This window comes from Pyrgilauda ruficollis, unplaced genomic scaffold, assembly GCF_017590135.1.
Source record: "Pyrgilauda ruficollis isolate IOZ18807 unplaced genomic scaffold, ASM1759013v1 scaffold43, whole genome shotgun sequence".
Classification (NCBI taxonomy): Eukaryota; Metazoa; Chordata; class Aves; order Passeriformes; family Passeridae; genus Pyrgilauda; species Pyrgilauda ruficollis.
This window is the reverse complement of record NW_024525823.1, coordinates 1,985,848-2,046,795: the sequence shown is the minus strand read 5'-3', so window position 1 is coordinate 2,046,795 and position 60,948 is coordinate 1,985,848. Positions and strand designations below refer to the sequence as shown.

Genomic DNA, 60,948 nt, shown 5'->3' with positions numbered 1-60,948 from the left:
CAGCAGCTGGAATGAACGAGTCATTAATCTCTGTTGGTAAGACACCTTATCAGTCGTGGCTGAATAAAGTAGTCAACCATCAGGCTTTATTGCTTTTTGCATCAGGCCAGTAGCTCTTAGTCTTGCTGTTTATGCCTTCCTTTCTCCGAGGATTCTGTATCTTTTCTCACTTCTTGAATCTATGAACTGCTGATTCTATCTCAACAATTTTGATTCTGTCGACAAATTTACCTTTCTTATCATGCACGGCTTAAGGCCTTCTCAACATTTTCTTACAAGTAGTTTTCGCAATTTTTGCGAAGTCAAAAGGAAGGTTATTTGGTTGAGCTGAAAAAAGAGGCTCTGCGCTCTGAAAGCATTGTGCAGCCTACGAATTCTCAGCAGTACTGGGGAATTATCCCTCGCTGCAGCTTCTTCCCCGCCGATAAATAAGCAGCCACAGTCACGACATGACGTGTCCGGGGGCTCAGCCGCCAGTCGCCTCGGCTGGGAAGGAAACTCCGGGGCAGCGGACGGCTTTGCGAGCATTCCCGGCGGGACCCGCCCGGCCCGGCCCGGCCCGGCCCGGGGGCTCCGCTCACGCACGCCTTTAGGAAACCAGCGGCACAACCACCGCCAGCGCCGGCCGGCGACCGAGGCAGCGCCCAGGGCAAGGAGGAAGCGCCGCCTGGGCGCCGTGAAGTGCAAAGCGAACCGCCTTGTCTGTATTCTCGTTCGCTTGTTTGTTTGTTTGCCCGCGGTACTCGGTTTATTTTCTTCCGGTGCACTCGCCGGCGCCGCACACCGCCCCTGCCCGGCGTGCCCCGTGCGCAGGCGCGGCTGGCGGCGGCGATGGGCGGGCGGGTGACCCGCGTGTTCCGGAATTTCAACGTGGAGAACCGGGCCCGCCGCGAGATCAGCAAGGAGAAGCCGACGCCCGCGCCGCGGCACCGCACCGCCCGGCTGGACGCCATGGCCGGTGAGTGCCAGCCTGGCCCGCCCGCCGGCTCCCGCTGCGGGGCCGGTGACATTGAGAGCGGCGCGGGGCGCGCGGGGCATGCCGGGAGCCGCGGCGGTTACAGCGGGCAGCAGCGTGAGGGGGCTGATGGAGGTGGGCTGGGTGGTGGCGCGGTTGCTGTGACGGCTGCGAGGGGCGGTCGGTGGAGGTGGTTGATGGGGTCAGGACCTGGGGACAGTCGATGGCGCGGCTGGTTCCGGGGACAGCTGGTGGAGGCGGTGGGATCGGTGGTGGCAGCGGTGTGGCACGGAGCGTTTGCTGAGGCAGCGCTGCAGAGCAGCACCGAGCGTGGGCGTGCTGTGTCCCCCTGTGCTGTGACAGGTGACCGGCCCTGCCCCACCCTGTGAAGCCGTGTCGCTGAGGTCAGGGCCGTGGGAGCAATGACACCTTCTCAAGAAGATACGTGCATTTGCGGGAGCCATGCCGTGCCGCTGGGGAAGGACTACCAAAGAGGAAACGATTTGACTCAGATCAATCTTTTCTTTTTCTTCCCTTCTTCTTCTCACTGCCTTTAGATAGCCCAGAGATAAAAGAAGAAGTTCTCAGAAAGGACGATAGGTTCCTCACCTTGCTCAAAGATGTTTATGTTGAGTCCAGAGATCCACCGGTGCGGGTGAGTGCATCTCTGTACGAGCCATACAAACATCAGCTTTGTGGTCTTCAAACTCAGCACAAAGGCTGTGTCAAGAAAAATGCTCTTTGTGCATAAAAGCTACCTTTCTTCAGTAGATAAAAGTGGTGGTTTTATTACTCTTCTATACCTCAATAACACTGACTGTGTCTGACCCCAGGTTTTGAATTGTAATTCAAAAAAACTCAATTGTAATTCAAACCCCAGATTGTAATTATACAAGCTTGTAAATGCTGACACAGTCTTCCTTTTTAACATTGTGTTGCTCTTATATTGTTTTCACCTAAATTCCTGTTTCTGCTTCTATGAGGCAGGGTACTTCTCAAGCCTTTTGCAAACATAAAGTAGTTTGCCAGAGATAATTTGTGGAGTTGTTAGAAAAGACTGGGACTGCTGGGGGAGCAGGGATGTGGTAGAGGACAAAGATGTTTAGTCTTTAATGGAGTCTTTAACTCCATTAAATGTTATACAGTGCAGAGACTTTTTTTATCCAGCTCATGAGGTGCCTTAGGTTTTTTTTCTACATAATCTTGTGGGTTGTGTGGTCATAATTTCCTTATTGCCACTGGCTGCAATCTTTAACTTGAAAGGCAAAGCATGCTCCTTTGTAAAATGCAAACTGGGGTTCAGTGTCCTCTTTTCCATCATACTGTGCTATGGCTTGTGAGTTTTACCTGTTTCATTATCACACACTTTATTCCAGCTGCTTTATTCAGTAACAAAATTTTTATAGTCATTTAGCAAAATCCCTAAGTCTCTCTAATTTGCTACTTACATGGTATTCAAGTCTAAAAATATTTAAAATGCAAATAGATTTCTTCAGTCTCTACCTGAAATTTCCAAGAAATTTCTATCTTTAATTTCCATCACAGAGGTTAGCACTCTAATCTTGAAGTGCTGAAGTCTTATTTCATTATCTTTCAATATTCGTGTATAAACCTGTCAAGAGAGATTGAGGAAAAAGCCCAAAGTGGAACAAATCTTTGTTTGATTCCATGCCTACTCTGAGTGTGCTGCCACAGACTTGCCCTTGTGCTGTGTCTGCTTGCAGTTGTTAGAGCACAACTGAAGTGCTCAACAGAGACTTGTGGGCAAAGCAGTACAAAAGCTTTCTCCCATTCCTGATGTTATCCTGATGACTTTGTGCATTGTGTGTACACACCTCTGTGTATGTCTGTGGTAAGTGGAAAAGCACCAGCTTGGGAGCCCTGAAGTGGCAGACTCCCAGAGACAGATGATCTAATTAAGAGCTGAAAAATCATTCATTATCCAAGCACAGTTTTAGCAAAAAGTAAAGATGTGCAGTACAGGCCAGACATTCCTTGTAGCTCAGAAACAGACACACAGGTGCTGTGGTATCCGTTTTCTCAGCATCTGAGTTAATACAGAGTGTCTGTGTAATAATCAGTGGTTCTGGGCTCTGATTACTGTATAAATACTTCTAAATTGAAGAAAGGTTTAATTGTGCCTTTTTTTTTTTTTCAGTGTGATTCACTGATTAAATGTTAATAGAAGGAAATATGAGGAAGTGAAAGCTGTTTTGGGGATTATTTGGAAATATGAAGGGACCTTATAGAAGAGACTTTGTGTGTCTACATGTTGCAGTAGTCATGGCAATTAAACTCCATATGATGCTGCAAAATAGCAGGAAAGCTTGTTCTCTAGACAGAGCAAAAGAAGGAATTTCTTTTATTAGGAAAACTAAAATTTGAAAACAAAAGGAAGAGGAGAGAGACTACATGAAAAAGTTTTCCAGTAGTATCAGAAGGATACCGATTTTTTTGTATAATTTTTCTGTTCTTTCCAATGAATCAGTACTGAATATTAGGTTATCTGGATTTACATTTGCCTACCAGAATCTGTAGTTTGCCCTGTATGAAGGGCTGCCAAGCCAATACAACACTTAGAGTGCAGTGAATAGGAGCTTTTCAGCATTTGCTGGGGAGTTGATGCTCTCTGAAAAACGGCTATGGAAGAAGCTAGGCTGGCTAAGCTTTTTTTTTAAAAACTGGGGAAAGCTAACGGGAAAAGCTAAACAGAAGAAGTATTTAGGAAAGCAGCTTAGCTGTTACAGTATGCATAGTAAACAGAACTGCTGTTGAGCTCTTTTTGTTTTCCTTCCTTCAATTAGGTAAAAGATGGAGGTGGTGAACATCTTCCAAGTAAACAAGAGGAAAAGAGACTTACAAAATTAGGCCACTTGGAAGGTCTAGATGTTAAGAAAGTTCCCAAAGGTAAAATTTCCCTTGTGGAGGCTCTGACACTTCTTAATAATCATAAACTTCAACCTCACATATGGACTGCAGAGAAAATAGCAGCAGAATACAGTCTGGAACTGAAGGAGGTCAACTCTCTTCTGGAATTCTTCATTCCTTTTGCTGTGCAGGAATTTCCTAAAGAAACCAAAAAAGCCATAACAAGCCATAAACAAAAAAAGTTAACATAAAAATACTTGCCAAAACCTTATGTGATCTCACTTGTGTCTTCATTTCACTCTCAAGTATATTCCACATCTGAAAATTCAGTTGATAAGGTGTCATCCAGCAAGGCTACTTCCTTATGCCAGTGAGATGTATTTAAGCAATTCCATTCTGCATTGGATGGCTTCAGTGAAATGCAGCAACTACAGTTTGTAAACCAGAGTATGACTAATTTGTGATATGACAGCATGTTACACAGTTCTGATTTTCCCATTCAAATGTTATGAACTCAGTTGAAGCATTTTACCTTAAAAGATTGCCTTTCTCAGCAGAGACTTCCTGGCCTGCCTAAAGAGGTGCTCCGTGGGCGTTGGCTCTGTAATTTCATGTTGCACTGCTCTTTCAAGGAATTGCTGTCAATCTGTGTTTGTATAACAAACAGCTGTATTTCTTTTGTATAAGAATGGAGTGGTATTTATACTTTGTAAAGAAGGTTAACCACAAGGGCATTTGGAAAATTCAGCTGTGACAAACGTAAAATAAAAAGAAGGTGAACAGCAAGAAGGCCTCTTTCTGGTGCTGGAACAGTAATGGCTCATATATAACTCCTTTTCTACTCTATTCTGATTTAGCTTAAATATCTTCACCTCTCCAGGTGCTGGTAGTCAGGGAATTTGTAGAGTGATGATCTTCTGGCATAAGTCTCTTGCAGCAGCCCATGGCATCTGCTGTATGAGGAACAATGCTTCATAGTAATAGGTAGCAAGGACATGCAACTGGATGTACTAATTGGACCCACTAGGAGGACTTAGTGAATGTTTGCCCATCCTGTTAGAACAATCCTTTTTCCCCTGTGGAAGCCTTGCCTGGTCCAAGTGTGGGCTAGATCAGGTCATGTTTACTTACAGCATACATCCAGACAGATGACATGAGGGTGATACAAACTGTGAGGTAGTGGTGGATTTTAACCCTGATACTGTGACTATTCACGTCTGTAGGTAAGAAATTTTGCACTGATGATTAATCCTGTAGTGAAACATGGTCAGATAAGCTAGGGGGATGGAGCAGCAGATAATCAGAATTGATATTTAAAAATCCATTATGATTGCCTTCCTTTAAAAAACAAACCCAGAATTTTAAGTTTTATGCCTGTCACCAAAGAAGATGAATTTAAAGGGTATAAGTCTGTGCCAGGCTTACAACGTAACTTTCTTTTCAAGAACCTTTCTGCCAAGTCTTTGATTTGGAGTCTGGGAAATGTCTTACCAAGAAGATGATCAGATTTGTTATTTCACAGCAAGATTCCTTCACCTTCTTTGAGTTGGAACACAGTATCTCCAGTACAGTTTGCCACAGTGCATTTGAAGGTTATGTTTGGTTCATTTCTGAAGTACATAACACCGTATGATAGTGGAAGATGACACTGTGCATTGTATAAAAATTCAAAATTGTTAGTCTTTGGATGTGTGGCTTGTCATTTGTCCTCTAATACAATGGGGTACAGAGCTGCACTCTGAAACTAATGCACCTGAGTTATGTACCAATTTAAGACTGCTTTGCACAAAATACACTTTTATAAAATGTTATAATAGAAATACTTAATTGTTTGAGTACTGTTCATCCTAATGTAATATTTAAGGTAACATTCAGAAAACGGCTGTGGAATGCATTTGGTACAGATTCTGTTGATATTGAAGATGCTGCAATTTCCTGTAAAATGAATTTTATTATGGATTGAAGTATTGATTAAAAAGACACTACAACCAGGACCAGACAACAGTTTAACCATGCCCTTGATATGTATTTTGGCCTCTTTTGTCTGCCTTCATGAAAAGTCTTGTGATGTAGCTGCACCATGACAGTGCTCTGTTTCACTTCATGGTACACTGCCGTGTTGCTTACACCCTCCAGGAGCAGGCTTGTACTTTGGGATGTTTGGTGTCATCACATTCCATGCCCCAGCCACACCTTCAGGACAAAATCCTGTCCACAACTGTGATGATTGCAAAGCTGTTCCCTGTTTCTGTGGAGCCAGGCTCTCTTCCTCTGAATATATTATCCACAGTGGGAAAGCAGATGTCCCACAGCAGAGCTGGTGTAGGGATCCCATCTCCCTGCAAGCAGGTGAACTTTTGGCCCAGAAGGCTTCTCTGGAGCAGGGTAGTTCTCTGGCAAAGTGTTCACCCCAGGAGAATTAGATGCAATGCAGTTTGTCAGCACAGATTCTTCTGCTGGTCACCTGCCCCACCTGCTTGGCAGCGTCAAACCAGTATTACAAAGGTATTGCCAATGTTACAGGATCATGTAAAAATTTGTACCATTATCTATCCAAATGATCTGAGGTCTGAATGTTTAGCTTTCACTGCGTCTTCTGACATGGAGCATGTTCCCCAAAGCTCACAAGAGCCAGGAGCATGGATCTTTCCTCTACTCTGTTGGGAAAGCCTGTCTGCAATGCTACTATCTTGTCCACAAGATAAGATCACAGCATGTGTGTGTGCCTACAGTGTCCTGGTATGTGTTTGACGGTAATGCTGTCTTCAGGGTTGATGTATGGAACAAGACTATTCTCACTGCTGCATCTTTTCTACAACTACTTATATCCTTTCTTCCAGTTTCAAGGGACATTTTACTCATCAGTCATCTTGCCTGGTTACTAGTTTCTAACTGGAAGAATAATGGTATTTTCTTTACACTTGAAACGTGGTTTGTCTGTGTCCCTTTATGTCTATATCCCTTTCTTGTTTGGCTGTCACCTTAAGAAAGAGGTATTCTTCAAGCAACTGTTTTGAGGAGGCAATTATGGGGAATTTGTGGGAACCTGCAGTTCAGTTTTCAGGTACTTCTATGTGAAGAATTTTTCATGTCTCATTGCTATGCATACGGTGAAACAAATTTAGCTCAGGTGGTTTTGGCTACCATGTAGAAACATTACATTTGGTAGGGAACAACCTGTCTCACTCAGACTGACTTGTTATTATGGAATTAATGTACAATGTGTTGCAAGTACTTTGTGAGCCTGCAAGGGATTAGTTTCATTTCTAGTGTGGCACACGGTTGACAAACTTCCTATACATGACATTATTCTACCAGTCCTTCACATGTCACTGAATAAACCCCAGACCACTCTGAGCACCAATACAGAGTGAATACCCAGGAGCAGGCTGAGCCTCATTTGATAATGAGGGTTACATTCCTGGTGAGTCATAAAATTTAATTTCTTCCAGGGAGTTCCAGCAGGTATACTGGAATTCCTGGCTTGAATTTTTTTAAAGAAAATTTCTTGAGGGGGAGTCAAGTACCTAACTTACTCAGGTTTTCTTGGACATACTCCTCTTTCTCTCTCTTGTTCAATCATTAAATCTATTCCCAGCCTTCTGCAGCCAGGCTTTGCTGCTATGAAAACTTCATGCAGTTGCATTCTTTCTCTGTTCTAGATCACGTGCAAATGTTGGTTGTATTCTGCCCTTTCGGTAACAACTATTTTATTTTTCAAGAGCTCTCTTGCCTTCCAAGACGAGCACATCTGCTGAAGTAAAGATAAGAAAACTGAGCAGATTTGGTGCTGCAGAACTTACTTATGAATAGGACAGGTTTTCAAAAGGAATTTAGCTTTCACATCTTCAAAAGCTACTCTTTAAGGATGTGAACCCAAGTAATCTGTCTCACCACATATGTATTGTAGCTTGGTTCCTGCAGACTGATGGCAAGATAGCAAGATTGGAGCTGAGAGTTTGAACTCTGCTCTCTATGCAGTTTAGTAAGAGGGACCTTCAGTACAAAGTGTGAGTTTTCTGTAGCCTCCCATCACAGGGAACTTGTCTTTTAAGCTGACTTTTTTTGCTCAAGGAGAAAAGTATATGTGCGACGTGTGTATTAAACTTACAAAGGAGAATGTCTTATTTCTGTATTGGAAAATCAAATCAAAGTTCAAGTAGTCATACAACAGGATCAAAATGCAAAAGTTTAAAAAGGGTGGCTGTCTCACTTGGTTACATGTGAGCATCATGCTTGCATGTTTGAGATGATGCATGAATTGCATGGATTGCATGAAGCTTCACATTTCACAGCTCCTTCTGAAACCCCTTTATACAGGAGTTTCCTGGCTCTTCATCAGATGGTGCCACTGTTGAACTGACAGGGCAGGCATGACCAGAGCAGGGGAGCTTCAGGTGCAAACAGATTTTGGTACTTGAGACTGCAGCAAGTTGTACACCAACTGATGTGGTATTTGCAATCAAAACACCCTGTTGGTGCCTGTTATTAAATCTGTTTCCAACAATCTTCAAGTCTAATGAATTCTGTCATTCACAGAATATAATTGTGAATTATAAATTCACAGTTTTGCTGCTGCTGTGTTAATACCAGAGCTAAGTATTTTCTCCTTAAAAAAGCCACAAATCCCATGGATTAAATTCTCTTAGAAACTTAACATTAGTTTTCTTGGTCTGAAACAGAGACTTAGATGTACACAGCAGCAGTGGCAAGTAACAGCAGCACATCTGTATCATGCTGGAGGGAGAGCACTATGGTGCTCTTGTGCCTTTGCAGGGTGGAGTGGGGTTTGATGTGTCTGCCAGCAGGAAAGAATTTTAAAAAATAAGTCTGCCAAGGTGGTTCTTTTGTGACTGTTGTGCAAAGTCTCCTTTCAGTGTGGGTTACTTCAACTGCAGAAGCTGTTTTTAGGTGAGACGTTTTGGCCTCCTGAGAGGAGTAGTGCTGCGTTGCCCTGGAGGGAAGCAACTGGGGCCAGACAGACACCACAGTTATCTGCTATAAGGATTCCTCAAACGGGAATAGAAACTGCATGAGTGGCATGAGGCCACTGTTTTTAGTAAGCTGAAGGAAATGATGGTGTGGTTGCATGAATCTACTTTTTCATAAGTTGTTCAGTGGCACCCACACCTGGAAGCTGGGATCACACAGGGACTGAGGAATCCCACTGCTGAGTGGGATGAGCTGCATGTGGTGCTGGTGAAAGCTACAGTCCTGCCAGGGCTGCTGGAACTGGAAGCCTGAGTGTAAAGTCACAGCTGGAAGCTCTACTTACACAGAGCTTGGGGTCTGGAGAAAGGACAACAGACAGCACTGGTAACCTGCACTGGGAGTGCAGAGCTGGTTATAATTGTGTGTTGGCAGAGTGAAAAGAGATAAAAGTGGAGTCTTTGAGACATTTTCTCTGACCTCAAGTATGCCCTTTTGTTAACTGCACAGGGCTTTGTTCCAAAAAAAATCAACACATTTCGTGACTGGTCAGCAACGTGTGGAGTGTGAAGTAGAGGCAGAGCAATGAAGTAGGGACAGAGCACAGTAAGCCTGGACAGTCAGATCCATGTTCAGCTGCCATATGTACAGGAGTTGTGCATTGCACGTCACCCTTCATTGCCCTCTGTCCCAGCACAACACTGTGGCCTAAAGGATGCCACAGGCTTGATGGTTAGGTGTCCCCTTGTAAAGTGGGGTTGTGGATTTGCATCCCTCTTAAGGTCAAGCAGAAACTGAATGTTAGGTAGAGCCTACCTTAGCAGTCCCCATGCCCCCTAAAAGCTGGAACCTATGTATCTCAGTTGCATAATTCCTCCACGCCATGAATTTTCTTCATGGGAACCAAGCATAGCAGGGCTCAAGTCCCTCTTGGTCGGGCTCAGGTGGGGCAGTGGTAAGGGTTACAGCCTGGTGGGCAGGGGAAGGGGCTCACTGCTGCTCAGGGAGGGAAGCCTTCTTTGTTCCTTACCACCCCTCCCCTTTCCCACTGCTACAGCCCACCTCTCTTTTTTGCTAGCTCAGGCAATTGTCAGACCACTTGATGAACCACTTTAATTCACTAACATGGCAGAAAACAAAGCAAAAGAGATATTTTTATAACTGAGAAGAAGGAAGTCTTTACTATTCTCATCATCAGTGGCTATCCTTTGGCTGGAGCCACCATATATTCAGCTTACTTGTATTATTGGACATATCTACAGGGAGAAACAAGTTATTAAAATTGGGTCTGTTTTTCTTGCACAAAATTTAGGGGCAAAAAGCTGAACATGCAGATGAACCAAAATGCTGCTATGAATTTTTTTGCAATGCATTATCCCTAGGTTATTTATTTGAAAAGCATACTGTTGAAACCTTTTTTTATTTTTAAATTTTAAATGCATATTTAAGTGTGGTGGTATAAGATGACATTTATTTCTAAGAACAATTCAAACTGAAGACAAAATATTTTTTTTCAGACACCTAGGGTTTCTTTACAAGATAATGAAGCTCTTATTTTTCCTTTGGTCAATCTCCAAAATAAATGCTAAGACTTGTGTTAAACAAAGTTTCTCACATTCTAGTTACTACCATTCCTACCCTTACCTAAATCCAGTTCTCCTCATACCCCTCTACTTTGCTGACAAGCAACATCTGTGGGTTTCTAGTCCTGTTTCATAGATAGGCAATTAATTGTGTACACTGAGTGAGGCTGATTTACTGTCTAACTATAGCTATAGTGAATCTGGAGTAAATAGAAAGCATGTGCATTGAATAGCAATGAATCAATGTAAAACAGGCCACTGAAGATGTCTTCAGGAAGAAATAATGCCAGACTCTTGGCTTTGCTTCTCTGCAGAGGAGGAAAGTGGAAATAAATTTCATACTGTGTTCTGCCTTTCTCAATTAGCTGTCACCAGTTAAAGATTTCCTTTGTGGGAACAAATTCACAGCTGTCATCACTTAACAAAGATAAATTCTATCAGCTCACTTCGGCACACGCAATTCTTCAATATTAAACCCTTTTTATATTGCAAAGTTTTCATTAATGTAGCAATTTGAGAAATGGAGCCATTTTTCTTGTGACTCAATAGGTTGACATTTAATCATGGCTTCTTAACCCTTTGAAATAAATGTACTGCTGAGTACATTTTGAATAAAATTTTTTGAATTTTACCATGGACACATAGCTACGATTAAAAGCTGAGAAGATGCTACTAAAAGCAAGTCTGTTCTTTCAACAGATAGCACAAATACCTGCTTGTGATGCATACGGTCTATGACCCTGTACATACATAATTCTCTAGCCTTCAGAAAGCAATGAAACTGCAATGTTTGGGAGATAGGCTAAGGAAATATGCAGTTTTACTGACAGAGCAGTATGAGAAACCCTTGTTAGACTTCTAGGCTCAAAAATTTGTGCTATCATTCTGCTGCTGTGGAACTTGTTACAGAATTCAGCCCTTGCTACAACATTGCACTCTAGCATAACATGTTTAATGTTGCAAAAAAAGTGTAGTTAGTTCTCAATCAAGAACAAAAGCTGAACTGAGTGTAAACCAAGCTTACTCAAATCCTCTTGAGATTGCTGCAACTTAAAACACACTGTGAAAAATGAACTGCTTCTTCTGTCTTAGCTGCTCAATACTTCTGAAAATGAAAGATGAAAACCTAAATGTAGTTAAAGTCAAAATGCAGGACATACTGATATAAATTACATAGGGCTCTTGATGTGCTACTACTCCTTTCTGTCTTGAATTTAACACAGGCTCTGTGACAATTTCCCGTGTTTTTAGTTTTTGACAACATGAAATGCCTTTTCTAAAATAATCTTTTGTCTTTGGTGAAATGATAGCATCTCCTTCACCTTCTCCTGCACAGATTATCTTGGGTTCCTCAAGAGAAGAGAAAGGGAAATGCTAGATAAATATTCAAATGTCAGGTTGAAGAATGTGTCAAGAAGGATTTTCAAATGTTATGTCATTTCTACACCTGGTGCTAGACATGGATACGCTGCATTTTTCCAGTCTTCATCAAAGGTTTGTTTCAAATGGAAGACAACTTGAATCTGAACTAACTTCACAGTCTATTGATTTTCAAGCTATTTTCAAGATAAGAAAAAAATGGTTACTTAAGAGATAAAAATCCAGTGTACATTCCAATTGGTCAAACTGTCTCTGGAGTTGCAGAGTGGTTATCTAAAGATGCAGCTGAAAAAATGTGGCTTAAAGATGAGAAAACAACTTATCTGTTGTGTCCCTTCACTAGATACATTAGACAAAAATAGACTTTCAGGCTGTGGAGGAGATGCAGACAGATGGTTTTGTTGCTGAATCCTTGCAAATAACCCCTGTCTGCAAATCAAACTTTTCCCCAAAGCCCTGGCAAATCTATGTATGCTGCAGGTGGCCAGAGATTTTTATAAGAACATCATTAAATTTATGCAGGGACATCTCAATGGACCTATTTGCATCATTTGGGAAGGTGACTTACCAGGATCAAACACTAAATGTGAACTATGATAACAAGAATAATATTTGTTTTCTCTGTGTTCTGCAAGGATGTTTCACTCCATAGCTCTTGGATAAGTCCTTACACAAAACATTATTTGATTTACTGCTATGTTTTTCTCTGTTTTGCCATTAGGAATAATATTACCTATTTTTTTCTGAGGTCTGCTAGAAGCAGAGTAGGAATAAAAAAGTATAGGTATGAGAAATAAATATAGACTTTTCTTAAGCATGTTTTTTTTACATATGCATCTCTTGCCATGCTACCAAAATATTTATATTTCACTTTTTAATTTTGCTCATAAAGTTGCAAATCATTAACAGCTTCTATAAGGTCTGTAATACTTTCAAAGCTTGTCCTTGTTCCATCAAGGTTATAAAAGGCAACAGGAATAAGGAGCACTGGTGTCTTACTGACCTGCAGGACCTAGGTGACAGTTTTAACCATGGCTGGCAGCATCCAAGTCAACTGCAGGATGCCATCTAGAGATGTGGGATCTAATGGCAGGAGGAATGATCTTGGAAGAAGACCTGAGCATCTGGGGATGAGGCAGACCACTTGCTACCTCAAAACACTGTGCACTGGGCAAAATGTTGTAAACATTTTTGAATTCACAGAATCATAGAATAATTTAGATTGGAATAATTGGAATAATTTATCTTGTGCAATCAAGCTTTGAATATTTCTAAACCTGTAGATTCTACAACACGGGCAACCCATTCCAGTGCTTAACTGTCTTTGTGGGAAAAGTAATTTCTTTACAGCTGGGCAAAATTTCCTGTTGCAACTTGTGACTGTTGCCCATTGTTGTTCTGCTGGAAGACTGGAAGATGGAAGAGTTTCTCCGTATTGCTTATGCCTGGCCAAATATCTTTCAGCATCACCAGAGTATTAAAAATTATCAGAAAGAAACTTGGTTCCATCCATCTGTGCTTTACTCCTTTGCTGGGAATGTCATCTTTCCAATTCCTGTTTCTGCTGGCAGCTAACTCTACCACCTCATCTATAAAACATGAATAGATGTAAAAAGCACTATAATGTAGCTTAAAAGACAAAGAAATCATTCAACAGAATATAAACATACAATTTAAGGATTCTTCCTGCAATAGTAACACCATCACTCTTCCTGTCAGCTTGCATGTTTTGTCTACATATACTTAGTACCAGGCAATGCATTTGTCTCTGGAAAGCAGCAGCTGGGGCTGTGGGTGGGTGAACAAGGAAACGAGCAAAAATCCAGGCAAAACTTATCCCTGTTTTTTCTCTGTGGTTTACCAATGGAAATAATATTGCCTTATTTTATTTAATGAACAGTAATGTAGAAAAATTATACATAAGCTCACAACTGCTCCTCTTCTCTTAGCAACTCCTCTGTAGTAACATTTTCTGGTAATAAGGTTACAAGATCCACATTACAGTCTGAACACTTTCTGAAAATTGTTTCCATTTATTACATGCTTAAAATATCCATAGTTGTTATTCATTTTCTAAAGCATCAAACTTAATGAAATATGTGGAAACAAATCTGGTACAGACTGTTAACATGCCTTGATTCTGTGTTTTAATGGTACTGAAAGGCAAAAGTGAAGTGACATTTTACTTTGAAGTTCTCCCACATTTTCTTAATGACACAACACAAAAAAATCCACAATTTCTCAGTGCCTCAGGTCTACATCAGACACATGAAGAAATGTGGTTGCTATTTTTTTGATCATTGCCTTAGGAGCATACACTAAATTGTTGTCCTGTCACTTAAATCACTCCAGGAAGACTCTCTGATAGTCCTGTGATGTATGCACATTTGTCTTTCTGGCAGATGTTTAAGTGCAAATTAAAGGTAAAAGAAAGCCAAAAAATTCTGAGCTGCCACAAAAGGACTGTGGGAGAAGAGGTGAAGTCCAGCCTGTGTCTGTGCAGGGGTGCACCATTATCATCATTAAGTGAATGGAATGACCTAGACTCTCAAGTCCTGATCGTGCAGCTTAGATGAGTCTTTATTTACATAAATGGTCAGGTTTCCACCAAAAGAAATTACGCATATGATCACAAGTATGTACAATTAGGTCTTCAGATTAACACTAAGGTGTCTATAAATTTCTCAGAGATAAGACTAGCTCAGATTCTGTTGTTCAGGGATTTTTCTGGCTGACAGATAAAAACATTGAAATATACTCTTCTGTGAAAGTGTGAAGTGGTACCGTGTGAAGGTTTCTGAGCAGTAAAAGGCAAAATAATGTTTAAATCATGTGCTATTGATCTGACCATGTGAAAACACTCTTAAAGTACAGATGATGTTAATAAAGTCAGTCTAATACCCTAGAGCCTTCCTTTTAACACATGGTGATATAGCATTATGGTTATGAAATACTGCACATCCTGAGTCAGTAAATGTCAGTGAACTTTAAAAAGAGAAAAAAAAATATGTTGCTTACAGACAAATATGATTCATTTCTGCACAACAGAGAAAGACATACACAAAAAACCACATGGTATTATCATTCTCGTACTAGATTTTGAGAGCAGTCAAGCTTACTCAAGTATGCCAAGTCACACTTGGAGAGACAATAACATTCCTGTTCTTTTTTACAATCTCCCAAGAGAGAAATTGCAAAATTTCTGGATCATCAATTTGTGCTGTGTCATATGCTGGCACTGGTGTGTGGGTTGCTTAGATCCCAGCTAAGTATAAAGACATTTCACCTGCCTGTACTGAGGAAAATATGTGTATGTGAAATGAAAAAGAAGTGAGGGCAGCAAGTCAAGGGAGAACTCATCTACTCCAACTGAGTGAGACCCCACATGGCATACTGCATCCAGCCTGGGGTCCTCAGCAGAGGAAGAACGTGGACCTGTTAGAATGGGTCCAGAGAAGGACCATGAAGATGATCAGAGGGCTGGAGCACCTCTCCTAATGAGTAAATGCTGAGGGAGTTGGGGCTGGAGAGGCCTCGAGAGGGCTCTGAGCAAACCTTATAGGTGCCTTTTGGCACTTAAGGAGGGCCTGTAAGAAAGAAAAGGACAGACTTTTTACACAGGCAGACAGTGATAAAACAAGAGGGGATGGCTTTAAATTAAAAGAGGGTCAATGTAGACTGGACATAAGGAATATTTTCTTTTTATGACACGAGTTGTGAAACCCTAGAACTAGTTACTCAGAGAGGTGGTGGCTGCCACACCCCTGGAAACACTGAAGGTCAGGCTGGACGGGGCTCTGAGCAACCAGATCTAGTTGAAGATGTCCCTGCTCATTGCAGAGGGGTTGGACTAAATGACCTTTAAAGGTCCCTTCCAAACCAAACTATTCTGTGATTCTATAAAGGTTAGCCTATTTCACATGCACCATCACCAACAAGAAAGCAGCAATAACATGCACCATCACCAACAAGAAAGTAGCAATACTTTATCTCTTTTCACTCATTATTACAAATAAACTGGATCTCCATCCAGATTTACCACATAGGTAGATATCAAAGATTTGTGTAACAATATTTAGTGTTTATAAAATATTTAAGCATTATTGTAGAGAAAAATTTGCATTACTGCAATTTTTCATGCCAACGTGATTTGTAAAGCAGCCAACATATGTTAATTAGAGAATTTTCCTAATTACTTTCTGTCAGTGTGCTGCCCTAACATGACTTAAAATGTACAGCTTAATGTATTAAATGTATTAGGATTGCTTATACTTCCCATTGTAAAACAGGGAGTAATATGCTAATAACAGCAAATGTTTACAACGATCTTTAGATGCACATATCTAATTAAAGTGAACATCCAACATGTTGGGCAAGGATGAGTCATACTTCACAACAGCTCTACAGGGAAGAGATCTGAGTTTTGTATTCTTCTAAAGCAATACCCAAAAAAATTAAATTACTTTCTTTTGTGTGAAATGTATTTTCTGCTGCTTACTGAATGCCTAAAGGATTAATGAACATGAGAGTATGAAGCCTGGGATACATACTGCATAGGACAAGGGTGGCAGCTGTAATGGAGGGCTAGAGGGAGCTATTTGAAAACCCAACCTTTTTGTTGCTAAGCACAAAACCTACTCTATGTGCATTTTTATCACTCAGGAGCAAGGTACCAGCATTATGCCACCCTAGTTACCATGGTTTCCATTCAGCCATAGCGCCCTCTTGGAAAAGAAACAACTTTAGTTTTATATTCATTACATATCATTTTAATTGTAATTTTAGTTGTAATTTTAAAAGCAAAATTACAACTCAAATGATCTTAAAACCAGAATTACAATTTGACCTATCTATGGACAGATCAACATGATTTTGTGTTTGAACCCAATACATACTTTCCCAGACCCAAAGCATCTCCTCTCACTACAGCAAGGCTTGAAAATAACCACACTCACAGAGATGCCTTTTTTCAAAGAGTGCCCAACCTTCTGGACATCACAGGTTTTGATGAACCCTGATAGCGAATGTGTTTCCCAGCCATCTGGCACTACCAACACCATGGTACCATCGTGTCACTAGTGGGCAGTGATGGACCTAAGAGCTGGAGGAGGCTGCTGGGAACCTCTGGCAGCACCAGTGCTGCTGCTGCTCCTGCCCCCCTGCCAGGAGGGAATGCTCTGCTGCTCTGATGGTTGTGGTGAAGGAAACAAATCTGCAGTGTGAGAGCAGAGCCCTCTCAAAGGGAGTAGCTGCTTGCTGTCTCATGAAAGAGTGAAGGTGTTTTGAACACAGTACAATTTACATTTGTTGTAAAGGTGTCGGGCTAGATCAACAGCTTCTGATCTCTGCACTTTTCAACAGCTCCAGAAAGTGCAATGTGCACTGACCTGCTCTCTAGCAACGTGCCTTGCTGTCTCTGGGTATATTTAAGTCACACAATTTTAATTGAGCTACTTCCCTAGGAGGATCTACAGTAATTTAGTTTGGGTGATACAGCATACATGCAAAAAGCAAATTATGAAAGGGATTAATGCTATCAGAACAATAGCTTATGTTCTAATTTTGTTCTGTTTTCACCTTTTCTATGCAGCTGTGGTATTCTGAGATATGATGAACAGATAGCAGAAGCTGGTCTTTAAGTAGCAAACTGCATACCAATGACATCTGAAGTATGCTAAGACAGATGGGATAATCTCATTTTTAAATGTGGCTGTAGAAATAACCAAGAATGAAATAATTATTCATACAAAAACTAATTTCAGTAGGCTTCAGAGTCAGATCACAATCACTGAAGAAACCTCTTTGTGATTTTCTGACCCATCATCATTTTGACTCCTACAGACCCTAAATACTTGCATCATGAGGATCCACTTGTTACTAGAAAACTGCAAGGAAAGACACTCCCTTACCCCAACTGTCCTTCATTCTCCTGCCTCTGTAGCTGATTAGAGCTGTGGTAAATCTGTAGTAAATAACCACTGGAAAATGTTGACAAGTTAATTGGGCTCATAACTGCGAAGGCAATGAGACATTTCTGCAACTGTTTAGATCAGCTTTGTCAGATGTAAGTCAGTTACAAAGGCGACACATTTAATTGTAAAAAGAACACATGGAGAATAAATCAACTTTCAGGCTTGAATTACAGTGCAGGAGGGATAATTACCAGAGCAGAACATGTACTTAAAAACAAAAATCTTTTGTAGAACACAAACACCTGGAAGAGAATTACACCGAAAATTAATGTTGAGTATAAAAAAAAATTAAAAAAAAATAAATAGCAATATTGAATAAAACCATTTTACTATTTTTAACTATGTGACTTCTCAGTGGGGGTGGAGAAGGGCAGCTTTGACCAGACTTCCAAAACTTATTGTGGTGGTGCTAATGGTTCACTAGGCATCCATTTTTTCCTCAAAGTCAATGCACAATTATGGAGCTGCTTGTATCTTATTTGCTTCACAGTCCCCATATGCCTGGTAGGTGGATTTCATGCATGTGCAGTCTGGAAGGCTTGCTTCAGATATAAATCAGAGCCACTTATAATGGTTAAAAGTATATAAAAAGGCTATGATGAGCTTTGAGATCTGGGTCAACAGAATTGAGTTCTTTTAAGTAACTGCCCTGTACCAAATTTTGCCAATTTTGTGTTCAGCTAACTACAAACTGGCAATTTATTCTTCTTGCTACGTATATTATCAGATATTAAAATCCTGAACCTCGTTTAAAATTTAGCAATAGTATATACTGTGTAATTAAAATGTGCATGACATTTCTATCTAGGTAAAATAAAGTCAGGCAGGTGATGTTATGAATTACTGAGTTTTTCACAATTTTGTCACTTACAAAAGCTTCTTGTCTTTGTTCAGCATACCACTGAATGTTCCCATTAATTGAGGGTACTTTGGAACACAGGATATACATTTGAAAACAAGTAACATCTTCACTTTGGAGTCACTTAATCTGTATGAGTTTGCTGAAATGCAAAGTAGGCTATAAAACCATCTAAGTAATTTCTCATTACAACAAATGGCTACAAAGAGGTAGGAATTACAATATTGTTCAGTTCCAACCATGGTAAAGTCTTTTGTCCCAGTTGTCAAGAATTGTATTACTGCCTTCAAGCATTAAAGAATTTTAAAATAAGTATGGGGATCCTAGGGTTTACAATTACTGAACCTTTGTGCTACAGGTTTATAATATTTTCTCTACAATCATAAGGCTTAAAAACTTCCATTTAAAAAAGTATGGAAATAAAACTTTTCATCCAATAACAGGACTGAAGGATTTAAAACTTCCTGAGTAAAAGACCCCATAATATAGTTTCCTCTTTGAGAAATAATATGTGTGTTATTGTAAAATCTATTTATATCAAATATCTTAATCAAATATTGAGGATTGGAGGAATATTTTTAGCACGTAGTTAGGCATTTTCTTCAACATTTGTTTCCTATTATCTTCAGAGAAGAGGAAAATGGACAACAGCTCATATATTTTGCCAACAGATAGAATTATCCAGATACCCAGAAATCACACTGCTGATCCAGAATACAGTGTATTATTGTTGATAATTACAGTTTTTCTACTCAAGAAGAGATTGTTTTTAGAGATGTAGGAAACAGTCCCATAAATCATCTGTATACCACTTTGGACTGCAACTAAATTAATGTATTATATAAATCTGCAGTGCTAATGTTGTTTGTTAGGAAAAGCTTTCAGTGGGTTACTGAAGGAGTTTTTGTTTAAACTAACTGATCTTTATTTATTCTGAATTATTCCAGAGGAAATTGTGTTTTTCAATCATCCATGGTTATTCCGAGTTCTTCTTTTGTTTTTATTTCATAATCTTAGACATGACCACTGTGATACTCTAATATGATCTAAAATAAAGTGATGTAATGCTTTCTTAATTTCCCATTTCTTTTGAAATACAGAAGAAGCTTAGGGGAAAAATAAGAAACCCACTATTGATCAAGTAATTTCTAGTGAGAAACAATCCTGCATAATCCTTAGAAAATTGCCACAGTGAGTTACTTCCTTCATTGTTTCACGACTGAGCTCTATTTCTAGACTGACTATTTGTGGTAAACTGTCACCAATTTGTTGCCTCTTCTTTAACCAATGTTTATGGTATGGAAAACCAACCGTATTCCCCATGAAGTTCCTTACAATCTGTGGTTCATTAATACAATAATGTAATCTCTGTACTACCTATACAAGGAAATGCACACAGTGTTAGTCTAGCAACTGCTGAAGAAGGACAGGAAATAGGAAAATGACAAAATATCAATTATTCCAATAGAGATGTTCACAGCAGCTCTAGCCTGAATCCTGCCCTGTTCATTCTGTTGAGGAAAAACACCCTGGGGGCTGTGGAAGTCTTTGTTTTCACACCCTGCAGACTGTTCTGAGACCTGCTGTATCTTTTAAGTACATTGATGTTATCATGTCAAGCTGTGACTGAAACATTTTCTATTAAAGCTGGAGCTAACACTGTGATACAACAGATCTTTTCCATTTCTAGTTTCTCTGTGTGTCCCTGTAGGCTGGAACTTTGCAACAAGGGCACTAAAATGGCAAACAGGCTTTGAGGAATGTGTAGCTACAGTGCATTGTGAGTCCTGCAAACCAGTCCTTCTTTTAACATAAAATTAAATTGTGGAACTCATTGCCATGAGATGTTACGGAGGTCAAAAGCTTAAGCAGATTTAAAACAAAGTAGAAAAACATCCCCAAAAATCAACACTGAAGTAGAAGTTCATGTGTGGTTAACAAATACAGCAGTAGGGATGTAGCTCCTAGGAAGAACAAGTGGTTTAGGAAGTTCATAAATCACTCACTGCTGGAAAGCAGATGTTATCATTTGGTACATGTTTCTTACTTCTTGCTCCTGTAAAGATCTACTGCCATTCATTGGTCAAGGTGTCAAGCACCCATTCAGCAGCGTTTCAGCACTTGCAAGGAACAGCAGTATGGTACAGATCCATCCAAACAGGCCAGGAAGAAAATGGCATCGGGGCAGCATGGAAGCAAGCACAAGTCTGTATCGCCCATTCATTTTTCCTTCCATCTATCAGGCATTTCTCAGGAAAGCATCTCAGAATGCATATATCTGGAAGCAAAGCATTTTCAACCTGTCCAGAAATGTTACAAGCCTAATATTTCAATGGTCCTCTCTGCAAGGAGACTGTAATTCAGATTGAAGCAGAAATAACTGGTTGCATGGATACAGCTACTGAGCTGTGTCAGTCACCACAGAAATGCCAGAAGCTGTCCTTTCCTTCTGAGTTCGCTTGCCTCTGGAGCTCAGTTGTGGAATGGCCTTTGTGGGCACTCCTAATCTACTTCTGCACAAAGTCAGCTGGCATAGTTTAACCTACCGTTTAATGTATTTTGAGCTAATCTTGGCTGACCTTTTGCTGAAGAAAATAAGAAACTCTTGTATAAGTCTTTCTGCCAGCTCTACTCTGATGGCAGTGCCCTCCAGCAGAAAAACAATCTTGTCTAAAACTTCCACCAATGCTTTCACAAAAGTTACATTAAATAATCCACAGCTCAGTAAGAGCTCACAGGCAAGGTGCAGTGGAGAAGAATGTCCATTTTCTTCCTTTCAATCCCTAAATTAGAAATGCAGCTATGTCCCACACAGACAGTAGCAAGCTTAGACTGTGGAATTCAGGATTGGGGTTTTTATTTTTTGGTTCTGAGCAAGAAATAAAGACTGCAGGCTGTGTTGCAGTCTTGTGATTAAGTTGGCAGAGCTAGAAATCACATATGTCATCTCTGTACTGGAAGATCATCCCACCAAGACTTCTGCTGAAAAACTATTCCAGAACCTGAATCTTCTGATTATTAGAAATGTTCTAAATTTCAATCCTAAATTTATTCATAGCTCTTCTCCCTCTTTGGTGATTGCCATCTCACTGCCTGCGTACTTACAGGCATCAATCATAATACTACAAAGGACTTTATGTAGAGCAATCCAAAGAAATATGCTTCAGTAGACATGATCTGAAATCGAAAAAACGGTGGCTTTATCAAGTTTTTTAGTAAAAACACAACTTTACTGTAATCATCGCCTCCCTGCATTAAAAAAAAAAAAAAAAAAATTAAGATCTGGTGTCAGCTGGCCTATTTGAAGACAAAAATGGAGAGGGTATGCTGATCATTAGTAAAAGGTTCATTCTTCAAACTTGTTTACTTTTAATAACACAGAATTGCTTTAAAAGGACATAGGGCTTTCACATTACCAATCCTTTCCTCTCCAGTAATCAGCATTCATAAGAATAGAACAGTGTGAAAATATTAATTTTTAAATAGGTATTTTATGTATTCTTTGGATATTTTACAACATGCCCTAAAAAACCCCAAAAGACAGCACCTTCTTTTATTTGTTATAAAATGGGATTTTAAATGTCTGGATTTTTAAAATAAAAAACTACAACAGCAAAGAACCTTATAAAAGAATAGTTTGCTGTCTCTGCAATTGCCTTTACAAGTGTCCTACATTGTTATTTTATATGAATAGTGAATTGACAAGAGCTAATGTGCCCAGAAAAATGTAATATGCAAAATGTTTCTAGAAAGCAATTACTTCTTTAAGGAAAATAGATTTTTAAAAAATTTTCTTTCCTCAGCTTTTTTCTTTGTTTGAGCTCTACTGCAAGGCCTTAAGTCAAAGAGTGCATGATATGAGGGATATCTCCATACATACAAACACAAACAGCTCAATATCATAAAGTCTCCAACAAAAACCTCTCCTAGTTGTTCATTTTTGGCACTTCTGCATGTAAAAACTGGAAATGAAATTAAGAAAAAAACGCAGAATCTATGAAGACTTCAATGATGCTTAAGGAACACCCCTTCCTCTCCTCTCTCCATAGTCAGCATGGAGATCACCAGTCCCAAAATAAGCAGCTGGCTTTTCAATCTTAGGTCTCAGGTTCTGATCCAAAGGCAACTCTAATTTGCTCTCTCTACTGTCTTCCTAGTTAGGACCTACTGTTCTTTCACCTCATAACAAAATATGTTTGAGCTTATTTAAATAAGAATTCCACTTCACTCCAGGTAAAGCTGTTCCTTTGGAAGACTTATAGCACTTGGATCAATAGACATCTTCATGCATTATACAAAAGATGGTAAAACTTCACAGGACCTAAAAATAAACTGGTCTTAATATCTGGAATAGGATATGAAAAAGGTAGGGAAGATACGTAGAATACAACTGAAATTATTAAAGGGATTAAAGGGAGAGGCTGCCTTAGGAGATCAGACTCAAAAATTTTCAGCTGGGGGAAGGCAGTGGTGAAACTTGTTCAAGCTTTATGAAATCGTGAAGGTGGCTATAAGGATGAATATTTTTCATCAAATTTCAGAGTTAGGCTCCAGTGGAATTAAATTAAAACAGCTAAAAAGAACATATTACTTTACAGTGGCTAGTGTATTTCTGGACTTGCTGCCAAAAGATGTTGTGGAAGCAGACCCCAGCAATAAGTGCAGACAGGAATTGGATAAGTTCATGTACAACTTACCAAGTCCAAAAAAAGGACAGTGAAAGGACTAGGCCAGGATTTACCTTTGTAAGAGCCACAGAAGCTAGGGGAGTACAAAGAAAAGAGTCTGAAGATGGTGGCCAAACTTGTGTGCACTCTGTAAGTAGTTTCTCCTACTGCTGCTGTTTCTATTTACTTTCCTGTTTAGAAAAACGGAATTTTGTATAAGCAAAATCTTGAAGACCCCCAAGGGAGGGAGAGGGCTATAGGTAATGAAAACAAGGATAAAAAATAAACAACAAACAACAAATGATAGAAAGGGAAGAGTTACAGCACTGAAAATACAAAGCTAGGGAACTGGAGGAGGGCATGAAACAGAGAAACATCACTCATCACTTTTGAAGGTTAACCAAGGAGCAGGTGGATGCTGCCCAGTGATGCCCTGCCTGGAGATGTGGGAGAATGATGACATAAATATACACAGGTTCCACTGTCACCAGGATCCCTCCACCCAGCTTCCTTCTTCTGGTGACATGAACAACCAACAGGACCTGGAAACAGGACCTGGATGCTGTTGATGAGGAGATCCTGGAACTTGAAAGGGTCTTGGTTAGGGAGTATATAAATAAAAAGTGCAGAGGAAAAGCACAGCAGGAACTTCAATGAGCCTCTCTGGAGGAGAGATGGCATTTGATATACACTCAAAATACCTGATGCGTGCTAGGGTCTCTTGCCACTCTCTGAGAAAAAAAGATCCACAGTCCAACTGAGTAGGGCATTTTCCCCACCCATGGATGTTCTTAGGACATTTTTTTCCTCTCTGAGGGGTGTGAATTGTAAAGGCCTCCACAGGTGAAAGTCACTCTTGAGTTACTAGTGCTGTTCAAAAAATGGTATGGTATATTTAGGACAAAAGGAACTTACAGAGTTAGATAAATCTAGGGGCAATTAAAATAGGGTAGCAACTGTTTTAAAGAGAGAACTAAAAATTATGTGCAACATCTCAGTAAAATTTTAAATTTTCATTAAACTGACTGAACAGAAAATTTTGTTTTAAAGTACTATTTCACGTTCATTCTTTGCTGAAGTTACTTACCAGTTCAGACAAGGTACTTCCCTGTGGTAAATGGCAATAATGCCTTATTTAATGTAATGCTCTCTTTCAATGAGTTTTTCACCATTATTTTTATTTAACTGGAGGATCTGTGAAGGATACATCATTGGTTTTCAGTTCAGAAACCTCCTTTATTATAAAGATAACTTCATAAGATTAAGTTCATGGGGCACTGATTTTGGTTCTGAATAAAAAGAAATGAAAATGTTTCTAATAAATATCATCTATGTTGTCCATCTTCACTTCTAGCATCTACTAAAAGTCAAATTTGCTGATGAATGAATGGCAATAATTCTAACATGATGCACAGAATTAGATTACCAAATTTGTGCCATGACAAAAGAAAGGTGCTTGTGGCAGAAGTCCTATTTTGTTACTCTTTTCTTAGGGTGTAGTTGAACAAAAAACTGGACACACTCAGACACTACACTGTAGATAGCCTCCTTCACAAAGACATTGCAAAATCATTCTAGCCAGTTTCACTAGACTGTAATGTAAGGATCCCAAAGGATTTCCTGAAAACTATCATTGCTAATATTAACTCCTATGTTATCAGAAAAAAAAAAAAAAAAAAAAATTTTAAAAAAGAAACACCAATATGTATCATAGATATCCTACTGAAAATTATATCAAGTAACTGATTTCAAAAATTAACCCCAATATATCGAAAAAAAAAAAAAAAAAAAAAAAAGAAAAAAAAAGTTTTGAAACAGACACCAATATGTATCATAGAGATCCTACTGAAAATTATATCAAGTAACTGAAGTAGGTATAAATCTAGGCTGAAAGTGACACAATAGCAAATTTCCAAACCCAGGCACAGATGTAATTGGAATGGGGAAAAGACTACACTTCTTTTATTACACCCTAATCATGGCAGCTTGGTAAACACTGAACTGGGAGGAAGGGAGGGCAGAGAGGGGGAAAGAAGTTTATAGTTTCTGTCTAGAAAATTCAGGAAATGTTGTGTGCTGGATCTCATCCTGGTTCCTGGATGACATAACAAAAGGAAATAAATTAAAAAGAGTTAATCAGTTTTTGTAATACTGGACATAGCCTCCCATCCAGCATATTAACTGCAAGAAGCAGCTTGCTGGTTCTATTATGGGAGAGTTCAAATGAAGAGAAATGTTGTGAGTCTCATTCCTTTCTTAAAACTAGGATATGGGATGAATATACATGGTTCTCAAAATTGAACAAAAAATCACACTGGAGACTATTCTGTGCTATGTCCTCCACTTACCCCAGCTCCTTAAATTATCATAATTACTGAAGGATTTAAGTTACTTAAGTTACAGTCCAAACATTGCAGGGTCTTGTAGATTGGAAAATGAAAGCTGAATTTTCTCAAAACATTCTTTTTGTGTTGTGTAGATCGTGCAGAGATGCAATAGAGCTTTGGTTTATCTTGCTTCAAAGGCAAACAGTAGCAACTGGAGCAGCAAATGGCCTTTGAGAGGCAGGTGAATTTGTGAGGTTTGTTGACCATCTTTTCATCTTTGCTATAAGAAATAAAAGAGGAATTACTTCAATAGCAGTCAGATGGCCAAAAGAGGACAAAAGACATTGAATGTGTGGTAATACCTGAAATTGTATACTAAACTATCTCGTATTTGCTTGGCAATGAGAAAAAAAATTTGTTGGCATGCTTTCTCTTTCTCTCTTCCTCTCAGAGTGAAAACAGGATAGAAAACAAAGTAACGAAGCTGTGAGGAAATGATTAGTTGATATGTGCTCCACTGTAAACACAGCTCTAGAGAATGTAATTTTTCTAGACAAAAGGTGTGAAAGCATTTCCGTGCTACATTTCAAACTCAGCTCCAATTCATCAGCCTTCTGCACCAATGCTCAGGTCAATGTCATAAATTTCCATTTCAAAATAGCAGCCTGTTTTTCCACTATAATCCTTACTCACCCAGTCTTTCTTCCCTTGCTCCAGTCACTGTGGTAAGCAGAACAAAATACTTGTGTAACTTCAAGCACATGAATAATCCACCAAGGTCAGATCTCAGTACTGTTTCTTCCTTGTTACACTATACTGTGTTTTTTCATGTCTTCAAATTCATTCTATTACAAAGAAAAAAGTAGGCAAAAAGGATGATAAGGGTTTTTTTATGTTGCACATAGCAGAAACTACATTTTGAGATCTCTTCTCTCCTGGGCACAAAGTTCAGAGGCAGTTTTGAAACTCAAGACTCTACTGGGATTGCGTACAACTCTCTGCTTAATAAAATAAATGCAAATATAAATTCTCTTAACTTCTGTTCTGTTCATCTGCATGTTTTCTTGTTACTGTTAGAAAAAACCCCAAACCTAACTGCATTGTTTTATCATTCATGCTGAATGCTTTGAAAAAGTAGACTTCATTTTGCGGAATTTTCCCTGTTACCCCTGCCCCAAGATTACTCTTGGCCTGTTCTGTAAGAAAAAAAAAATCTGTGAGGCTGAACTGGAGTAGATACTCAAGAGCAGTAATGTCCTGATTTCCCCTCACACAATACTAATGGTTTTACAAAAAGCTCTGGTTATTTGCTCCAAGTTTTTTCCTAAAACATCAAAAAGTATAATCAGAAATAGTCTAAATAATGCCAGAATGTTCATGTAGGTTTCCTTCAATTGAGGACTGCTTCAAGAATTCTGGCAGTTGCGCACAAAGTGAATTAACATAAACATTATGTTACTTTCATTGTAATAATAGTTACAATTCAATGTAATCAGTGTAGTGCAGTGATGGAGTAGTGAGTCATTGCTTCAGGAAAATGACCAAGGAGTCTGGAAAAGGCTGACAAACACTGTAGTCAATGAAGATTGCCTGCCTTTAGTATATATCAGGAATTAATGAGACCTGTCTCCACTATTAGAACACTAGACAGAGACACTCCACCTTCAAGGTCTTGTTTGCACTGAAGCATTAGTTAGACCAATTCAACCTTAGTAGACAGCTCAGTCTGGAGCAGTAAAGCACACCAGCTTTCAGCAAGTTGTTGTCCAACCCCCTCCCTGGTAAATGATACAGAAAAGGCCAGTGCTTCATTACTGCTACTGCAAGAAATGGGAGAGTTAGGAAAAAAAAAAAAAGAAAAAGAAAAAGAAAAGCATAGTTCATGGTTCTAATTAAGTTCAGCCTCCTTGCGGAACCTACTTCTGGGGTGAGGTAATTCAGAGGATCCTCATTTGTACAACAAAATTTTCTCCTAACTCCTTCCCATGCAAGACCTGTTTTTCTCTGCTTCTTTGGGTCTGAATGACTAAGCTTTTCTACAGTCTTTTTTCAAGAAAACCTTTCTACTTCCGCCCCAGGAACAGTTAGAATAACTAGCCCTTTGTATTTTAAGTTATTCATTAAAGTTAAATGGCTTTATCTTCAAGCTTGTCCTAGGGCAACTATTATAAGGTTAACCTTTTTATAGCTGTGAATTCAGATAAGTTTCTCAATTTTCTCTGAATCTGGTCAGACACCGGTATGTATGACTATGCCCCTGCTATGGTTCACAGTTGTTGCCTCAATACCTATTTTGATTTCCCAAAGCAGCACTAGACATCAAGGGGCAAAAGGTCACAAACCATGAAAGGCAGTTTCAGAAATACATGAGTAGATATCATCACTTCTTTTCTTTTTCTTTGGTAAGACAGTGATCCTCAAAACACTGTCCAGATACAACTGGATTATTGTACTTAATATAAGGGTAATTAAAAACCACCAAAACCACACAGACCAAACCCCAAACCCAGTAAGTTCCCTACAGAGCAATCTTACTTAGCAGTCTTTACCCCAGCCACATATTCCCAACGGATCACCATCCCCAAATCTCTCCCAAATCTGGAGTGCTCCTTGGCAGCCTCACATAGAAAGCAGATTGTTTTCTTCTTTAGTTTCTCTTTTCAAATTAGGCTCTTTGAATGCTTTCCTAAAGCTCCTTTGCAAAACAAAGAATATGTGAAGCTCATATTTAAAACCAAGGGACATTTACAGAAATCCACTGGGTACAATTAGGCAAATTAAAACTTAAGCAATTTCTCGTATCCATTGCTATATGTAGTTCTTTGCTTTGGCAGTATGAACCAAACATTGTTAGGTTTAATTACTCAAACCACTACAGAATCATTTGAAAACATGTTGTTGTCTCTTCCACAAGATGGAGTGCAGTGATAATATGTGAGGATTTTCAAATTGAATCAATATATCATGTCTCCCCTATGCTAGAAAAACCCTTTAAAAACTTTATCCAACCACAGCAAAACAAATCAGAAGCCCCTGCACGGTAGGTTAGTTGTGGCTATTTCAGATGAGAGGAGTTCAGAGTGCATCCCAAAAAACAAAGCCCGCAGGTTCCTTTAGGTCTTTTGCATTCAAAATGAGCAGCAGAACTTAACAGCGATGAGAACCGAACTTAACTGTGATGGCGAACTGCAACCAAAAAATAGTGCTCATACCCACTTGTAAAAGAAAATTTAAGAATAAAGAAATAATTTTACTCAGTCAATAATTTTGTAAAGAAGACAGAAAGAATTGCTTTTCCTCTGCCTTGCAGTTCCCAGCCATAGCCTTGTGGGTGCAGGGCTGCTGAACTCAATCAAGAGTTGAACTCCTCCAAAATCAAAGCAATATCAGCGCTTTGATTAGATGTAGCTGCTAGCATTCTGCTGTCATCCCATCAGCTGTGTGCCTTAGAGAACCATTTGGGAGAACAAGAAGCTTCCTTATTCGCTTATTTAATGGTCTGAGTCCGCTTTGCGCAGTTGTGATCTGATGTAGAGAGAGATGTGTTTGCTGGCAATCAGGTAAATGCACTTTGAATACGGATTGTGAAAGATTCTTCCTTCAGACACCAAGCTTTGTGAGAAAAGATAGCTTTCATGCCAATTTGCATCCTTTTATACCCATTTAATACGATATAGCGAGGCTTGGCACTAATACATACTAATATATTAAAACAATTACTTTAAACTACATTAGCTACCCTGAACCATGTAGACTTTGGTCTGAAACGATCATCTATGGCCTTGCCCTTCTCAGAATCAGGAGTCACCCTACTCCAGTTTGGAAGTGATATGGCTGCCAGTGCCACATACTATGCAACCTTAACATTGCAACTACATCCTATTTGGAAGATCCTCCTTACCAAATTAGCTGTGTGGACAATGAGGAGACACAACGCCTTGTCTTGGTCCTTAAAAATGAGCTGGAACAACTCTATGTAGTAAAGCCACGCTCAGAAATATTTTAATTTTCCCTTTATGTACACCAGGACTGCAGTACCACTAAGCGCATACCGTATTTACGTCCCTGCCTGGCAGGAGGCTTGGCGCTCCTCTGCATTTGTTAATCCTGCTCCTCAGCATCTTTTACCTGGATTTTTAAGGAGACGCCTGCAACTTTACAGGAACAGCCTGCTCGGCGCTGGGCGATGAGAAATGATACGGGGGGGTTGTGGATCGGCTGAGCCCAGCCTCCACCGCCCGCGGGAGCGGGCACGGGGGTGGCGCGGCCGCTCCGCCGGGAAGCGCCCACGGCCACCGGGGGCGGCGGGAGCCGCCGGGCCGGAGCGTGCGCGCGCCCCCGGAGGCGGAGCCGCGGCGCGGGCGGGGCTCGGCGGCTCTGCGGCGGCGGGCGGGACGGGGCGTGCTGTGCTGTGCTGTCGGCGGGCGGGCAGGCAGGGACGGAGGAAAGCGGGGGAGGCGCTGGCTCGCCTGCCTGCTCCTCGGTCCGCCGGTTCCGCGGCGCTGCCCGGGCAGCGGAGCCGCCGCCGAAGCAAATGGGGAGGCGGCGCTGAGCGGGCTGCCCTCCGCGGGAGTCGGTAGCCGAGGGCAGCGGCGTGGCGGGCGGGCAATGCCCCTCACTTCTCTGTTTGCGCTGCCCTTCCTCCTTCTCCTCCCGCTCCCGGCTCTGAAGCTTTTGTTTTCCCCGGCCGCTGTGATGGCAGGAAACTTCCCGGAGGGATGGGCTCAGGCCGGGCTTGTGCTGCGCCGGGCTCCGCAGGGCTCCGGGCGCACCGTGAGGTGAGGCGAGGCGAGGCGAGCGGCGGCGTCGCGCCGCGGCAGTTCCGCGGGACCGGCTGCTGCTCCGCCCGGCCGAGGGGCGGCGGGACGGGCGGCGGGAGCGCGGAGAGAGTTGTGCTGGGGACCGCGGGGAGCGCCCACGGCTCTGCCGCTTCCCCCGGCCGCGGTCCCACCACCGGGAAGGCGTTCTAGCCCCGGGGATCCGTCCCGTGCTCCAGGAACTGCTCGGGGGTCGGCGCCCCGAGGAGGCTGCGTGGGCACCGGGAGCCGGGCGTCTCTTCTCCCGGCGGGGCCGCCGGAGCCGTCGGCGGGCAGCGGGGGCAGGAGCGCTGCCGGAGCCGGGTGGGCGCGCTCGGCCGCGTCCCGGGGCCCGTGGAGCCGCCTGTGGGGGGCTTCCTCCTCCTCCCCCGGCGGCGGTGGGGGCGGCGGGCGGGGGCCGCGCTTCCGGCCGGGGTTCCGTCCCGGGAGGCGGCCTGGCTCCCGCCGGCTCCCCGGGATCGGCGCTCCGGGACGCTGCTTAGAGGCACGGGGGAGCTGGCTGCTTGCTGTCACCTGCTCATCAGGCTGCTGCTTCTGCTCAACTCTTGAAGCCGGCGGTGTCGGTACGGTGTGTGTGTGTCTCGCTCGTACAAAAAAGAAATATAAACGTCTCGCTTGGTTTTGATTGTTTTTCATCTACTTGAATGCGTGTGTAATTTTTGTTTGGGTGTGCCACATGGTGTTCCAAACTTGTTTTGTAAAAGTCAAATACAGTACAGCCTTGTGTGTGTGTATATATATATATACACATATATATGTATATAACAAAGCATACAATAAACTTTTTCTTGTAAATTAACAAAAACACTTTTCCAAGCAAATAGTTGATTTACAGAAAGATACAGATAGCATGGGAATTTTCAATGGTCAGAGCTAGGCATGGCTGGAAAGTTAGATCCATGCCCAAGGAGGTTGTTAAACAAAATTGTTTGTCCTTACTGAAATGGATAATGAATGCTTAAGCAGTGGCAAATGGGTTTTACATAATTTTCTCTGGGACATATTGCACATTCTAACATTAGAGCAAAGGCGTCAGAAGCATCAGAGTATGAAAAGGGCAGTTTTAAATAGACCATTTCAAGTTAACTGAAAATGTAAAGAAATGTCAGAATTGTTTCAAGATTGGTGACATAGAATACCTGCGTATTGTCAGGTGTCAAATATGGGGGGTTTGTTGTTTTTGCACAGTTACATGTTATGAAAATGTATTCACCAGCGTTGCTGTAGCTCCAGCATAACAGTATAAACCCACTAGTGATTACATTCTTAGTCTACAGAAGCATATTTGGTAATGACTAGTAATTAGAAGTACAGTAATTTCTAAATAACTTCGCTTTGAAATGTCTACTGGCAAATGATCAGCACTCTAAAGTACATTCTCTTAGCTGTTCTACCTTACTCCTCTATTAGAGAGTAGCCTTTCTGTAAGCGTGTATTCTAAATGTATAAAACTTTTTTTTTTTAAGTGAGAAAATAAATGAGACTCTGGAAATTACTAGTTCACATGCAATGTCTGCCTACTCAGAGGAAACAGGAAGAAGGCAAGATGAACTCTCCGAGTTTCTAATTTTCTTCTTGTGCACTACAATGCGTAGGTGACTTGTCAGGTGCTGCTGATCAGGCATTGCTTGTGTGCTTCATCATTGCATCTGCCACTTTTAAAATATTCCTCTAGGAATAGTAGCAGATAAAGCTTGGAGAGCCTGTGATTGCTTCTCTGCAGTTAATGAAATGCACCCAAGACCATTTTCTGATTCTGAAGCTAAGTGCTGTGGGTTAGCCCTTGTCAATGCTGTTTAATTCTCTTGCCTTCCAGAACAGCAAATTTGCATGGGAGACCTGTAGCTGCCCTGTGTAAGAAGGATGCTGTGCTGGTGTGTGGCAGCTCAGCAGTCTGACAGTGAATTCTATTTCCAGGGAGTGATTCCTGGCGTTGCTTGGTTTACTGGTGTGGCCATAGTCCATCTGTAATGTTGTCTATCTGCAGGTAGCCTCCCTTAACTCTGTACTCAATGGTAGTGATTTCATTTCCCTGCATTGAGGATCTCTGGCATTATAAAATGCTGCTTTTCATAATCAGCTGCTCAGAAGTGCCAGGACTGCTTTCTTCCTTTTTTTCTCTGCTTGTGCATGTGGTTGAAGAGGGAGTAGGTGAAGGCTTGGTGGTTTTCCCAGTTGTCCATAAGGGAAAGGTAAAGAGGGTCAGGAAGAGGCTTACGTGACTTGTTCTGGTTGTCTGGGAATGTACTCCTGAGGCAATGCATGTCCATAAGCAGTCCTGTTGGCTAGATGTGAAGGTCCTTGGTCTGCAGTCACATGGAATTTCCATAATTATTTTGCTATAAGTAGCAAGTTGGGCAGAGCAAGTTGGGTTTGTTGTTTTTTGCTTTGTTTTTTAATGCTTCAAAGGATGTCAGACTTAGTTGTTAAAAGTGAGGTGAGGCAAGAGGAAATGTATCTATCATCTAAGAAATCCTACTTGTAGTATCCAGAAGTAGGGTTTCAAGTCAAATATTGTCAGATCATGCTGCCTCTCATAAGAAATGTATCTATCATCTAAGAAATCCTACTTGTATCCAGAAGTAGGGTTTCAGGTCAAAAATTGTCAGATCATGCTGCCTCTCATAAACATATAAAACACTTTAATAGAATGGTGTACTTTTTATCTCTAATTTGTTGTCAATCTTTATTTTGCTAACCTAGATAGTAGCACAGTTTGAACTTGAATAGTGAAATTGTTTAACCATCTCACTTCCAGCTGAGGGTAATACTTAAATACTTATGTAAGTATGTGATGGGTCTGGGTTAATGCTCTAAAGTACTTTCCCAAACAGGCAGCTTGGCACAGTGGAATTCCTGTTGATTTCATTAGAATGAAACCTCATAAAATACAATTCTTAATATTGAGCTATTTCTGTGTGCAGTTTGGGAGAAAAGTGAGCTATCTTTTTTTTTTTTTTGTCCTTGCCTGAGTAAAAGCACTGGTTCAGTAAGGTGTATTACACTTAAACGTATATTGGCGGTATCTGAGGAGTCCCACTGGTTTGAATGGCACTTTGAGAAATCTCTTGCATAACTGTAACCTAATTTACCTCAATCTAGACGTTTATTATACACAAGCTGTGTTTAAAAGAATATTATCAAGACCACATAAGCACAGAAGAGTGTGGAAATTTAAAGCTTTGAAGTAATGATGATGTGGCCTGTGGGAACTGTGCCTTCTACTAGCTAGGACCAAATTTTTTTCAGAATGCTTTGCATCTAAAATAAGGCAGCCAAAATTAGTGTCTGGTTATGACTTTTGCATCTCTCCTGGATTTTCTCCTCCTTGTAGTTACTAAAGCAAGGCTTGAATCATGTGTATTAAAAGTGACATGGTGACATACAGTAATTGTGGAGAAAGCAAGGTTTTGAACTCTTGTTCGTCTTGGTGACCTTCTGAAAGAAGATGGATTCTGTGTGTCACGTAGTTAAAGCCTATGTCACAGGGTTTAATTGAAGGCACAGGGTTTAACTGCTACTTCTCAAGTCTTCAGAGCTTGACTTTCGAACCCTAATTTTTTGACATAGTTTTTGGGTGTAATGTATTTTTTTTTTCTGCAGTATCTTTGATCATTTCTGATATCATTAGCAAAGTGAGAACCTCTAAAATGCCAGCTCAGGCTGTAACTGTCTAAAATGTGGTAGGTCATGGTCCATAGGTGGATTGACAATTAAGAGAGATAGCAGCCTTTATACACTTGTTATGAAATAACCCTCCTAATTTTTATGTAATATAATATAACTGACTTGAAGCTTTGATGCCCAGTTCCAATTCTGTTGGGCACCCATTCTCTGGACGATTCTGTCTGGTGACTTTACTGTTGTTTTCCCTGCAATATTCTACTTCCCTGTTTCTTCCTGGGCTATCTTATTGCCCTGCTGTTTTCTATATTTTTCTGACACATCCTTTTCTTTGTTTATTTAATAAATTGTAGTTGCTAGTGACTTCATTTGGCCAGTGTGACTGTTTTGTCCTAATCTAGTGTGCAGCCCTCTAGTTGCATGGGTCAGGTCAGCTGGCCAAGCAGATCAGGTTTAGAAAGCAAAGAGGAAACTGGCTTTCAGATCCAGTACTTGGCTTTTGCAGGCTGTAGTGAGGAAATAATCGCTGTTGTAACCTAGGTGAACTGAGGCTGGGGCAGAGAACTACAGAATAATTGAAATTGGAAGAGGCCTCTGGAGGTCATGTAGGCCACCTCTCTGCTCAGAGATGAGTCTGGTTGAAAGTTAGATGAGGTTGCTCAGGGTCACGTCCACTTGAGTGTTGAAAATCACAAAGGATGGAAGCTGTACAGCCTGTGTGAGTAACCTGTTCCAGTGTTTGACCACTGTGACTGTGAAGTTTTTCCCCTAAGGCCTAATTGAAGTTACCATACTGTAGCTTGTGTCGATTGTCCTGGTTCTTTGCTGTGAACCTCCAAGAAGAATGAGGTTCTTGTGCACTTAAAAGCAACAGATATTTTTCTAATGCTTAATAGCTCCATTTCTGTTAGGAATATATATAACTTTTGCCAAATACATAAAAAACAATTCTCTTCTAGCCGTGGTTGCACACCTTATTCAATAACAGGCTGATCAAATCAGTTGGATTACTTTTTTTGTTTATGGGGGCAAAATAAAAGTCTTTTGCTAGCCTTGCTTTTTGAATCAGATGAGATGTTTGAAATTTCTCCTTTCTTACACATGACTATGCATTGTATTTTCCATCAGGTGACTGCCTCATTGTGTGTGGTGAATAGATGCTGGTGGTTAGGAGGTAAATTTAAGTCTTCAGGCTGGGCTTCTGAAAGCCAGCTAAGTCATCCTGTGACTTTTTTTTTCCCCACCTTTTCAGGTGTATGGACCCCCTGCATAGCCAATTTAAACCCACTGACTACTTTTGAGGGCTCTGTTAGAAATGATCTGCAGAGTACTGCATTGACACTGAAGTAGTCTCAACTAGCCTTTCAGGCACAATCGGTGGGGACAAAAATAAGCCTGTTCAGAAAGTAGTTTATTCCTATGGCTGTATTATTTTCTCAGTGTCTCTCTGCTTTGTATCGTTAGAGTCTCAATGGCTCTTAGCCTTTCTATCCAGCTTTCAGGACAGCTACATTTAGGCAAGGTTAATTCTGAGTGAGCACCTTTTCAGTCCTTTATTTTCTTGTCATCGCTTAATATATGATCACATGTCTTACTTGCAGCCTATTCTGAATGTTTAATAATTAACTTCAATGTGTATTTCTTTTGTGGTGATGTTCATCTCTGTGTCTCAGTTCTTCGGGAAAAGTTAAATTATCTTCATTACCCTACTGTCTTGTGCAAGTTATCCTGCCTTTTAAAAAGGCAAAAAAGTGATGGGGCGAGGGCAGAAAACTTCACAAACAAGAGGTTTTAATTGCTATGAGCACAAGGGGAAAACTGTGCAACAGAGCAGAAGAAAAAGCATGTATTTTTAATGCAAATTGTGAAATAATAATCCTGTCTTTCTAAAGCTGTCTTAAAACTTCAAAACCTGATACTACTTAGAAGCAGTTATTGCTACTAGTTTTCCACATCAGTAGTGTAAGTCATAAAATTATCCCTTTCAAAGGATTGTACAAGGTTCATTTGGTATAATGATAGAAAGAGTCTGATACCTTGTGAAAAATAGAGATGACTTTCTTTTGTCAAAGACTTGAAATGTAATTTGAAAATGCATTATATATCTTGATTAAGTTCTTATTTTCAGTAGATGTTCCAACAAACCTTTTATTACTTGATCATTTTGATTTTGACTCTTGTCAGTTGTCACTTCTGAATTTTCTCTAGACCGTTTTCTTGAGTATTACATGAGACTTGTGGATGTGTTTAAAAGCACTGAACATCATATGCACATGACATTTTGATATTACTAACTATATGTGCATATGCTTTTGCATATATAAACCTCAACGTGCAGATAACAATTTAAAATTCACATCCACATTTCCTGTGTTTCATCCTATTACCAAAATGACTTTAAGAATCAAAGTAAAAATCCAACATCCCACATCTAGCCGAAGACACGTTATGAAACGTAGAAGAAATGAGTGTGCTGTATTTGTGCTTCCGTTCTCTCAACAATGCACACAAGCTCACTAGTACCCCAGACCTTCATATGCTTGAGTACTCTGGGAAAATCATGTGGCCTGGAAAAGAACTACCTCTTTATTTTTGAAGCAAAATCAACTGAATTGCAGTAGGGCCTCCCACCACATGCCTTATTTCTGGTTTGAAGGGTCTGTGAGTTGGTAGAGCTGAGAAAAGCTAATTCTATCCTTTACACAACTGAATTCATTCAGCATGTCTGCTCAAGCTCCAAGTGTGTCACTTATGATAAGGAGGTGACATTTAAAAGAAATTTGGCAGTATTTAATAAGGACTCATAAGACATGTTGAGAGTATTTATAACAGGGAGGAGTTGTACTATGCATTACTGATATTGGGACATCTGCATCTGCTGTTAGAAATTTCCATTGCATTTATTACGACAATAGGGATGGGGTTGAGTGCATTTGCTGGCTGAAGTTAGGAGTGTTTCCCTCCCCATTCCCTTCATTTTGATAAGAAAGCAATTTCCGACTGCATTAATCTTTTCTGTAGATATCAAATCAAAGCATGAAATCTCAGGTAATAGCACTTATGCTGTTAAACTGTTAGATCCAAATGAACTGGATTAAATGTGTTTTCAAGGCCACTACAAATTATAGACTTGAAAAAGCATCTTCATGGTACACTGCCAATATGGTGATATACTTCAAGCTATTTTCAGCAAGGTTGAAAATAAAACAGCCCTGGAATATTCTCTCTGGTTTTTTACACTATTTGCAAAGTCTGTCTCTGTTCTTGGATATGTTGAATATCCAAGCAATATCCAAGCTATTTGAATAAACAATCAGATTCTGTTTCTTGATGCCAGTATAAATGAGTGTGAATTAGGCATTGGTTCAGAGACTGACCAGTCCCTTTGGTGGTCTTCCAAGTTTTCACACTTCTGAAATAATGGGGAAGATTGGTTATCTTGATTTGATTACAGTATTAGTGGGATCCTGGCAAGCTTCAGAGCATACTGAAGGTCCCAACATCTTAACTCCAGGAAGGAGGGCCCTGGTGAATCACTCCTTGGGGAGGCTGGTGTCAACTGTTACAGCGCAGTTTCTGTAGTTTGCTGAAACTACCTACAGAACTGCAGATTGTACCTACTAAGCATTATGTTGCTCTTATATGGAACCATGAGTCAGATTTTCAGGCAGACGTGTGCAGACCATTATAGGTACCCAGAGGTGTTCATGTACAATACTGTTACAAAACAAGAGAAATAAAATAGTTACATGAAATGATTTAGGTGAATTCACTTTCAGAAATGCGTGTTCTGTCTGACTGCTGAGTATGCTTATGTGGTTACCTCAAACCTGGGTTGAATTAGGTGAGATCAGTCTCAGCCCTAGTAGGAAGAAAAGGAGGAGGGGGATGGTGTGTGTGAAACCAGATGCTGGTAAGGAAGTGGAATTCCCTAAGGTCTGAGGCTGGGGCTTCATATTGATAAGCACTTACCAATTTTGCCAAACATTGCCAAAAGGGCTACCCAGTTCTATGCTCAGCCTGCTCAAATCTCTCTTCAATGCTGTCAGCAGGTCAGGCAGTGAGGACTTGTGTGCCACCACTGTGCAGCTGAGTCACACAAACTTATGTAGAATTGAAGTGGTTCACTGTATGCCAGAGGTATTCTGTGGGTTAAAGTCTGGCTTGCTGTTGATGAGTCTTTGAGATACAGGCAGTGGTGGTTCTACATGACTTTGCAAAGTTGAAGTTGCCAAATTCATGCGAAACAGTGTATGTTTAAGATAAGTTCTGTGATTTTAAGTTGTATCCATTCATCCTTTGATAGGAGGTCTGATGTTGTTCAGTTTCATGGACAACATGAAATTGTTAGTTACCATCCAGCTCTTCACCTGGATATCCTGAATATTTTGACCCTGTAATTTTTATGCTCTTATTGTTTAGAGTTACTGTTGTGGACTGGATTTTCAGTTTAGTTTGTATAGATGATGTTTATAGTTTTAGATGCAAAAAGTTGAAGAGTAAGTACTTCTAAGACAAGTGGTTCTGCTTTGTAATGTGATCAACTTTCATCAGGATTTTTTTGGCCGTCATTAATGGCATTGCACTCTAGGTCTTGCAAATTACTTTTCTTTGAAAAGTGTTAAGAGAACTGATTGACCAGATGCAGTTCTGAAAGCCTCTTCAGATGGACATACAAAGATGAAGTATTTTCATTTCTGAAACTCTTGGTGGAAGATATTCTCAGTATGGGAACCAGCTTTTCAAACTAGAGCCGTGAGAATTTGCATGTGTGTTTTAAGGACATTACTGCCATTTCAGATTCATTTATATGCTCAGTAATCATGATGACTGTTTAAAATATAAATGGTTTTGAGCCTATTTCCGGTGTGCGGGAGGATATGGTTTGAGAACTTAGCTTTCTGCAGCCAGATGGATTATAGTGTTGCTAAGGAAACAGACTATAAATGAAGTGGCAACTGGGTGTCCCTAGAATATCAGACTGCTTGAAGCTGGTATTTTAAACTCATTTAGGTGGGTAGCTAGATGACGTGATGAGAAGTTAATTTCCTGTATTTTATGGTTCGTTAATTTTCATTGCTTTATTAGTATTTACAAAAGGTACCTTAACTTCCCACTCATGCTACCTGGCATGTGGGTCACGGAACAAAAAATTGCTGTGGGAATTAGAAAATGGACAGAAGCTGTACAGAGACACAGGTTCTCAAATAATCATTCAAACTACTGACTAGTGGATAGGTAACACTGTGTAAAGACCTGGCAGCAGTATAGTCTGACTGAAAAACTGATGGGGAAGTGAGCTGAGTTGCTTCAGAGTGCTTGGGAAAAAACAGAGCTTCTACAGACCTGGTGAAATTACAGGTTTTGAACTTCATGTATAAACATATAGCTATTTGATACACATACATGAAGTTGCTCAGAGCAAAGGAATTGAGTTGTGGTTTTGATACTTGCTCTGCCCAAGAAGATACCTGGCTCTTTTTTTCCTAATGCTTTTGCTGAAAATGTATCAGGTTTCCAGACCGGGGTTAATGACTGATACAGCAGAGGTGGTGTTTTTGGTTTTTCTTTCCTTCCCAGTGAAAAGGGCAAGCATACTTGAACCGTTCTAGCTAAGCATGCAGCTAATGAAGACTTAAGTAAGCTGAGCCTGCAGGGCAGACAGCAACCTTTCCTGTTGATAAGGTGGACTGGGAGGAGGACAGACAATGGTTCAGTCTGTGGAGCTTCAGAAACTTGCCTTAGCTACTTCTGTAACAAAAAGGTCTGGAGAGCTCTTAGTAAGACTGAAAATGGTAAGAACTTGCCAAGCAAAGATAGTTTGTAAGCTAAATATGAAGTGGAAGGCTAGGGAAGGTTTTCAGCTATGTTCAGGTGGTTGGTAGAATTTTAATTCTATATGTTGTGAATTGAAATTAAACTGCTTCCAGTAAAACACATTCTTGAAAAGGTGTCTGTTCCAGCAATGTTAAACCTTCTCAACCTGCAGCATTTGAGCTGTTGTTTAGAGTACATTTGAGAGAATTGTTTCTGGTCTTTTCTGCCAGGTAGGCAACAGAGGTCTTTGTGGAGGTGGCATTAAGGCACTATAACATTTCTCTCCTTGATTGTCAAATTAGTGGATTTATTGGATTTATATGAGTGCTGTCAGTTTGCATACAGATCAGGATCTGCCAGTCTTTTCACTGGAACAGTAGCTAGGCATAGACTAGAACTTCATGGCATGTAAAACATGACTTTTCCTCTATAATCGCTCCTTTGCTGAGGGGCTTTGGGACTGAGCAAGTTTAATTGTCCTGGTGGCTGGTTGCTCCTGATGCCTTGAATCTTCCTATAAGTCACTCTCTGTGTGCTCAATGTGTGGTGGAAAGAGCAGTAGGACCACGAGAAAGCTGTTGATTAAGAGTTTTTTTCTCCTGAGGTGAAAATACAGGAGAAGCATCACTTCTGACTTTATGTGTGTTCGTTTTTGATGTCTAATGATGAATAATGTTAATTTCAGTGGTATCATTGTGGTCTGTAAAGAGGTTTACAGAGAGCATAGAGGCAAGGGTTTAGTTTTCTGGTCTCATGGTAGATGTCATTGTGCTTGTTTTCCTATAAATCATGCCTATAACTTTATTTCTAACTTGTATGTGTTTTAAAAGGTTGATGCACCTCTCTTGGTCTGAATTTTTCAGCTGTTACTGAGTAGCTGTAATTGAATTAGAAGTTATATGTTACATTTATGCTAGAGTTATTCTGGTCGGTTGCAGGATGATAAATTCCATACAGTATTTTCTCAGGTTCAATTTCATGTCTAAATAGAGACTGAATATACTTCTCCATAACAGAAGAAACACCATCATTATTTGCAAAATTCATTAGTTGAGCATATTTAGACAGCCTTTGGTTGAGTAGGAAAATATGATCTTTAGCTACCAAAGTGGAAGACAACAGGAATTAATGGATTACACCTTTCGGTAAGGTAATACTTATCTTTGTAGATTGGAGGGATTTGGGATGTTTTTATTTTTCAGTGGTTGTTTGGTTGTTGTTGTTTGTTTTGGGTTTTTTTGTTGGTTTGTTGTTCTTTTTGGGGGTGTGTGTTTTTTCAGATTTTTAGTTTTTATTTCTCTACTTTTTAAAAATAATGTGAAAATCCCTAACTTACTACTGAAGGAGCTTTTCCATGGAAAGAGACCTTTCTTAAATAAGAAGTTTGTGAACTCAGAACTGCTGTAACTATCTATGGAAGGTATTTGATTTGGTCTCCTGTTTGCTTAAAAGGTCCCAAGTAGCACAGAACTAATTAGTAGTATAGAGACCATTCGATTAACTGTTAATTTATTTATAACAAGGAATTATAAGGTACTTTAAAATTTCCTAGAAAGGATTTGAATTCTTCAGTTGATATTTGTTTATTTTGCATTTTTATGATTAAAGAGCTTGGAAAAAATTGAAGCATTGATCTCTTGTATTACATGAAAAAAAAAGTGTGCTTTAAAAATGATTAGACTAGCTCATTTAAATGTTTTTGGCTTGCAAATGTAATCAAATTTTTTTTTTCTTTGGGATGCATGTTACAAGCCCTGCTTGTTGGGTCTGAACAGAAATTGTTAGTGCCTGTATTGCACGGGGTCTGAATGTCTGCAATATGTCATCTCACCCTGAGAGGTGTCCAGATGGGAACTCTTAATTTAACTGTCTTTTAATCCCTAGCCTGAATAGATTTCTGACTAGGATTGTTTCTCCAAAATAGTTGCTGTTTTAGAAGTTTTATTCCAGTTGGCTGACATGACCCAAAAATAATTCTGAAGCTATCAAATCAGATGACACAGATAATTATCAATAATTTGATTGTTTATTTATTCTCTGTTTTGAGGAAAAATAAGTTACTATTGTAATATGTAGATTTTTAATAGACTAATTTAGACTAAAAGCAAAGTATAGGGTAAATCTGGGGAAAGAACCAAAGGATGATTTTTTTGTATTAAACAGTTTATGTTTGTCTTTTGTTGAACAGAGATGATAATAACTATTGGAAATATATGCACATGGGTGTATATTTATGAGAAGAAAGGTTATAATATAAATAGACATAGAAAGTAAATCTTGGCTTAGTTCTCAGCTGAATCTTGCCATTGTAGCCTTTGAGCACTCTCAGAGCAGAATGCGGTGAGCGGGAGTTGCCTTATTTAACTTGCTACCAGCATCTCTTCTGTGGGAGCCAAGTGCCAAGAAGTGAGGTCCATAACACCTGTATGGCAGCAGCAGGACTGCTTCCTGGGCAGGCACAGAATTTGGCTCTAGCATGACCTGAATCCCTGAGGGAAAAGCAGAAGCAGGGCTGATCACTTTGCTCTGGGAGATAAAGCAAATCTCAGGAATTTGTGAGCAGCACACTGTGTGAAGAGTGTACACATCTGGCCATTCTAATCACTTTTTCATTAGCATCCCTGCATCTTTTCATAACGAGATGAATTTTTGTTAAAATAAATTTTGTTTCAAGAAGCAGGTGTGTTTCTGTGGGAGATACATCTTAAATTCTACCAGTGTAGAGTGCTGCTGCTAGCAATGCCATTTTTATAGGCTGAGTTTTATAAGCCCTCACTTACAAAAGAAGACAGTGTGCTAACAGCAGTTGTCCAAACTACTGACAGAAAAATTCGTCTTCCCCTGTTTTTAGCAGAAGGCAATGCAATAGTATTTTGGGTATACTGGGGCACTACAGAGGAAGTAAGAATGATGTAATGCAAGGAGTCTTTAGATCTTTACCTTAAGGTATATGAAGGTGGAACACTTTCACAGAGTTCAGAGAATATAGTGGAGAAGTTTCTGTAGTTGAAAAGCCAAAATAGCCTTAGGACAACTCTCTTAAAGCTTTCTCACTTGAAGCAGACTTTTTTACTTGCTTATTGTCTTCTGATAGACTGACTCTTTTGTGAAGGAAGTAAGCTTTCAATATTTCACTTCGTTGTTGCCTGTGGTTTGACTTAGTATCCCAAGAAAATGTTAGGAAAATTTGATAAAATATGGCTACAGACTAGGCATGAAGAGACGTAGAGAATAGTTAGTAAAGTACATAACAAAATTATGACTCACTTGAAAAACAATTTCATAATTTTTCTGATCTTCTCTAGGCTCTTGCTAAGTCTAATCTGGATACTTGTGGGAAACACCTTTAAGTTTAATTATGTGTATGATCTTTGTGATTTTACCTCCACTATTTCAGTTCTTTGTAAATGACAGCTCCTGCTTTGGGGAATCAAAGATGCAAATTTTTCTGTGATCATCAGTAAGTACAGGTTTTGCACCGTTCTTGCTTGTGGCACAGGACAGAGTGTTAAATTAAAATATCTCTTAGTATGTAGAATCTAAATCTACATCTTAAGCCTTGATCCATGTTCCCCAGCATCTCACAGCTTCAGGCCAGGAATGTGAAGCTTTTAAATTTGCTTGCCAGGCTTGGTTTTAGTTCAGCTTATTCCTTCTGCTTTGGGACTGGGGAGCTGGGTTCAGGAATGAGTGGATGAAGAAGGAAAATTTCAGGACTACCCTTTTAGTAGCTCCGCCAGGTCCAAATGCTGATATCATCAAGGCTGTAATTCCACAAGTAGAACTCTTTGCAGGATCAGGAATCCTTGCACTCAGATTTCATGGTGGGTTACAAAGCTTTTCCCCTCTGTCCTTAGAAGAAAGTCTGACTAATAATTTATAACAGAGTGGAAAAAAGGGGAATTTCATTACGAAATTGTTTTAACCCTTAACTGTCAACAGAAAACTACCCAAAGCAATCTTGCCCAGCAAGGTCTCTAATGTACTCCAATTTAATAAAATTTTCCAGATTTACTTTGGAAAAGTACTTCTGATTTTTTTTCTTCTTGGAGATTAGAAGTGAAAGAATTTCCTAGTTCATCATGATGTTTCAGATGCTTGTCTAAAATGATTTTAAAGATACTTTTATTTTAGTGAGAGTTGGGAATATTTTCTGTGATCATGTGAGTAGAGATTGGAAATGGCTCTGGTGCAGAGGATGTACTTGTCTGGTGGGAAGATCTTACAGGATATTGAGGTATTTGATCTTGTCCAGGCTCCCAGTAGTTTTCGGCCTCTTTGCAGACCTATTCACTTCTTTCACACTTCAAAAAGCAGAAGAGGGAAGATTACCAGTATATATTACTTGCCTCACTAATGAGGGAACAAACCAAATGGAGAAAGTCTATAATAATCCAATGGCTACATTTTATCTCTTTTATACATAGGTATATCTGGGAATTGTTTTCCTTCCCTCTTTGTTCTGTGAAATAAATGCAAAGACCAAATTTTTGTGGTTATAGAAAACAACTTGTATTAATAGATTATCAGAAAAATCTTGCAGACTCTGGCTTCCCTTGTGACTAGATAATGTGTTCTGCAGAAGGCAGATGTTTCAGCAGACTCCAGTCTGGGAAATCAACCCTTATGTTTTGGGTGTTTGAAGTCCATGTTGAGTTGGCTGCAGATACGGAAACTCAGCACTGAGTGATTGGAGGGGTCAGTACATTATGGGAGGTCTTAGAGCAGCTTGTTGTTACTGCTTCCCTTGCTGAAGGCCATTGTAAACTCATTGGCTGGTTTGTCCTTCAGCCCCTGTTGTGCATCATTTATTTAGAAACCTGTTCCTGAAGGATCCTGATATCTTTTGTTCCAGCGTGGAGGTGACTTAGAGATGTTCCTAAAGCTTATTCTTGAAGAAATTAAAAGTTGTGTAGCCTTTTAAAAGGAAGCATGTAAAGGGTCTTATATATTTGTCCTATTTATTTATTTATTTATTTATAAATTAATTAGGTTACTTAAAAGTATTAGTGTGACACAAATTCAGTTTTCAAGGCTCACTGAAATTTTATGGCTTCCTTCCAAGAGTATAATGAAAAGCTACCTTGAAAATTGACATTCTTGGTTAAGAACTGATGATATCTGAGGATAACTGATTGTGTCATGAACTCATGATGGAATATGCAGTTTTTTAGCTATTTTAGGCCCAGTTTGCAGAAATAATTTAGCTATCTGAGGTATTTTAGCAGTGTGATGATGATTGAATGGTACAACCACGCGTAAAGGAAGTGCTGAGATCCTGCATTGAAACTTCAATACTTTATTCTTCTTCTGTAGACCTGTTTTCTTTTTTGTCCAATGCTGTTATCTTTGCTGTTTGGGGAAAATTTATTTATCTTCTTTATGATGCTCAGTAGTAGATTTAAATGTTATTGTTTTGAGTGTCTTTAGGGATATAAAGATCAGGATCCTAATGGTTAAGGGTAAGAATATATTTTGATAGATGCAGTAAGACTTAGAACAGCTGGCTGCTGTGTGCTTGTCTACAAGTGAAACAAACATAGCTGAATAAGGCCTGAAACAATGTGTTACTCCAGCCCTGACAGATACTAGTATGAAATGGTGAGATTCTTGCCATCCATAGGTGACATAGCTGAGGATTTCTTTGGATTGATGAAACTTTCTATACCTTCTGCCAGAAAGGGGGCATACAGTCTCCCTTCTGTCAGAGACATAGAATATCCTACTTCTCCCAATAAAAGTAAAATTTTATTACTGGGAAAATTTTGCTGTTCTGCTCTTGTCCTGCCTTGAATGTGAATATGTCACACTTTTTTTTTTTTTTTTTTTTTTTTTTTTTTTTTTTTTTTGGCAGGTTATTTGGGAAGAGAATAATTAGCTGAACAAAACAGCACAAGATGACTTATGATTCCTGTTCTTCATGGGAGCCTGTCTGGATTGGTATGCTTTGAGTTTTGTGTGTTGGGTTGTTTGTGTTTTGGGGTTTTTTTGTACAAGCAATCACTGACATAGAGTGATTGCTTGTATAATTCAAAGATTCACTTAAAATTAAGGAAGCTTTCAACTTCTTAGTTGCATGTTAATAACTAGTTGGAGACTATGAATGTTTTCAGTATGTTTCCAATAATGTTCAATATTTTCTGATGCTCAAGGTACTGCAGGACTCACTCAGCTTTTCATCATGATTATGGTTAATGTGACCATTGAACTGATGGGAAAGTTAGAAGTCAGGGGAAACATGACAAAACTAGAAATCAACCTAAAACTGCCCAAGTCCTTTAACATGATCTGCAAATTGAGAACATGATTTTTCCTAAGAGCTAAGAAAACACAATTATTTTTTACATTTTGAATATTTGTGGTTTACAGTAGTGATAATGATTACCATGACTGACATTTCTTGACAGTTAATGGGTCTCTGAATTAAGGTCATAAGGAAATATCATCAAGAGAGGAATTAGTTGTATTAAATGACCCAAAGCAGAGGTGACTGTTTCCCACAGTACTTTGCTATGAAAATTGCCACAGCAGTGTTTATAGAGTGGAGAAAAGAACAATTTCCTAAGTTAAAGTAATGCCTCTTGTGAATAGTTTTATGGGTCATCTACTCATGCAGTGTAGTTGATTAGTTTCAATTTAGGTTATATGTAAATAGGTATTAAAACTGAAAACTGCTGGTTTCTTTTAGGTGAGTAAGAACATTGTCCCTGCTGCTTTGTGCTCTGACTCATTCTTTTCACTGGTGTTAGCAGAAAGAATTCCATTGTAACACGTTCCTGCCTCTGCTTAATTGCAAGGGAAACAATGCTTAATTCGTGTTTAGAGGGGTGTGTCCTGGGCTTATTTGTACAATAATGTGGTGTCAGAGAGCATTCGAGTATTTTCTCTTGGCACATAAATTTTTTGAAAACAAAATAAGTCCATGTCCTTCATGCTTCTTTTTATTGTTTTTCCCCAAAGAATATTTTGCTTTTTAAATTTTTTTTATCTTGCAAAAAATCTTTTTTTTGCTGAAGTTTGCCTGTAAAATAAAACCATTGCTAGTAGCTCTAAAGCATGCAGAAGCTTCTGGGACCACTTAAAATATCGCAAAGAAATAGGATCACTCTACTAGGCAGTGCTGTCTTCAGGTTTCTGAATAAGCATGATTTTTGTGTGCTGAATGAAATCTTGGTGCTGGTCAGTATTGCCAATATATGCTTGATTTCAGCTGACAGATTTATGAAGTCACTGAATATTTTGGCAGCTGTTCATAGTGTGTTCTGATCTCTGTTAAACTGAACTGTTATTATGACACCGTTATGCTCCCTCTTTTGTCTTTTTTGGCGTTCCTGGCTTTGACTGATGTCAGTTTTGCATATAACATATAATCTTTTATTTCCAGTTGAGCGTGCTATCCAAATTTTGAACAGGAACCTTTTAGCTTCTAAAGCTGTTAAAAACAGACACCATAGTTCTAGCAATAATTATATTTGATGAATGGAATTTGTGTGTTATTTAGCTATAAGTATGTACTTCATTGAAATAATTGTGTCTATTATGTTCCATAAAAAGAAAGTTGTATATGAGTGAGAACCTTGCTTGAGAGAAAATGTGCATACACAGTAAATTTTGGCACTGAAATTGAAAAAAGTGATTGTATGAAGCTTTTTTGCATCTGAAAAGAATCTGTGAGTACATGTTCCAAAAGTGAGAATGCTGTGACAAAAAGGTACCTATCTGCCTTTTGCTTGAGTACCTGACCATCAGTAGATTTACCCATTTAAACTATCAAAGCATGGTTGTCTTTTACAAGCTGTGTGATTACCATTCAGCAAGCACTGGGGCTTTGAAATTACAGGATTTGCCTTTCTCAAAGAGTGAGTGAGGACTGAAATGCTGTTGCTGTGAAATTGTCTTACTGGTTTCTTTCATCTTATATTTCTATCTTTACATAATTTTGGAAAAGTTGGAAGGGTAGGAAGAAGGGTGGAGATACCTGTTTAATAATCATGTGCATACTCACAGAAGAAGGCCTTTAAGTAGGGAGAAAAAAAAAAGAGAAAAATTTATATATGGTGGCAACAGAAGGGAACCTCATGAGTTTATTGGCTGAATTAGTCAGTCACTTCCATGAACAATGATAGCCAAGAAAGAGCATTGCATGCAGGTTAGATAAGTGTAAATCCAAACCAATATCTGAGCATGCAGATTCTGTGTGCACTGCACACAGATATTTCATACTCAGAGTGATAAACAGAGCCCAGAGAAGGGTGCTGCTGAAAACCATCAGGAAGCAGGAGCACAGGAGCAACGTAGGATCCAAAGCCTGCAGTTCTCTTACTGGGTTAGGTGTCTTCTTTGCAACAGCTGATCATTGCTCACTCTCTCATCCTTCTTGAAAAGATAGGGCTGATGACTTATGCAACAGCCAAATGGCTGGTGCTCTTTCCACTTTAAGCACTGGGCTGGGTCCAGGCAGCAGCTTGGATTAGGTCATTCTCCTCCTCCTCCTCTTAATGCTTCACAGAGAAACATGCAAACATCAGCCAGAGGGGGCAAAGCACAAAAGGGGATGTAGCTATTTGCATAGAGAGCTGGGATGGTGGGAGAACATATGTGAGATTATTTTTATTTCGTTTTATGGGTTTATTAGGAATAAAATATAGAGACCTGTGGTTCCTTTGTCCTTTGCTTTATACTGTGTGCTTCTGACTTGAGAAATGAAGGGTAACACAATCTTTTCAGCTGAGTTAAGGATGCAGAACATTTTTACTCCTTCTCCCCTTGTCTGGTTTCTTCTGTTAAGAAGGAAAATTTAGGATATAGCAGTATTTTCTGAAACTTTGATTGTTTGCTATGAAACATTAGCAGTTGTTTCTCTGGTTTTTGTTTGTTTTGTTTTCCTCTTTAAAGCTTTTATGATACATAAATCATCAAATGATACATTATCATTTAAGCCTCTGCTGAACTTCATAGTTCAGAGTGTGAGGTTTTGTTGCATAAAGGATGTAAATTTAATCTGAGTGAGCAAATTCAGTTATGTGTATTTAAAGCTAGTCAAGTAACCACATGTGTGTGCTCAGATGTCTGTATTCAAATCAGAAGGCCATGTATCCTTTGCTGTCAGCAGAGAGAGATGGGTGATTCACCTCTTTCTACATGGACATCTGTATTATGATATGAAATATGTCCCAAATGCTGTCTGAATTCACAGAAGCTCTATGACATCCACAACATCCTGTAACAAGTGTTTTCATAATTACTTGTGAAATAATAATTTCCAAATGTGGGCTCCTCAGTTTGGGAGAGACATGGATATACTGAAGAGAGTAAAGGGTTACAAAGATGATGAAGAGGCTGGAGCATCCGTTCTGTGAGGAAAGACTGAGAGAGGAGGGACTATTCAGTCTAAAGTAGAGAAGGCTCAGGGGGATCTTATCAATGTATGTAAATACTTGAAGAGAGGGTACAAAGAGGACAGAGCCAGGATCTTTTCAGTGGTGCCAAGTGATAGAGGCAGTGGGCAGAAACTGAAACAGGAAATTCCCCTGAGCATGAGGAGACAATTTTTCTCTATTGTGGCCCTCTACTAGGTGGCCTTGCTTGAGCAGAGAGGTTGGAGAAGATGATCTCCAGAGTGTTTTGTGATTTGTTTGACTTTTCCTATTCTTATGTTATGAGAGACAGCAATCATTCACTTTCCCTGTGTCACTAAAAACTTGGTAGACCTCTACGATAGCTTTTTTCTGTTGCTTTTTAATAGAGATCAAGTGGTGCAGAACTGAACATAGTGCTGAAGAGATGCCATAGATGTGTATTGTAGCAGGTGGTGTACCTAAATATACAGTGTATATAGCTAGCTCCTGGTTTTCTTCTCAGTTCCTTTGCTAACAATTCTGAACACATGGCTGGTGTTTTCATAGAGCAGACTATGAAAATTTGAAGATCTGTTTTTCTTCTGGATGGTAATTATTGGTTTAGCATCTGTTACTGTGTAGATAACTGGTTTCAGTACAGGCATAGCTTTATTTCTAGCACTGAATTTTGTGGGGTAGACTGTTAGCTTGCCACTAGCTCTTGAGAGATCCCTCTGTACCTTTTCATAGTTGACCTTTTTTTTTATTAAATTGACCTAAAAAGCAGTTTATGTTCATCATCAGGAAATGTCATGGTTTTGCATTTCCCTCTTCTCCTCTATAGATTAAAGAGCTTGAACCCCAGTAAAGATTTTATTTGTAGGATCATTCTGGTGACCTCTTTTCTCTGCAAAACTAAACACTCCCTTTTCTGTTTCCGATTTGAAGCTAATTATTGTCTGTAGGAGGGTTTTACATTTATCTAAGGGCAGATTAGTTTATTTTAGAGCCTTGGTAGGAAGACCTATACAAAGCCAATCAGAAATACAGAAGTTGCCTTTGCTGAATTATTGCTTACAGAGCTCTAAAAGATACTACCCTGGGGATCTAATTTTCTTGCTCCAAGATTTTAAATCCAGAATTATTTGTTGAATTTGTGTTCTTTTGCAGTTCCTGCAGAATGCTACAGCTTCCTTTCCTTCATAGTGTTCTCAGCTTGTGGAGTCATAAACCTCAGTGGAACTTTGGGTGAGATTTTCTTTTTCATTGCTAAAATATTTCTTATTTATTCTGGAAAGTTCTGCTGACCTTTTTCCTGTTGGTTACATATTTTATTCTAAAAAATGTTAAAGAAGACTAGTATAGGAAAAGTTTATATAGATCAAATAAAGAAGAGCTTTGGCTAGTATACATGCTTCAGCCTGTAATTAACATTGAGGTTTTCTCTAAAGGAGTTAGTGTAAAAATAAAATATAAAGAGAGAGAATGGAGGGAAGGAAAAATCTATAATAAAGTTAATGGAATTGGTCACTTTTGCAAAATGTTAGTGTACATAGCTTTATATACTTTTGACAAGTTTTACGAGCTTTATATACTTTGACAAGTTGTTTTGTTTTTTTTAAATATAATAGGACAGAATAGAAAATGATAACTTTCATTCAAGTTAGGTCTTACTATGCAATAAGACCTCTAGAAGATGGAATTTGTATGACTCTCTATTGGGTTTGTGTGACAAGGTTTTGGTAGCAGGGGTGGCTTCTGTGAGAACCTGCCAGAAGCTTCCTCTATGATCTATAGAGCCAGTGGAAGGGACCCACATATGAGTGTTCAAGAAAAACTGCAGCCTGTGGAAAGGATTGTGTTGGAGAAGTTCATGGAGGACTGTCTCCCATGGGAGGAATCCACACTCAAGGAGGGGAAGAGTTTGAGTCTTTCCCCTAATGAGAAAGGGGCAGCAGAGACAACATGTGGCAACCCCTGTTCCCTCCCGTTGCTGATGGGGAGAAGATAATTAGGCAGAAGGTTAAACTCAGGAAGAAGGGAGGGGTAGGGTGAAGGTGTTTTTAAGATTCAGCTCTATTTTCTCATTACCCTACTGTGATTTAATTGGTAGTAATTTAATCTAATTTCCCCAAGTTGAGGTTTTGCATGTCATAGTAACAGGTGAGTGATCTCTCCCTGTTCTTACTTGAACATACAAGCCTCTTGTAATATTTTTTCTCCCCTGGCCAGTTGAGGTGAGTGAAAGAGTGGTCCTTGTGGGCATGTGGTGTCCAGCCAGGATCAGCCTACCACAAGGGTAAATTAAATTAGGATGTTTATAATAATGTCTTTTGTGATCCCCTTGGCAATTAAAGGACACAGAGAGGTTAATAATTTATCAGAAATAAAAATGCTGATGATAGTCTGGTCCTGGAAATCATCTAGTGATAGAGCTTGCCGATAGGGAGTGAAAGGAGCAGGTCATAGTACTGATTTTATATGATGAATTCTTGACAGCAGCCTGAGCAGGCTTGCCTTCAGAATGCTAGAAGTCTAATCTGGGGGCATAGTTCAGATTCTGTTGTTCTTACAGTTAATTTCTGTGTTGGTGAAGTATTACCCTGCAAAAGGTAAACTTTTTATCCTACACAAAACATGTCCTTGTGTAAATTGATAAAAAGCATTCCTTCCTCCCTTTATTTTTTACTGACATTGGTACTAAACAGAGCCTGCATAAATACTATTAGCAGGGTTTGTGCTACCGTAAGCTGCTTGTGTTAGTAGCGGAAGCGTGTCATCGTGTGCAGAGATGGAGGAGAGAGATTGCCCTCTGAACATGCCTTTATCCCTTTTCTAATGACAAACATGAAAACAGCCAGAAGGGACTATTGCAGTCATCCAGAATGCATGAGGTGAAACCCACTTTACGTTTCTGGCTGTAGTGATCGTTTTTTGAAAAGGGCATTGAATTCTTCTGGTTTTCAGCTTGATCAGATGCCAGTGTGCTCTGAGAGTGTTTAATTTAGTAGTCCAAGACAGAGTGAAGAAGCTATCACTGAAAAGGTCAGGGAGCTCTCAACTCCTTTGCATTTTATTTGTTAAGAATATGTACATGCAAATATATGTAACAATACAATACTAGTAGTAATAGTGCAACAAGACAGTGCTTGGAACTAAAAGGAAACGTTGCATTGTGTCAGTACCTGTAGGGGGCCTGCACGAGGGCTGGAGAGGGACTTTCTACAAGGTCATGGCAATGGTGTTCAGCTGAGGGATGATAGATTCACACTAGATATTAGGAAGGAATTCTTTACTGTGAGACTGGTGAGGCACTGGTACAGGTTGCCTGTGGATGTTGTGGATGTCCTGTCCCTGGAAGTGTTCAAGGCCGGGTTGGATGGGGCTCTTAGCAACATGGTCTGGTAGAAAGTGTTGCTGCTAGAGCTGGGGGTCAGAACTAGAAGTTCTTTACAGGCCCTTCCAGCCCAAACCATTCTATGACTAAAATGGCAAGGGAGGGAGTTCAGCAGGATGTGTAAGGATTAGATTTACAAGAAAAATGAGAGTGCATGTGGTTAAATTATATGGGATACCAAGATGAATTAACAAAAACGTGCCCAGACCAGTGGAAGCAGGAAAGCTTACTGCCAGGGGAAGAGTTGTAGTGACCAAAGAAGTGATGGTTTCCGGCACCTGAATGTGAGTCAGCCCCTAAATGAAACAAATTGAAAAATTCTTTTATCCTGTGTACAAGTTATTTCATAATAACAGGTTAGGATATTTTGCATGTTTTTCCTGAGGTGTCTGATGTGCATAGCTGACATGGAACTAAGAATTCTCTATTATGTGCAATAATTTGGATGAATAGGCTTTCAGTGCTTACAAAGCAGGCAAATAGGCAATACACTGATGCCACTTAAGCTATTTAGAAATGTTATTAAAGTTTCTACCTGTAGGCAGTTTCAAAACAAAATGAAGAAGTTAGTTCAAAAATTACGAGATTCAAATAAAAATACTTTTTTGATTTATTCATTCTTAATCAGTAAAGTTTGTTTTCAAACACTAAAGTTCTCCAGCTTTGGTTGTGGTAGGAAAAAACGGGGTGAGTTGAGAGTATTGTACAGTACAGCAGGACTACAGGAGTAGGACTTATGAGAGAAAGGCCAACCATTACAAAACTCCCATGTCTGGTGCTTAAGTAAATTGTGTCTATCTGAAGTGTAAACGTAATATTAAGGATATTATTCTCATTAAGGAAAGCTGATCAATCACTAGGTTATTGCTGGTTTCAGAGAGTTTTACATTGTGTATTTACATTTCTTTCTTCTTTTTCAGATGGAAATACTGACATGAACTTAAGAACTTTGATGCTTTCAAACCTTGAATTTTGATTGTTAAATGACCAATTCAAAATACTGCCTGAACAAGATGAAATGCCTTGAAGACCTTTGGTTCTGCTTTCATTTTTCTTGAAGCAATGGTTTTCTCAGCAATGTTGACGCTGGCCCACTCTGGGACCTCAAATGCTACTTTCATTGTTTATGAAAATGCCTATACGAATTTTACCACTCCCCAGTTCTTGCTTCATAGTGGCACAACACAGCCATTGAGATATAGTTCAGGTGCTGTGCTCACCACTGAGAGAAGTACTTTCCTAGTAAACACCACAGCTATCCTGCCGTCACAAGAAGTTTTCAAGAGCTTGAGTTTGCCACTCCAGATCATTCTTTCTGCTGCTATGATATTTATCTTATTGGTTTCTTTCCTTGGAAACTTTGTTGTCTGCCTGATGGTCTACCAGAAGGCAGCTATGCGATCTGCAATTAATATCCTCTTAGCAAGCCTGGCTTTTGCAGACCTGCTGCTGGCAGTGCTGAACATGCCATTTGCTCTGATAACAATCATTACCACTCAGTGGATTTTTGGGGATATATTTTGCAGAGTTTCTGCCATGTTCTTCTGGCTTTTTGTTGTAGAGGGGGTAGCCATTCTTCTTATTATTAGTATTGACCGATTTCTTATCATAGTTCAGAGGCAAGATAAACTGAACCCCTACCGTGCAAAGATTCTTATTGTGATTTCCTGGGCAGCATCCTTTGTTGTTGCTTTTCCATTATCAGTAGGGAATCCTAATCTGCAGATACCCTCGAGAGCACCTCAGTGTGTTTTTGGCTACTCTACAAGCCCAGGTTACCGAGCCTACGTGATAGTTATCTTGCTAATTGCTTTTTTTATTCCGTTCCTGGTAATGCTGTATTCTTTTATGGGCATACTCAACACTGTCCGCCACAACGCAGTTCGTATCCATAGCCACCCTGATAGCATATGTCTCAGCCAGGCCAGCAAACTTGGTCTCATGAGCTTACAGAGACCTTTTCAGATGAATATTGATATGAGCTTTAAAACTCGTGCCTTCACAACCATCCTGATTTTGTTCCTTGTCTTCATAGTCTGTTGGGCACCCTTCACCACTTACAGCCTTATTGCCACATTCAACAGCCACTTCTACTACAAGCACAACTTCTTTGAGATAAGCACTTGGCTCCTTTGGCTCTGCTACCTCAAGTCTGCACTGAACCCACTGATTTACTACTGGAGGATTAAGAAGTTTCATGATGCATGCTTAGACTTGATGCCCAGATTCTTCAAGTTCTTGCCACAGCTCCCTGGCCATACGAGGCGGCGCATCCGGCCCAGTGCCATCTACGTGTGTGGGGAGCATCGATCAGTCGTTTGAAACTGCAGTTGTTTGACTATGATTGTTATTTGCTGGGGTAATTTGTTTTTAGGCTTTAGGTTGAATTTTGTTTTGTTTCATATGGATTTTTCAGTGTGGCCATATCTTATAACTTGATTAAATTTTCAGTAATTTTGTGCAATTGTGGGAAGACAGAGGGAGGGAATGTGATTGCCTATAGTTGGGTTTACTACCAGAATACAATGTAAGCAGAATAACAAATGTTACCTCTAGGATTCCATGGAAATCCATTCTTTTAATGAAAACTATATTTGGAACATCTTGTCAGGTTTATGCTTACTAGGCCTGCAATTTTGTCTAATTGTAGGAACTTTTTTTATGCTGCTAAGATACGGTGTATTTAGTTGGTGTAATTTTTTTGAGAACTGTTGCTGCTGTCTGCCGGTATATTAGAGCCAAAAAGTCTCATTAGATTATTTCTATCTAATTTAACGATATTTCAGAAGTTTTCATGGTAACATTAAAAACCTGTTTTTTTAATATTTCCATTAATATTTTTGTGCACTTTACAAAATTTACTATATAGTTTGTTTGTTTGAATATTTTGTTCTGTACTGAAGGTGTATTATTATTGCTTATTATTATTTGTTATGTTGGTGAATTTCAATGAAAGACCCATGTAAGCTCTAGGAGGGTAATTTATGTAGGTATAGCTACGTGTACAGTCATAGATTTTCTGGTTTTCTAGCAATTGATCAAAATTAACTGCTCAGTTATCAGGAGAGTTAGAAGGAGAAAGCAGAGGAATGAAAGAGAAAGCAAGAAAAATACCATGACCTGAGATTTAGGCTAACATATGGTTTAGAAGAATAGTGTCCATGTTAAAGTTGTTACACGGTAAAGGGTGACTGTAGTTGTTACTTGAGGCTATTACAAGTTATCCAAACATCATGATATGCCTGAAAACCTATCTGAAATAGTGATTTTTGGGCCTGCAGTTTATATTGTGTTGGTGTAATGTTGTTTCTGCTTGGAGCTCATAGAAGGCTAGGTGTGCTCTACACTGCTGAAATCATGCTGTCAGGCATTTGTTGGGATAGGATTAGAAATAGTAGGGTAAACCAGCACACAAATAGCAAATGAACCATAGCTGAGATTAGGATTTAGTCTGCATAGTAATTGCAGGGAGATAAAGAATTCTTGATGTGTTTTGCAATTTAAGTATTGGATCAAAACCATAAACAGTCACAGAATCATAAAATGGCTTGGTTTGGAAGGAACCATAAATATCATCCTGCTCCAATCCCCCTGCCATGGGCAGGGACACCTTCCACTAGACCAGGCTACTCGGACACCCATTCAATTTGGCCTTGGACATTTCCAGAGATGGAACATCCACACTTCTTTGGGAAACCTGTTGCAGTGCTTCACCGCCCTCACATGGAAAAATTTCTTCCTCTATCTTCTCTAAATCTACTCTCTTTCAGCCATTACCCCTTATAACAGTCAGCCAGCAGACTTTGCTGGGGATGTAAGTTAAATTCCCCTTTTCCCTCTGATACTACTTCACGTTGATTTTTTCATTACCTCTTTGTCTCTGTAGTGGCTGCTGCCTCAAGGGTTTACTTACTGTTCTCATCTATTAGGCATCAGCTTCTCTCCCTAAAATGCCAAACTACCTTTCTGATTAATGTCAGGCTCTGTTGGTATCCTCCTGGAAAGCAGAAAAACAAGGATTTTCCTTCATACAGCAAACCAAACTCAGATACTTTTTTTTTTTTTTCAATCAGCTAAATAAATATGCATTGTGAGACAAGTAGAATTAAGACTTAGGTTTGGGCTTTGGAGCCAGATCCCCAGTTGCTCTGGGGTTGGGAAGAATAGCTGCAGAATCAGCTCTTCGGGGCTGTGACCACGAGCAGAGGGATTGATGTACAACAATGAACAACCAGAGCTAGGGTTTGAGCTTCTCTTGCTTCCATCTTTCAGTGCCCCAAAGCATAGGGACCTCTCCGTTGTTCTTGTACCAGAGGAGCAAAAATAATGGCAATTTTATCTGCTTCTGTGTATCCCACAGTACACGTGTGTATGAAGGAAATGCCCTATGTGGGTGTCCAGGGACTGTTTGCTTTCTGATGGCAACAAAGTGTTCAAACTCCAGATTTTTTTTAAAGGTGTTCAATAAAGAACTAATTTAAGCTAAGTTAGCTCTATTCTTCTCATTGACAGCTATTGGCAAAACTGTTCTTGTTACTTAAATTTCAGGAGTATACAAGGAACAATTTTGAATTCAGTAACTTCATTTAAAAAAAACCAAAAAACTGCTATCTGAGACTGTGGATTACGTGTAAAGGCACCTGGCAGTGGTGATGTTATTGATGGCCATGCTTTCCCTTTCTTTTCAGTTTTACTGATGATGGTATAGATTTCTCTGATCTAAAGGAGTTCCATTATAAAGCAGAGTGTTTTAGTGTGTCTTTGCAGTAAAGCTTTTATTTTTCAATTACATTTACGTTGATAGCACAAGTTCATGACCTGGTTAGTATAAATTTTCTGTTTCAAAACTGTCATACCTGTTTATCTCTGAAAGCAGCAAAATTGTGCTTAATGTGACAGAGTGAGAATATACATTGTCTAAATGGCAGGAATAGGTATTTTTGCTGTCTTCCAGCTCTGTAATGCAAGAGATTTAAATGTTGTAAAACACAGTAATTCAAGAAGGAAAGAAGATGAGCAATACAGGACAATTAAAGAAATTACATTCCTGAAGGAGGAAGGGAAAGCATTTTGTGGGATTTTCATGGTCTCTGATATGTACTGGATGTGAAGTATAAATTGCAAACATCAGACAGTTAATTATCTTGATAATTAAGCACTTGTTTACACTGACTGTAACAAGGTTTCTGGTCAAAGCTGCATCTACTGATCCTTGGAGAAAAAAAACCCAACTTGTGTGTCCCAAATCAGAGGTGATTTCCATAGTGATACAGTATTCACACTTGCCAGGTTTTTTGAGATGATCAAAGCATATAGAGAACAAAAGGGTGTTCAAAAAAAGAAACAAGGTGTGGTGTAGAAGTATCCCCAGGGTAATTATGTGTTTACAGAATCATTTGAGCTATTGTGTCTATGTACTGTCTTGAGAGCAGTGCCTTGATAATTACAGCTGAAGTCCTAGGACCAAGTTGAAGACCTCTGAACTGCTCAGTCTTGCTGTCTGTGATCCTGCCAAGAATCCTGCATAACCTCGCTGAGATTTGTAATGTTAAAACACATACATGTTGGCAGAAGTGGGTCTCCTGAGGCAATTTGATGGTCTTGACCAAGACCAAGGAATTTAAAAACTCAGACTGATCCTTTTTGACTTTAAAGGGAAATTTTCATTTTCTTCCTCTCCAGAGATGATAGTCATTACTAATCTGTATTCCCTCATGTTCTATTTTCAGACATCTTTAGTATGGAGGATTTAAATGAATGTATTTTTAAGTATGTTGCAGTTTAATTAATTCAGTCAAAGCATGCTGTTTACACAGGTCTCAATTGTACAAATCTATTGCTGAAATGATTCTTTTGTACTCAAAATTGTGTATTTTTGACATTCCTTGTTACTTATGTAAAAATATTTCTGTATATAGAGAAGAAAACTGTTTTGCCTCTTATTGCTTTCTGTCACTATTTTTTTCACTTGTATGCTTAATGCTTTTATATTTTATTTTGGGCATATGCATAAATAACTGTGAGATTTCAGTGATCTTTCTGAATCTGTTTGAGATTTTTAATTCTTAAATCATTCAACAAAGCCTTCCTTGAAAGAGATTTTAATTTATTTTAGTGTGAAAACTAAAAATTCAGAGCACAAGTTTGTTGTGGTTGGAATGGTGAGAAATATCCTAAGTCTGGTTTTCGAGGAGCCACTACTTTGCCACTACTTTGAACTGGTTTAATATTTTTTTTTTTTTGGCCTGTCATTTTCTGATGTGGAGAAACCTTGAATTATTGTTTTAAAAAAAGTTGTTAAGTAGAATTGCATTGTCTTTTCTGTATATAATACACCCATGAAAATACCTGAGAAACAACCAAAAAACAAAAAAAGGAGAAAATAAACATTCTCAAAAATGTAGCAAAAGTCTTTAGAATTGACTCTCTTGCTAGTACATGAACTTGGTCCTTGTATTTAATGCCCACCTGCATAGTTTCAAACACTTCTTTTATCTGTCTATGAAATAACCAGGATTGCCTGATATAGGGGATTTTGTTTAAGCCAAAATGTTTCTTGTATAAAGCATTTGCAGAATGTTCTTTTCTGAGACACTGGTAAAGACATGTCAAGATATCTAGAGCAATTGGAATAGTATCCAGCAAGCAGAGAGAGAGCCTAATAAGAAAGTAACTTTCCTAAAATACTACCTGAACTGGGTGTCCCACCTTTTAGCTTGCACTAAGTAATTAAGATCATCTTGCTGTGCAATAAATAAAGCAGGCAGTAGTACTGCAGGGCATGATTCATATCAACACAAGACAGTGACCTTTATGACTCAAGTGCTGCATGTCTGTATGTGATGGATTTTTCCCCATATTAATAGAGTGAAAAAACTTAAGCATCTCGGCTGTTTTGGGGAAAACTTTCAGCTTGACAATGACTTAGCAGAAATGCTGCTGGAGTAATTTCTCTAAGTGATAAAGACATGTCCCCAAAGAGTGCCTGAGAGGGGATAGATATTTCTGGTTGCTTGAAAATGTCTGTGCTCAGCTGCTGAAGTGCCTCATTCTGACACTCCATACCTCTGCAACAGCCACTTTTTCCTCCCTCATCCTGTCCTGCTGCCCCCATCCCCCCAAGGCAGCTACTTCTGCACCACTGTGTTGCAGGAGGTAGGTACAGTGGTGACAGGAGGAGATGGAGGTCCCTGGGCAGGCTGTGGAGGCAGCAAACCTCTCACCCTGTGCCACTCTTTCCTGTCCTTGAGTTCAGGTTGGACCATCAGTGACAGGCTGAAGATGAGTTTTATCACCTCTGGTTTTAACATTGTGCCAGGATAGGAGAGGTGTTACAGAAGCACATATGTTTGCCTCTAGTGCTAGTGCAGGATCCTTGTTTTATCCCCAGTAATGTTAGAAATCTTATTCTACCTCATCTTTCAGCAATTGAGCTTCATCTGTCTTCAGCCAGTTCACGACTGAATAAGAATCTCTGAGCTGACCTGTGTCTCTATGAGTGTTCTGGGCACAGGATCTGCCAGTGAGCTTCCAGCATAACAAAACTTCCTGCAGCTTCCTCTCAAAACAAAATGGCATACATTGAGACAACCACAACTCTGCTCAGATGTAAGTGGTAAAATAGTCATAAGTCAGTGGCTGCAGTGTATGGTGGAGGAAAATGTGAATTGTAATGAGACTTAAGTGCCCCTTACAGAGACGTGTTCATTTTTAAAATTGATGTATGGGTATTATGCACAGACTTCTGGGTTGTGTTGTTCTGCCTTATTGTGTGACAGTGAGTGCAGCTCGATACCAAATCATTACTGCTGGTAAGTAACATACTGTTCATAAATATCAAAGTAGAACTTGTTCCTGGCTTATATTATTATCCTGACTACATAACCAGCTTTGCCAATGTGCAGGCACAGAACATAGCAATAATGAGATATACTCCTCATTTAATCGGTGCTCTGCCTTCAATAGGTTACTGCAGTCCAAACCTCTGTGGTTGACCTGAAATAAAATTAAGCCTTTTTGCCATCATGAGTACAAATTCCACTAACATTTCCCTGTCTTTTGAAAGAGAAGGTCTTGTGAAATAAATGACAGTTCCTCCAAGAGTCAGTTAATCTGGACTCCAGAGGGGATGTAATCACAGCTGTAATAAATTTAACAATATCTTCCTTTGATTTATTTGGCTTAGGCTCTGTGTCAAAGACAGAGGGAAGTTCTTGGTGGATCGCAAGAGGGAGCCACTGAGGCCTATGTTAAAATCTCAGTGCTGTTGTTTGAGCCCCACTGTTCTTTCAGTAACAGTTTTATTTTCTGTTTGTTTTTTTTTTTTTGTACAGTTTTTTTTTTTCTGTAAAAGTAATTCCTTTCAAAGGAAGAGAGATGAAATGGCATCTCTTACATAATTTCTTGCTTCTTGAC

The 60,948-nt window shown here is 39.6% G+C and overlaps 3 protein-coding genes across 3 annotated transcripts; 2 read left to right on the top strand and 1 right to left on the bottom strand.

Annotated features, from left to right (window-relative positions):
- Positions 1-786: 786 nt before the first annotated feature.
- Positions 787-4,598, top strand: NDUFAF4 (NADH:ubiquinone oxidoreductase complex assembly factor 4). The gene is made up of 3 exons (XM_041478137.1): positions 787-958; positions 1,513-1,610; positions 3,760-4,598. Exons 1-3 carry the CDS (start codon positions 832-834, stop codon positions 4,072-4,074), a joined length of 540 nt encoding a protein of 179 aa, XP_041334071.1. The 5' UTR covers positions 787-831; the 3' UTR covers positions 4,075-4,598.
- A 25,043-nt stretch (positions 4,599-29,641) lies between these two features.
- LOC121359221 (serine/arginine repetitive matrix protein 1-like) lies at positions 29,642-32,621 on the bottom strand. Its single transcript, XM_041478023.1, has 2 exons — positions 32,576-32,621; positions 29,642-30,831 (listed from the first exon to the last, which is right to left on the bottom strand). The coding sequence occupies exons 1-2, from the start codon at positions 32,619-32,621 to the stop codon at positions 29,642-29,644; spliced, it is 1,236 nt and encodes a 411-aa protein (XP_041333957.1).
- GPR63 (G protein-coupled receptor 63) lies at positions 30,187-58,891 on the top strand. Its single transcript, XM_041478183.1, has 4 exons — positions 30,187-30,318; positions 45,653-45,738; positions 50,307-50,384; positions 53,454-58,891. The coding sequence occupies exon 4, from the start codon at positions 53,596-53,598 to the stop codon at positions 54,853-54,855; it is 1,260 nt and encodes a 419-aa protein (XP_041334117.1). The 5' UTR covers positions 30,187-30,318; positions 45,653-45,738; positions 50,307-50,384; positions 53,454-53,595; the 3' UTR covers positions 54,856-58,891.
- Positions 58,892-60,948: the final 2,057 nt, after the last annotated feature.

Coding starts and splice junctions, on each gene's coding strand:
- NDUFAF4 (XM_041478137.1), top strand. CDS start 832: ATGGGCGGGCGGGTGACCCGCGTGTTCCGGAATTTCAACGTGGAGAAC. Junction 959..1,512: donor CCGGCTGGACGCCATGGCCG/GTGAGTGCCAGC, acceptor CACTGCCTTTAG/ATAGCCCAGAGATAAAAGAA. Junction 1,611..3,759: donor CCAGAGATCCACCGGTGCGG/GTGAGTGCATCT, acceptor TCCTTCAATTAG/GTAAAAGATGGAGGTGGTGA.
- LOC121359221 (XM_041478023.1), bottom strand. CDS start 32,621: ATGCATTGCCTCAGGAGTACATTCCCAGACAACCAGAACAAGTCAC. Junction 30,832..32,575: donor AGACAACCAGAACAAGTCAC/GTAAGCCTCTTC, acceptor GCCTCTAAGCAG/CGTCCCGGAGCGCCGATCCC.
- GPR63 (XM_041478183.1), top strand. CDS start 53,596: ATGGTTTTCTCAGCAATGTTGACGCTGGCCCACTCTGGGACCTCAAAT.